Genomic DNA, 72089 nt, shown 5'->3' with positions numbered 1-72089 from the left:
TACAGTGCGCCAAATAAATTAAAAATGACTTTTCTGAATAAGTTTGATTTAATAATTAGATTTTCACTTTCTAGAACTCAATCTTAATGGTTTGAAGGGCTGACCGCAACTGCAATTAATATGTGCAGAATATATTTAAGTTACAAAACCAGACATAAAACCGTACTTTCTCTGAATAAACATACTGTTTTTTCGATGAATTCGGATGTCTGACCCTCAAAACATTTGAGGTACCCGCAATCTGGAAATATGGACCCAATAGTTTGGTCATGAGAGTGATCCAAGGATTGAACACCTTTATGTTAATTTTACTTTTGCGTATTTCGCTGTAACAAGGGATTTTTATAACCGAATTGAAAAATCCTTGCACACAGTTATAAAATTCATTTATCCATAGATAAATCCATGAAAAAAAATATTAAATATTTATTATTGTTGTTGCTGCTGACGTATGGCTGTTTAATCAGAGGGGGTGCGATTGTTCTTGTTTTCCAGTGGCTCCATCTATGGCCAAGAATTCGATTTCTGCCACACCATACGTCTCACCCGTTTATAGGGCGGACCCATTCATACATCCATTCATTCATCCACAGATCGTAATTTTGACCTGAATCAGAGAACGATCGATCTCCAATACAGTACCCCCAGAGGTATTGATTTGTTATGGAAACATGGTGGACTTTTGCGACTCGACAGATTTAATGTGCAAAAGTCACATTACTACACGGGGAGTCTTTGGTCGGCGGGTTTCGAACTCGCGAACTCTCGGACATGGGCCCAGCAATCCTGACACCAATATTTATTATTATTTTATTATTTTATTTAGCAATAGGCGAAAAGATTCCGAACTTTAAGACATAGAATTTTTTACATAGTATTAAAGTGTCTAATTTTACATGTAAAAGTACAAAATTTGAGCAAAATCGGTTGAATTGTTCCGGAATAAAATGAAATTTTAAAAAAGCCGTGTATTTAAAATGTGATTTCTCAGGAACTATTTAACTGATTTTGCTCAAATTTTGTATTTTGCCATGTAAAACCAGATACTTTAAAATTATGAAAAAGTTTATATACGTAATGGACAATTGGCGAGAAATAGTAGTATGACCCTTGAGTATGATCTGAAGATGTGCTATTACAATGTTGATCCTCTGCAAAAAGGATGGATCCCCCGCTTTGTTAACTCGAAGATTCACGCGTGAGGGTCGAGCACTTTATGGTAGAACAACTTAACGAGGACCGATACCGCTCTTCCTCGATTCCTACACAGGCTGATCAAAATGGTCAACTACATACTTAATGACCGCACCCAATAAGGCTTGACTTCGGTGTTCTCCAAGAAACTGTGTCTTTACAACCAGTCCACTGCGGCACCAAATTTACGGAAGCGACCAAACTACAGTGTAAACATGAAAATAACCTCTTGCCACTTGGCGAGTCAATTAAAGAAAGTGGCGACTTAAATTCAATAAAATATTGGTCATTTTTCCAATATTTGTAATTTTATTTTAAAAATATATAAGTATATCAATGCAGAAAACGGAATTTTCATTAAAATGTCCAAAAGTTTGATTCTTCAGAATCCATCATTTTGTAATGAAAAAATTTATGTGGAAAGAAAGTTCACTAACAATTCATATATTTCAAAGTTGTGATGTATATATTGAACGTATTTTGTCTCTCCAATTATTTTAAAATAAACTTTTTTAAAGTTAGTATGTTTAACAAAATTTTGTAGTCACAAATTTATATTACTTTTTTTTGTTGAATTGATTTTTATATTCATGAATTATTTCTAGCATGGATTTTTCATAAAGTATAATTTAATCCAAGCAAAAGAAAAAAATTAAAAATGTGGCTATTAACTGAAAAGGACAAAACAATATCGCTCACCGACTCATTGGGAAAAAAGTGACTATTAAGCTATTAAGAGTCTACCGGGCTCTGGTTACTACTGCGCTAAGGTGAACAATACCATCACGCAAATTAACTATTTTAAACTTTATTGTACGATAACTTAAGTTTAACTTGAACCAATACTTGGTTTAATTTAACACCTATATTAGGATGCAGAAAATTTTCTCGGTGTCATGTTTGAACTTTAAACTAATATTTCTCAGATTGACTAATGAAACATATTTATTGTTCAATCTGATCAGTTTTCGAAAAAAGAAATATTACTTCAATTTCTTATTTTGTCCAATATAAAATATTCTCATCATATATTAGAAGTAACGGAAGATAAAAGCAGTTTCCGTAAAAAATATCTTTCTTATATCTGAGTTTTTTATTGCTGACAATATCGGAAATTTCATTGAAAATTCAATGCTCCTTTATACTGCTTTAGGGAAAAAAAACGACTAAAAGGTTCACATCTTGTCTTGAATAGGTTGTTATCATGGATCGTCTTTTGAATAAAACATAGCATTTTATCAGCTCCGTATCTCTTTTGTCGCATATATTTGGATGAACAGATACCAGTGCCGATCGATCGCCCTTTAATATTACACTATTAGAAAATTGTATAGCTCTTTAATAGATGCAGTTCTTTCATTTTGAATATGAGTTTGAAAATTTGAATAGGAACTTTCATAGTTTGAAACATTTCATGCAAATAACTTTTATTTATGTTTAAGATATTAAGAAAATTAATTTATATGTATAAAAAATATATATTATCTATCTATATATGTATATATATATATATATATATATATATATATATATATATATATATATATATATATATATATATATATATATATATATATATATATATATATATATATATATATATATATTATCTATCTATCTATCTATCTATCTATATATATATATATATATATATATATACACCGATGAGCCATTACATAATGACCACCCTCCATCTATAACAATAGGCTTGCCCAGGTTTTCATGGTTTCTCGCCCAGGAACAATGTTTTCATGGGGCACATTAGGACCCATAATCCTCAGAACAATCCCTGACGTCTGTAAGCTTCTTGAACATAGTTGCAGAACAAGTTCACCCATTCATGGCAGCAGTTTTTCCTGCGGGGGATGGTGTTTACCAACAGGATAATGCACCATGTCATAAGTGTCGAGTCGTCGAGGAACATTTCAGTGACTTTTAAGTCATATCTTGGCAACCAAATTCACCTGACCTTAATCCAATAGAGCATTTGTGGTCCTACTTGGAAAGCCAAATTCGTGCTGCCGCGCTACCCCCTCGCAATGTGAGGGAATTGCAGGACCAGTTAGTGAGCGCTAGGTATCAGATACCTCAGACTACCTATCAGCACCTAGTGGAATCAATGTCACGATGGGTGCTATCAGTTTTGAGGGCTAAAGGTGGTCCTACATGTTATTAGCTGGGTGGTCATAATGTAATGACTCTTCGGTGTATATACTTACGTTCAGTAAATAATGAGCTGCTTTAATTGAGTTCCTTATGTAGGGTTACTCATGCATTGTAAATTATAACTTAGTTCACGTCAATTGATTATTTTGAGAAAATAAGAAAAGTATGCAATAAATTAAAAAAATATATATTTATATATAACCTGGGAGTAAATATGCAAAATACATTGGACCAAGGAAAGAAAAATATAATTTTAATTAAAATTCAAAATTATAATTTTTTCTTAAAATTCATTAAAAGTATTTTTAATTTTCAGAATACCTGCTCGTTCTGTATTGTGTTGAATACCGATTATTGTTGAGGTTGATTGTTTTTTATATGGAAATCGGTGACCATATTCAAAATTATTATTTTTCTTAAAATTTATTAAATTTATCTTTCAATTTTTAGAGCTTTCGTCTTAAATACTCTAGTATTTTGTATATTGTATTTTTTATTGTTGAGCATAAAGAAATTCATTTTTCTAATGGCTGCTATTTTGCTGTTGTCACTTGATGAAATAGTCCTAATACATCACAAAAGAAATTCTGTCATATCTGCTAGGCTAATTTAAAACTACCGAAATTTGTTACATTTATTTGTTATTCTTTCATAAATTGGAAATGTTATTTTAGTAAAGTATTAAAAGTGTTTTATGTTCATAAACAGTTCGTAACGGAATTATACCAGAAGTGTGTGAATGACTGAATTAGGTGACATCAACATGATATAACATAATTCTTGATTTTACACAAACTTTAAATGAATAACTTTAACTTCTGAAGAATCAAATTTTTTCCTATTAAGATCAAAACATTAATGTAAAACAATTATGAGGATAGGCTGCAAATAGGAAGCTCTGCTCCCTAATTAATTAGTACTTATTAGCAATTTCAATGAAAATATTCTACAGTATAAAATATAACCTTCAGTATTAAAATTTAACCTTAATATCTTTTGTTTTATAGACACACATCAAAGTGATGTAAAGAGTTAGTATTCGTCTTTATTAAAAATTAATTCTCTCTCCGATTTCATTCAAAATACTTATCATATGGCATTTTATGTCAAATATATTGAAATATATGAACGTATTTCCATTTCTCCGATATTGAGTTTTAATCATTCGCGAATTCAAAATGTTCCTCGTTTGGCAATAATAACCACGAAATTATAATTCTTGATTTCCCAAAACAATGACCAAACTTTAGATTGGGAGATCAAGAGCAACGTCCCATTTGGTATGTAAATGAATGATTAGAAATCAAGCGAGATTTCAAAGGGCTTGTGACCGGTGATTGATTAACTAGAAATGCAGACAAGTTTCTGAAATTCGGAATCTGTTTTAGCAAATACTTTGAGGAAATGTTACAATACGGAAGGGAATGTAATTTCGAGTCGGTTTATAATGAGGAAATTTATGATGTAGATTATTCAATTGGTTTTGGGAATGTTTCTCAATTTAGACATGATCTTACAGACATCGTGTCTGTTGGAATAATTTCCATTTTGTCTACTTTAACCTTGAACATTTTTGAGTCTAAGAGGGATGAGAAGTTTAATGTAAAGAATGAAATTTACATTCAGTGGGAAACAGGGATTGAGCAGAAACATGGTTTTGATAAATTTATATCAAGACCCTTATTTTTGATTTGGTATTTATAATATTTTCATTTAAATCTGGCTGCCATTACATGGAATGCCAGTTTTTTAAAGGAATTTTTTAGAATTATAGAGTTTAATAATATGCATATAAATCAAAGCAATAGATTTTATGCAAAAAAAAGTAGAAAAAAGTTTCATTTTTGAAGTATGTTCTCAAAATGGAAGCTTCAGTTGTGAAAAGGGAGCTTTAGACACTGTGTAATTATAGAAAGAACATTCTTCTCCCAAAACTTTTGATTCTTTAATTGAGAAGTAGTAATCATCTTATCTTTTGTTTCTTACTTACAAATTGCACATCATCGCCGTGTTTGGGTAAATGACCTGTTAGGCAGGTTTTGTGAAATATTTTGGACGTATTTTATTTTCTTCAGATCCAGCACCGGCCCAACACACTTCTAGAATATCAGAAAATATTTTACTTTTATTTTTTAAAACAAAAGATTATTATTGTCAACAATATATAATAAATTTCCGAAATATCTATAAAACCACCGATGTAGCTTTTCAGAATTTTAAAAAGATAAAAAGAGTTGGAGGATCCCATTTTATCTAATCTCAATTTATCAAATCTCAGAGTGAGTGAGTATTTGACTAAATTTCCCGCTAAAGTGGCATTCTATAGAAATGCTCCTATCAAAAATAATAGCTGGTGGTATTAACTTTGGATGGACTTTGAAAATGATATGCTTAGAAATATTTTTTGCACCGATCGATTATGTAGTGGCCAGGGAGCTGATCTAACATTTAAAAGGTCCTGGTTTCAAATCCCGGATAAGACATGAAATTTTATTCTCTGTACTATCTGTCCTTACTGTGAGAGCAATGTTGGTCCCCTTAATATGGTGTCTCTGAAAGAATAACCAACAAATCTGTTTTACTGATACCTTAATGACGAGTGTCAATTTTGTAGGCGTTGGAAAAAAAGATTTTATACGGTGACAGTGAAAAGTATTTTTATTATTATGTTTAAATATGAAGATTGAAATGAAGTAACGAATTTTTCTAATTATTCCTATTTCCTTCATCATATTTAGAAACTTCGTAAACAATTTTCATCATCAAAAAATTTGTGTAAGATTATATATAGTATATATTTTGTCACAGTCTATATTTTGTCACAAGTAATAAAATTTTTAAAAAAATCAAGAAAGTGGATACAAACAATAAATAAACAGTACTTTTTCCTATAACTGACGCTTTGTTTTCGAAGGGTTTAGGCGGGGGCATATGTTTTGAGAGTTTTCATTATTATACAACTGTATGAAGCGTAAATATAAGCAATATCGAATATGTGCTACTTGTGTAAATTAAGTTAGAGCGCTTTCGTTTGAAAACTCTTTTAAAACAGATTTTCATATTATTGCATGTTTTTGAAACATATTAATTGTCAAATTTTTTAAAGTAATCGGAGTGCGTTATCTTTCCTTATGACTATCATAGTTTTAAATATCTAGCAAGTTATAAAAACTCTACTTTTACCAACTTGTTACTTCCTCCTCCTCTTTTTTTATCCCTCTGAATAATTAGATACTTGCAAGTGACGTCATCGACAAATTATAACATTTGTCGAGTCAGAAGCTAGTCATTTTGACTCACACGCGTAATGTTGCTTACAAGCATACTATGAAATCTGGTTGAAATCACGTGATTAGGCATAATCACTTCACTTCTTCTACAAACTGCACTTACAAAATTATATATAAAGAGATAAGTCTAACTCTCAACTGTGATTTTGAATACGCAATCTGTGTTAAAAGCGCAAATAAGCATCTTAGTCGATTATAAATTTGAATAAATAAGGGTTGAACTAAGTTAAAAAATGAACAATTTACTTCATCTAGTTTATGACTCTAGAAGAACTTTAAAAGTTAAACATCAGTACGCTTCACATAAAGCAACAACAAATTTGCCGTTGAAAAACTTTCAGCGATACAACTAATCATTTTTATCTCTTCCAAGTCCAATAACAATTGCGAGTAATTCCGTGAATGTAAAAGCATCTCATTCAGCGAAATACCCATTGCACAGTTAAAGTTGGTACTGCATGGTTCTAACAAGATATTGCAATGGGAAGAAATATGTTTTTCTTGAGATTTCAATTATAAACTACCACGTGTTGATTTAGTTTAATAAAAATTCCTATAATTTTTTATTCATCTCCTCAAAAATTATATTTCTAAACTCAGTGGGGAGACAACCCCAAAAATTGTATTACTTGCATATTATTTTTCGACTTGAAATTAACCGTACATAGATAGAAATTTTGTTTAACCAATTTTGCTGCAATCTTAATATAGCGCTTAAATATTCTCGAATACCATACTGTGTTATTTGATACTATGGATTAATCTGGACAAAAATATGGTTCAATTTCGTACCTTATTATGGCTTCAGCTAATTTGCATGACATTGCAGTTCAAGAAAGAGATATCATAACTAACCTTTAAACCAATTTGAGTGGGTATTTTTAAACTTCAAATAAAATATTTATTTTTCTTTCAGTCAAAAAGTAGACCAGTTGAGATAATGCATGAAATTAAATATTGATTAAAGTAATACTTGGCCAGTGTTGATTTTGAGTTGCAGTCATCTTTTAACAATCTTTCAATGATTTATTTTTCGTGACTTATCCAGTTTGATCAACGAACAGGGTGGCCACCCACCTGGAAAACCTGGAATTATCAGGGAATTTTTTTACACTGGAAAAAAACCAGTAAAAATCAGGGAATTTTAAAAAAAAAGCTGGTAATTTTTTCTTTGTTAATTTTTTTTTAATTTCACTAATTTAAAATATTTACTAAGTTTCTTAATTTAAATTATTTCATCCATTATACCAACTTTTTTGAGACGAAAATGTATCGCCAAACAGTTGAATTGTCATCAACTTAGTGATACTTTGCTTCCATCGAAATTTGCTCCATTACAGCTCTGTTAAACTAAAATGCCACATAAAATTCTCCCACGGTTGCTAAACGAATGTAGAAACCTTTGACCGCTATGGGACTGTGCAATTTAGGAAAGATTCTGGTGGAGGTGGAAGAAGGGATTAGGATATTAGCTTCTGTTTTTAAATTCTGTCTTTGGGCTGAATCCATTTATGACTCAAGTTTGTTCCAATGCTTTGGTGGTAATTTTTTTCTATTTTGACAAAATGTTTTTGTATTTTTAACTTTATAAATTTCTCTAAAAATTAGTTGATTATAATTTAATAATAATAGATTTTATATTGCACTCTTTTTCTGAAAGCTTTTCTACTCCCATTCAAATAAATCTGTGAATTATTTTTTCTCAGCAAACCAACCAATCACACATTTTTTTATAATCGCAAATAGTAATGTTTGTCAACAAATTTTTACAATTGTTGCATTAATGCTAATTTTTTCTATTTCATTTTAACCTTTTATAACAAATTTTAATTTAAAAAAAAAGTTTTTTTTAAGAACTAACTATATATTAATAATTAATTTTACTCTTCTGTTGGTCAATATATGATTTTGATTCAAAATTTTGTACCAAAATATTAAAAAATAAATAAAAAATCTTGCCAAATTGTCAAAATAAATTATTTATTCAAGATGATATGTTAAAAAAATAACATTTTGAATGAAATATTTTATTATATAGACACTTTTCTTGTACACATTCATCCTACATTTTATAAGAAAAAAGAAAGAAAAACCTGGAGATTTTAAGATTTTTATCTGGCAAACCTGGAAAAATCAGGGAAATTTGAAATCTGATTCGAGTGGCCACCCTGACGAAGGTTTCTAAATCATACAATCAACAGTATTTCTTTTTGCAAGAAAATGCTTACTTTGATTATCTTAGGGTTAATTCGAGCCATGTAAGAGGTTTTAGATGATGCAGAACTAATAATATTATTTAAAATCGTCATTGGAAATCTTGCCTAAAGAAAATAATTGTACTTTTTTATTTCCTATGAGCTGCACAATCAGTCTTCCCGATGAGCAGACCTAGAGCGTTCTCCAGAAGTGGTATCTACTCTCTCAGGACCACCACAATGGGTGAGATACCGTTGGCCATGTTAATTTGGACGTCTAGTTTCTGCCACACTAGATGGCAGCACCGAGACTCTGTTTGGATGCTAAAGTGCATTTGGAATTTAATTTTGCCGGAAATGCCTAGAGCCAATAAGGCACTCCAGGGATCTTTTACATGCCGCACAATCATACGACATGACCGCTGAGGATTTTCTGCATCCCGAAAATCCGGTGTCTGCGCCGGGGATCGAACCCGCAGACTTGGGCTCAGAAGGCCGACGACAAACCAACTGCGCCACCCAGCCACTAAATAATTGAACTACCACAGCCGATAAAGTTATTGACCACATGTGTTGCTATTAACATCGTGCCCGAATTTTACCAGTGTTATTTCCAAATTAAAACATAGGTATTAAATAAGTAGAAGCTGTATTTTATGTAGATATTGACTTTTCTAATCTTGTTAAGATAGTATAATTTGACAATATATGTCTTTACATTGCGCCATTCATATTATGAGTCTATTAAACTTTTTAAACAGTTAACTATACATTTAAGTATTACTTATGGCATAGCATAAATGCACAAAATACTTTAAATTCCAATGTTTTTTTCAACAGAACATTACAATAGAGTTTTTAGAAAGAGTGTACTCTTTTTCTTGTAAGAACGACCTTAGAAATTTTAGACAAATTCACAATGCATGTATACCAAATAAAAGCTTTCATCTTTTCATAAAACTTTTCTTTATTACAGAAAAGCTTTTCTACAGTTTTTTAGAATTGCGTTCCTTTGTCAAACAAAGTAAGATCTTTTGAATACTTTTCTTACTTTTTTAGAAAAAACAGTGAATACCCAATAGGCCAAGTTTGAAGAAGCATTTTTTTTCTCTATGCAATAAAGCCATGAATGTAGCTATATACAAAAAATAAATATTATAAGGGGCTGTTTAAAATTTAAGTAGGGGTTCTTACTAATGTAAAATTCATTACATTCGAATCTAAGTAGACCAAAATTTAAAAGTAAAACTTTAATTTTTTGAGTATTTTTCCGAAAAGTTTTAAAGTTAGTTACAAGAGAGTCAACAGATGATGTTTTTAACTGTAAAATCTATTTAGCTATGCTTAATGTTGAATGTCAGAATATTTCACCTAAAATATTTTCATTGATATCTATTATATAAGTTCTAAGGCTACGCAATGCTTGTATTACAAATGATGGTTATTTCGGAAATAAAATTTTATAGTTTTTATTAATTTGCAGTGCTATATTTCAATTATCCGAGTAACTAATTTTGAGAATTTTAGGGAAACAGTTTATAATAAAAAATTCCTAGTGCACCTTAGCATCCAAATAGAGTCTTGGTGCTGCCATCTAGTGTGGCAGAAACTAGACGTCCAAATTAACATGGCCAACGGTATCTCACCCATTGTGGTGGTCCTGAAAGAGTGGATACCATTTTTAGAGAACGCACTAGGTCTGCTCATTGGGAAGACTGATTGTGCAGCTCATAGGAAATAAAATAAAAATTTCTAATATCCGTCAGATCGTAGGGAATGGTATTTTTTTTACCTCCTTCAGTTTTTCTTAGACTATCTTAAACTATCTTTCATAAACTGTATCCTAAAAAAATTATCAACGATAAAATAAAAATCGTTGGTAATTTTTGAGTTAGATATTTTAAGAAACATGCAATTTAAAGTTATTTAAAATCATCATTCCTCAGAAGATTCTGAACCAAATAAATTATAGTTCGTAGATTTTCTTCTTAATCTGTAAATAAAGTTCAAATATGAAATAAAGTTTGAAGAATACAATTACTACGCAAAATAATCACATTAGCAGACAGAGTACAATTAGGAAGCTTTCGTTTTCTTTCAATCAATATGATAATAAAACCGCTCCGAGCTAAAGTGCATTCATTGATGAACTTTTATTGATTCTTAACTATTTAAGTACTGGAACTTGATTGTTTCCCTGTTCCTTGAAGTTGCATTTCAACAGAAAAATGAAACCCTGAGGATTTTGCTTATTTAAAAAGATAATGTTTTATCACAGATAATTGCATTTTCCTCTGAGTTGTTGGAGCAGTGGGGAAGCTAAAAAATAAAACTAAAATTTTCCTTGCTTGAAAGAATTAGGTTATGTTTAGTAAATTTCTAGAGAGTGCTCCAAAATATGATTTCTGGACTGTTGAACATTGTATGAACTCTTCATTCGTTGAAAATTTTGAAAATAATCATTAAGATTAAAGTTCAAAACAAAACTATTTTTTTTATTCGTTAAGAAATTATGCTAGTATTAGGTTACTGAAGAGATGAAAAATATTATCCTCCGAAAAAAACTGTGATTATATTTTTCGATTAGTAATACAATTAATCATTTAGATTAAAACTTAAAGTAAAACTATTTCTTTTAATTTTTAAAGAAAATTATGTTAGTATGAGATTATTGATGAGGGAAAGAATATTATCCTCCAAAATATAAAACTGTGATTTTATTTTTCGATTAGTAATTGTAGTACAACTTATTGTTTAGTCTGAAACTTAAAACAAATATACTTTTTTTATTCTTTAAAAAATTATGTCAGCAGGAGATTACTTATAAGGTAAAGAATATTATCCTCAAAAAAATACTGTGATTTTATTTTTTGATTAGTACTAGTGGTACAATCAATAATTTAGTTAAAAATTTGAAACAAACTATTTTTGTTCTTCTTTAAAAAATTTTTGTCAGTATGAGTTTACTGTTGAGGTAAAGAATATTATTCTCAAAAAAAAGGAAAAAAACTGATTTTATTTTTCAATTAGAAATAAAATTAATCATTTAAATTAAAACTTAAAGCAAAACTTTTTTTTATTCTTAAAAAAATTATGTCAGTATGATGTGGTGAAGTGATTTTGATTGATTCCTCCAAAAAAGTGATTTTGTTTTAAGATTAGTAATAGTAGTACAACTAATCATTCAGATTAAAACTGAAAACAAGACTTTTTTTTATTCTTTCAAAAATTATGTCAGTATGAGATTATACTGATGAGGTGAAGAATATTTACCTTCGAAAAACATTCACTGGGTTTTTAATTTTTCGATTAGTAATATAACTAATTTACAATAGTTACAATAACTAATTACAATTACAATCTTATTAAAATGGGCTTATTGAGAGTTTTCAAAAAAATATTAATACGATTGTCTAATTTATAAATCTAATCGTATTTATCTAAGCAGATTGATACCACTACCCCTTTTGGTCTTATTATTTTTCAATTACAGTTTTTATAAGATTTGTTTCAATTTTTATAGTTATTATTCTTTTATAAGATTTAACATTAACGCAACCTATCTTTTCATAAATTTTGCGCATTTTATATTCATAATACTTCAATAAACGTTGACTTGATATATTTAATATCATATTTTCTGTATTTTGTTTTAGTTGTCAAATATTTATCTTACTTGCTTATAATTACTTTTTTTGTTAAAAGTATTTTGAAACTATACTTACAAAGTATATGTTAAAACTATTCTAAGACTACCCTGGTTCTAAAAAGAAAGAAAATGCAGTTTTAATATGTATCCAAACTCCCGAAATACTTGCCAATTCAGATTTTAACCTTTTTTCTCTGTAATTTGCAAAAAAATAACCTTATCAACATATTTAAATTTCAACCTCATTAAATGAACCTCAAAAAACACCTCATTTCATCAACCTCATATGCACCTCAAAATCACCTTATTTTTTTTGTAAGGGTTCTGCAAAATCTTAATTCAAAGTCTATAGTGGTAACCATCAAGTAACTCACGAACCATGAAGTAAGGAAAAAGCATGCAAGATCGAAATGCAAAAATAAAAACATCTCAAAAGTCAATGCAAGTCAACCAGTCCGGTGATCTTAAAAATTCCTTTCTTTACTGCCAGTATCTGTCATATGTATGCCCAAGTGTCTGTCTGTCTTTAAGATGAGATGCGTCCATAACAGAATCTCCCTAGCATAACACACAATTAATGTGTGAAAAGATGTTAAGCCTAAATAAATGTCCGACGAGATGTTAAATCTAAATAACTTTCTAATCTCTAACTGAAAAGCTGCAATATGTCCTCTAAGGACAGCTGAAACACCTAATATATATAATTCTCTTACGTGGCTCCCAAATTTTGGCTGTATTTCTTTTCCGCCGGTGGCAACGTTTGCATTGTTTTGCTTACGTTACTATTTCTCTTACACGGTGAATCGACCAATGATTGCCACTAAAAATGTCACATGCCAAATCTAGCTGAGGTGGCTCAACATATAGCGCTTTTAAAAACGGAAACTGAAATAACCAGAGAGCATCAGCTGCAGCAATCTCATACTATTAAGCTAGGCAGAAGTGAGTAGTCTTAGTCGATAGATCTCTATTTTAGTATTTTATCGAAAGCCCTTTTTTCACGAACTTATATATTACGAATTTATTTGACGATTTTTGATTTAGATCACGAATTATACTATAACATTTTTTTAATAGGTTTAACGAATTGCATGCCATTTATTTGAATTCAAATTTATTTTAATGACTTAGTTTTTACTAAAAATATGTAATTTTTTTAAAAAAAAAAGTTTTTATATGGATTTGAATGATTGTTTTGAATTCTTGGAATTTTGTGCATTTGCAATGCACCTAAGTTAGTAGAGAGCGAAGCGAGCTTGGTTTGCGAAGCAAAACGTATAAGAGTGCGTAGCAATTTTCGGGGGTTAGCGAGCAGGAGGCGCAGCCCAATATCTTTAAATATTTCCCTTCAGCATTAATCATTATTATTTTACTTACGATATGCATCCATTTACAGCGTTTTTTTTCATTTTATATTTGAAATTAAATCAAGTATATTTCTGTGAACATTTTTCAAACTCAAAGAAAAATGAACATTTATGGACAATTACAAATAAAAAAATAATAGAACAGCGATGGCTGTGTTAGAGATAGCGTATTGATTTTGGAAGACAAGACTACTGATCAATCAATTTTAACCAACATTTTATTAACGCTTAATTTTTACCATAATATTTATTTTTCCAATATTAATAAATATACTTTATGACTGAAGTATCATTTATTTATTAAAATGTTCCATGGATTTTATTTTTGATAACTTGGAAAGTAAAATAAGTAATCGAATGTTGAATAAGAACGAAAAAATAAGATTGAGTAGAAACAGATGGAAATTTCATCCAGTGCAAACTAAATTTATTCCAAATGCTTTTTTTCTTCTAATCTCTATGTTTTATTACGACAAGCAATTATGACAGCTGAATCTAAGAGTTTCCCTGTAGCTGAAATTAAAATATCAGCCTGTCTAAACTCTGATTTAATCAATAACTGTGTTAAATATAACATGATAGAATGTAGCGAGATTCTGAAAGACGAGGCTACTGATTGATTAATTTTATAAATGTCAGCATTTAATGCTGTCATCCGAAATTCCACATGGTACATGGTTATGCGAATATCGATTTGCCATTATTCTGTCATAAATTGTAAATTCATGGCAGTCACTTAAGATTGAATAATAATTTTGCTAAATTTTATTAATAATGCACGTGATTATTAGTCATAATTCATAAATAATGACTAAAATCGAGCAATAACTAATTATTTCAATTAATTCAATTATACATGGTTATGCGAATATCGATTTGCCATTATTCTGTCATGAATTGTAAATTCATGGCAGTCACTTAAGATCAAATAATAATTTAAATTTTATAAATAATGCATGTGATTATTAGTCATAATTCATAAATAATGACTAAAATCGAGCAATAACTAATTATTTCAATTAATTCAATTATACATGGTTATGCGAATATCGATTTGCCATTATTCTGTCATGAATTGTAAATTCATCGCACTCACTTAAGATTAAATAATAATTTTGTTGAATTTCATAAATAATGCATGTGATTATTAGTCATAATTTATAAATAATGACTAAAATCGAGCAATAACTAATTATTTCAATTGTAACTTTCATAAATTTTGCAATTTGTAAAATAATTTCTAATGTTGTGTCATGCGACAGCTTCTTGAATTTAATTTGACTGATTAGTAATCTAAGAATCTTCTTACTATTTCACACACATCAGACAGGATCCTAATCCTTAGAATCATCATGGTAATCTTCAGAAAGTAATCTAATAAGTAAATAAAAATGTCTTAACGGCTTATATATATTGAGGGAATGGTTCAGATCTAATTGAAATAGTACTTTAGTTTTTAAATTATTGAAAATATGACATGCTAAACTTTGCAAGACAACTGGAAAAAGCAATGATAATAATAATTACAATAATTTATTGAAACGAAATTTGTTAGAAAGCTTTATAGAAATATTAAATTTGTTTAAACTTTGACCAATCACTTTTAATTTTCTTATGCAAATGCCTTATAATAATGTTTAAAGAACTCTATTGTTCTTTAATTTAATTTTTTGTTTTAAAATGCAACATTAATAAAATTTTTATTTCTAAATATCAAACCAAAAATATTTAGCATTAATTAATCAGTTAACGAATCATATGGAAAAAAATTCCTAAACTTACTTCGTACTTAAACCTTAAAATTTTAAACTTTAATTCGGTGTGAAATTTCAACTCTATGCATCTACGAGTAAGTCAAGCAATCTTCCTGCGGATCTGCAACATAATCCGGAATTATTTTAGTAGGCCATGAAATATTTATTGCGTAAAAATGAAGTTTAAATTGGTTAAAAAATTTTATATAAAAAACCCATTTCTTCAAAATGTAGTGCTTTTCGATAATACATTAAACCTTTTTTTCCTTTCGTGTTTTAGTTCAGTGATATGATACTAAATAAATTCCTTAAACTTTCTTTCATTACTGAATTTTTAAAAAAAAATAATACCAATAATTTGAGATAAAATTATACTTAATTAGTAGCTAATAAATGTAGTTTCAAGTAACATATTTATCATCTTTTTTGTTATTCTAAATTTTAGGATTATTTTATCTAAAGAATGTAATTTTATAAACTAATATGTTAGTCGATAAAATTTAATTAATAAGCACAATTTTATGCGATAAAAATATATTAACGAAAGTTTCAAATTTATTGCTTAAAAGTGGTTAATTACTACTTTATCCATATAGATAATTTTACAAAATTCTGCATAAGTTTATTTTAAAATAATATTTTTTATAATAAAAGAAGTTTTAAAAAATAGTTTTCTGATACTTTATATCGCCTTTAATAACTTTAAATCCAATGAATTAGTATCGGCTTATTTTCAATACGTACTTTCAGGCTTCATTAAAAATGATCAAAAGAAAATACCGTAATTTCCCAACAAAACTGTAATTAAAAGATCATAAAACATAATCGAACATTAAATAAAAAAGCGAAGGAATAATTTACTGCCTAAAATTATGGAATACTTATTAAATTGTCATCAAAGAGTACTTTTTCACTTTTTTGTACGTAAATTAATAAGAAATTTACGTAGATATACAAATATTTGCTCTTAATTGAATTCGAAAGAAAGGCATCTTGTGCATGCTTTCATTAACCAGAACTTCCATCATTACATGATGTTATTTAGTTTATTTCTGTTTTTTTTTTAATGAATCTCTTTTTTCTCAGTTTTATTACTAATACCCCTTAAGTGTTTTCCATCAAATCAATTCATAGGTATAAATTAAGAAAATTCTTTTAATAAATGACTCTAGTTTAAATACTAAAAAGATAAACTTTGGAAAGCCATTAGAAGAGAAATAATCTGAAAAAAATCTATGATTTAGAAAATGGTTCTAATAACCTAATTACCAAAGTCTTATAAAAGTTTTTTATTTCCTTATAATGTAGAATTCAGATTTTCTTTGATAAATTTGTCTGAAGTAGCTCATTATTTTCGTAAATGTATTTTTTTTCTCATTACCGTTATGTTTTTTTAGTTACTTAGATTTTTTTTACATCTTTTAATCAACACTTGCCTATTTTAACATTTGTTGAAAAATTGAGATCTACTGAATATTTAATAGATTTTGATAAACATATTAATGAAAGAAACTCTTAATACTTTTTTTAACCAGAAATGTTTCATTTTTTTCAAAATATTTTTTCAATTTATATTTTATGGACGAACAACCACCAACAAGCTTTAACCCCTTAAGTACGGTGCGAATGTTTAAAATGTCATTATCTATATTCTATAACCTAAGTACCTTGATTTTATAAATATGCATATATACATGTACGTATATGTATGTATATATATATTATATATACATGTATATATGTATATGTAGGATGTATGTATATTTATAAATACATGTATATATGTATATGTAGGATGTATATATATTTATAAATACATGTATATATGTATATGTAGGATGTATATATATTTATAAATACATGTATATATGTATATGTAGGATGTATGTATATTTATAAATACATGTATATGTATTTATACCTGTACGTATATGTATATTAATATACAGGTTTTAAAATATAAATATTTGATAAATATTGGAATATTTGACAAACATTTCAAGACATATTTGAAAATCTTTTATGCTTAGAAAGATTAAATTAGCTACAAACCGATTGTTGTACATTTCTTGATTAATATTATCACATCTTATGTTTTGAAGTTTACTTTTTAGCAATTATATTTAAAGGACGTCAAAAAGAGATATGAACTAAAATTTTATATTTTATATAATATACAGATTCAAGGTAAATATTTAATTTAATTTCCCATTTATCTTATAGAAACTTTCTGTTTACTTTTGAATAAGCTGTTAGAAAGATGTTTACATTTAATCACGCGTAAACTTGCATTCAACAAATTCTTGAAGCTTAAGCAAAGACATTTTAAGATAAAACTATTATTACTAGTTTAGATAGTTAGCTGCATTCTCTACTGCTCTCCTTCTAAGTGATAGTAAAACTACTTCGATGAAAAGTGTTAATGGTTAAACATTACTGAATAATACCATGTAGTGCTATCAAACTAGTTTAAACTTAATTGCCTGTTCATTTTTTCGTTCAATTAATAGGATAATTTGTTTCATGCATACCTTACAATTTTAAAGAGTAACAGATTAAAATGATAAATTAATTTTAAGATGGAGTCTTTATTTGTTAATATTTCTAATAGGTTTCTTTACCAAGTTTTAAATGTAAAATGCAGTAAATATTTTATAACTCTTATAAAAGGATACAGCAAATCAAGTTATAATTACATTTAAATTGTTTTACGCAATAAATTATTAAAATAGAGTGTTTGCTTAGAATACAGTATTACAGTGTCTCATAAATAAGTCATAGTCATATATAATTACACTTTACTTAGAACAGAGTGTGCACACTTTAGTAAAACTAAGTTAAGTACAGGTAAGTAAAGTTTGTGATCATAATAAGTATGTGATTATATAGTATATAAGTAAGAGTACAGGCAAATAAATGTTAAATAAGACAATATTCAAAAGAACATTTGATATTTTTTATTGATATTTGATATTTTAAAGATTTGGTAGGAACTATGGATTAGAGATTTTCGTGGATTTTTCAATGGTACTTTAAGTATTTAAGATTTTGCGTCATACGTTTGCTTAAAACATATATATTTTCTAGTTTGAAACTTTCAATAATATTTCACAATATCTGCTTATATAATATATTGTGATGGGAAAACAATTAGGTTAGTTGTTGATTAATTATCTTCTTTATTTTCCTAACTCAATTTATATTTAAGTGGAAACTTAGTGGTTGAATATTTGAAAAATGGTTACTTATAGGCATACCAATTATACAAATCCATAAAAAAAGTAACACATCACTTCAGAAAACTCAAAAATAAAAGAAAATGGAAAATAATTGATTTTGTTAATTTCTAATGACATGAGATAAGGTTTAGACAATAGTGTAATTCGATATTTGAAACTTAAGTCAGATGGGGATTGCAAGCAATCATGTATTTCCAGATTGCTATTTAGGACACACAAAAATATTGTCTATGAGATAATAAATATTTTTTCTGTAATCAAAAATATTGTTTATAAGAAGATAAACATGGTTTACTCGGGTTAGAATGATTCATGCTAGTCTCTCCCAACGAGGTTTTTCTATTACAGTTACACGTATTATTAAGTTTTGTTTGCATGGAATAATATAATCGCATGGCGTAATTGTTTGATTCAATACTGGACCAAATAGTTACGAAAAAATTTTCAGGAAATAAACAGAACAAATTCATTCACTTGCATCAAATAATGATTAGCGCTAATATATATTTTCCAATTTATCTCACCACTGTATTTGGAGTTAGAAATTCCAATGTTATAAAATTTGTAATCTTAAATTGATGTGGAAGCACTGCGAAAACATAAGGAAAAATAAATTAAGTGAAGTAAAAATGATTTCAGAGAGTGAGTCATTGAAGATTTTTCGATTGATCAGGAATATAAAATTTGAAAGGAGAATAGATTTGTAAGTAGGAAATGGAAATTCACACGCGTGAAATACCAAAATCAACAATATCATACACGTGTCTGACAAATCTTTCTCGCATTCAAGGCTTTTGAAAATACCTTTTACTAAAACACTCAGTACAGCAAACTTATTTTTTTCATGTGACTATACCATAACTTTGAACTGAACTGAGGATTGTCTCCAAGCGCTATTCCAATTGTGCTACGCGTAACGTTCCTTCAACTTATACTTGTAACTTTCTTGAATCGTATATTGTTTTTTATATTTCCACTTTCTTTTCACAGTTTGCTCTTTATATTTGACGCCCGGTGGCTGTTGACCCCAGGTGGCTGAGTGGTAGCGCTTCGCGTTCCCGTGCCACAGGTCCTGGGTTCGTTCCTCGAACCGAGCAAGGTTGACTCAGCCTTCCACCCCTTCAGTGGGTTGATAAATGAGTACCAAGCATGCTTGGCAACTAAACACAGGGTGTTTCGCGTTCGGCTGACCACCTGACCGGAACATCTGCTCCTGCACTCCAGAGCCCAAGGTCAAGAAAACTGAGGTGAGCACAGTAGGCCTTGGCCCTCTATGGGCTGTCGCGCCACTGAATTTAGTTTCTTTATATTTATCTTTATATTCATTTATGTTATATCTTATCTTATATTTATCTTTATTATATCTTATATTTATTTATTTATATTATTATGTATATCTTTATATATATTTATTTATATTTATTTATGTTATTGAATTCAATTATTTTTCGTTATAGTTATTTCTGCAGGACTGGAACGCATTTTTCTTACAATAGATCTTATCTTAAAAATGTTTTAAAAATATTATAATTGTCAAATAATAAAATCAAAGATGGATAACATTTAATGATGAAAGATGGAGTTGTTTTCAAAATATTCAAATTACTCAAAATATTTTGACGAAAAAGGAGATAAAGGAGATAAACAATTTTAGTTATCGATAATTCCGTCTTCAGTTGAAAGTTTATAGGCATTTTATTGGCTTATAAAATGTTTATGAATCATACCCACTCACTAGTTCCTGTGTTCACACTGGTTCACTTCTCACTGATTCATATATGCAATGAATCCCTAGTTCACAAAATACTAATTTACGCACTTTCTGATTTACTAATATATTCATTAATTTATATCTGCTTTATCATTCTTCTCTTTTCTCCCCTATTCACTCTCTGCACCAGGAATAAAAATATAATAGTTACCATAGTGACACGAATGATTTTAAAAACTAATCAATGTTAAAAGTAAATCATTGAAATTAATTAAATAAACAATTGTAAAAATCTAACAATTGCAAATCTAAAAAACTGTCGTCATGACGAGAATTATTAAATAATTTAATCTTGTTTAAAATAAATTAAGCTTTCAAAATTCAAGTTTCTCTACACCTTAATAAAACTGTTTTGTAAAGGGCTATAATTACTAGGTAATCACTAAAGATTATAATTATAGGTTATAATTAAAGATTATAATTAAAGATTATAATTAAAGACTGTAATTAACTATTATAAAATTAAGTACTTTAAATTGTATTCATGTTTAAGACGTTTTACTTTGTACAAAATGCGATGTAACAACTTTAAATTCTATTTGTAACGATACATAATACTCAGAATAATGTATAGCAGTGCTTCAGTTCACGTAATTATTATATGCGTGCGAGCTAATTTAAAAAGTTAAAATTTTAATACCCGGCTAATACAGGGAAGCTGAATTCGGGCAAACAATTCATTATATGCGTAAATGAGTTTAACGGACTAGCATATTAAATCATGTTATTTAGCTTCCCGTTAGAGAAAGTTATTATATAATACACTTCATCTTAGATAATTTTATTGACTTTAAATAGTACTTCTAAAATGTATTACATTTGCTAAATATACTTAAGGTCATTTTCATTCATTGTTTAAGGAAAGGGAAATTTAATTTTCACAAGTTAACAAGTTGTATTAGTTTTCAAAGATAGCGCAAAATTACAACTATTTCTGTTAAGTAATTTTTAACTTAAACTAAATTTATTTGGCTTAGTTCCTTAAAAATAATTTTGATGTTTAAAAAAACCCAATCATTTGAAGAAAATAATTTAAAACATTTTTAGAACAGTTTTATAATGCTTGAATTAACATATTTATGCAGCGTAAGTTAATATGTATAACTATATTTTAATTAATGCCTATTTTAAAATAAAACTGACTAAGTAGTTAAAAAAATTCGAAGTTAGTTTTAATAAATTTTTAATAAAAAATATGGAAACAGTTACTTTCTGTTATTATTTTACTAGTGCATACTGAATTTAATTTTTCTAGCAAATTGATTTCAAGCAATTGCCATGATGTATTTTAATAACATTTCCAATAAAAAAAATAATTATGGCTAATAGAACTAAAATATACGGTGCTTAAACCATTTATTTGGAAATTTTCAAATTCATTATTTCCAGTTTTACGGCTTGCCACATATTCTTGCTATTGCCCAACATTTAGTAAAATATACAAAACTGAAAAGTAAATGTTTAAACCATGTTCAGCATTTATTTAGCATAAAAAAAGTTCATGCTATGCTCTAATTCATCGTGACAAAATTATCAAATTTAATCACATATTATAAAAATAATTGTTAATTTTTTCAAAGTTATTACCAATGCGCGGCGTCGGCAAAAATTTCCGAGCTTTTGGGTGTTCCCATACAGACGGCACCCACAAGCACTGTAAATATTACCATATTCTGAAAGTTTTGACCATGCTTTTTCACCATACTTTTTACCATAGTTTTGACCATACTTAGTTTCAGAGTTTTATGTTCAGTTAATAAAATTCAATATGTCCTTCCAGTTTTTAATAAGTATGTAACATTTTTGAAAAATTATCATTAATTACATTTATTTTGTTTTTGAATCAGTGTCTAATGGAAATTTTATTTCTTTATATTTTTTGCATCTCAAATGCCTAGGAAGTTAAATTAGATTTGAATTAGATTTTTTGATCAAAGTTTATAAAATTAGATTTTTAGATATTTGTAATAGATTTAGATTAGAATATTTTAATAAACAACATAACTATTTTTTTTCATTCATTGCTTTATATTCATTTAAAGACTCAAACATTTTCAACTATTAAGTAAAGACTTATGTTTTCATATGTAATTAAGTGTAGAGTATAATTTATAAACATTATTCTCTGCATGGATGCATAAATTTATTTTGCATCGGATTCTTTAATTTTACCTCTCTTAAATTTACGAGAAAAACCAAATGTGCAAATAAATATAGCATTGTGATATAAAATTTCATATATCATAACAATTCACAAAATCTTTGCTTAGTTTCTCTAAATAAAATATTATTTTTCTCAAAATAAAACACTGTTTAATATTATTATATTATACACTGTTTAAATATTATTCTAAAATATATTAGTGCACATTTGCTGAAGAAGAAAAGTTTCCATGAAATAAATTTCAAAAGTTTAGTCAGTAAATTTGAAATTTTAAATAACTTTGTGAGTGAAAATATTTCCATTTTGTTTCTTTACATAAGCAGATTATTTTTTTATAAATAAATGCTAAATTCAAAATGAAAATATTAATTGTTTCAAAAAATATATTTGAATAGAGTTTATCTTTGAACTCAAAATATAAAACTAAACAAAGGAAGATTTGAAATCCAATACAAAAGAGTGGAAATATTTTTCAATTTAAATGAAAAGAGAAAAGAGTAAATGTTTTCAGTTTAAATTGCACTGTCAAGACGAAATTTAATTTTCGAAGTAAAATAGTTCCTCATTCCTTTCCTATCTTTTTGTTCTTTTGGAAAATTCTAGAAAGGGTATTAAATCTAAAACAAATTTAAAGGATGTCATCAAGACTGAAATAATTCTTTTCAGAAATGAAAGAGTACCGGAGAATTTACATGACATCTTGTCATGAACAAACTTTTCAAAATGTTTTCTTTTCAAATTTATTTTAATGCAGAAAGTCTGTAATTTTGGATAAATATTTTGACTTCTCCTTAGGTTGTGTACTCTCTAAATAGTATATGTTTGATTTGAATTTTGAAATATTTTAAATAATGCATCAGATATATTGCGTCATTTCATGAATCAAACTTTAACATACAATGATTATTTTAAAGTCATAAAATTTATCAATATTTATTTACCTGATTAAAAACTTCATTCATTAAAAATATATTAATAGAAAATAAATGTCAACATGTTTCAAGCGCTCAAAAACAGGCACCAATTTTTAAAACTTGTCCAACGGGAATTATAAAGTCTGACAACTCTTTATAATGAGTGCATGTTTTTGAGCGCTTGAAACATGTCGACTCTTTATTTCTATTTATATATTTTTGAAGCGAGTGAAGCTTTTAATCATATAATATCTCACCTCTTAAGTGTCTTTGGATTATTTATTGTTGCTTATTTCTATTTATCTTGTTTTAAAAATCATCCCATTGAGAAAATGTTTTTTAATGATTATTTTACTCCACCCTTAAATATGAGTTTAAAACTAAATAAAATTCATTGGTTGTGGCATAACTGCCACTAAGATTATAAAACATCAATTTACTAGTATATAAGACATGCTAACTCGACTCGATCTTGGGGATAGTTGAAAGCTGGCATGGTCGATTTGTACTATTAACACAATTATAATACGCATAATAAATTTATCAGTTTAATATTTTTAAGATAAATAGCTGTTCTTAGGTTGAAAGTATATTTCCGGAAACGAATATTACATCTTAATCATATATGAATAAAAATACTTTTATGTATGAGATAAATAAATAATTTACTGGTAAATGCCGTCTTAACCTTTTCATAATTGTGAATATCATAATTGTTTTGATCATCGGAGAAAAATCTTTTTTGTTATTTAAGAATCCTAGTTTTTTTTTATGATAAAAAATGCTCCATTAACGAGAAGAAATAGTTTCAGACAATTATTTTCTTATTTGACATAGAGGTATGCATTTGCAAACTATCCATCATTTCTTAATTTACAATAAAACTATTTTGCTTTTTGAAATAATTCGTATGGGAATTCCCTAATTCAAAGAGATTCAGAAAAATGATCAGACTACACTTTCAATCAGAATCAAAGCTTGTTCACTGATTTTTAAGCGAAAGAAGGAAATGAGTAAAAATGTATCAGAATTATATACTTCCAACAGTTTAAAATTCGATTTGCATTTAAAAATGATTAATAATACGACAATGATCAAGGGAAAAACAGTTAATTTTAAACATAATCGAAATTTTTACATGATGGTACTGAAAATTTATGGAAGAAACTCATTTAAAACATTTTATTTAATTATTTTTCGACTTGATTCTTTCCGAAATCTATTCCTTCAAAGATTCTTTCATAAGTCTCATTATCAGAATTTAATATTTATTAAAATATTAATTAAAATCATTGCTAAATTAAAACAACTAATCATATAACGAGACGTGTTTCCAAAAAGAAAAGAATAATTTTTTGATTAATTATTATAAATTTATTTAAAACGAAGAAAAGTTATTTTCAAAGTCTCAAAAATAATACCAGGAAAAGCTTGAGCTATGAAGTTTGTTCTATATAGAGAGAATAAGTTAAAATGGATTCAAAGGTAACTTAAATTATTGAAATTCAAAAAAGTAATATGAATTTTAAAATCTGGTTGTAAACAACATAACCGAAGTAGATAAAAAAATGTTCTCTATCAGGTCACCGCTTTTAGTGTACTGAAGCAGCAAGTAGTACAAATTTTAAATTTATGGAAACATAAGTCTCTGAGCCTTTAAAAGCTTACATATGGTATGTTATTACGTATTTTCATAGATTTATGTTTCGAAATTTCTGCAGTCATGTATTTAAAACTAGAAAGCTTTGTTTTAACCGAGTCCCGCATATTTATTTCCATTTCAATGAATCACATAAAAAAAGCAGATTTAAAACTAAAATTAAATGTAAATTTTACGTATGGAATTATTTTCAGTACAATGCAGACATATTTTTCAATTTGGAAGAGAAAATGTGAAGAAGTATTCCAAAAAAAATTAAAATCAAATAAATAATTAAATGAAAAGCGACATATTTTTCATTTATTGGGATAATTATAATAAATCCTTTTTATATCAGTTAAATAACATGGATGTCTCCACTTATTGTAAGTTTTGGAAGGCAAGGAAGATATTTGGTATATTGATAGTATTAAAAAAAACGTCAAATAAGAATTTTCTTAATAACTTAATGTTCAAAACCTTTAGTTAACATGCTGTTATTAATAAATTTCTTCCCTAATCTACCTTGTCCACACAGAGCTCGTGTTTAATTTGTTTGCACAAATGTTAAGCGACAAACCGTAAATAAAGGTTACTTGCACCCTAAAGAATTAATCGAACTTAAAATGATTTAAGTCCCTTTAAGCATTGGTTGCGTGAAGAAATGAGAGTAATTCTTAGGTTTATTCCAAGGTAAAGGCATGTAGCAAGCTCTATAGTATTAAGTGATATCATTTCAAGATAACATCAGAGTTCAGTGAATATTGTGCTAATCTTCTAGAATAATATTGCGTCTTTGTTCTTGAATCACAAAGTTTTGAGAATTTCCGTTTTTAAATCATGGACTGCTGAGATTTCTGCTCTCGGATCAAATAGTGCATAGTTTTAATTCTTTAACTGTAATTTTTGTGGTTTTGATGTAAATTGTAAACAGTAAATGTCTACTGATGTCTGGCATAGAAGTGTTTACTTGGGTCATCCACTTTTCTACATCTTTGATGTTCTTAAACCCCTCATTTGAGTACGCTATTTACTTCAATTTTTTTTAATATTCCTGTTCAGCAGTTTAATTCGAACTTTGGTAAATATATTTTAATTATTAATTAAAGCAACGTACTTACCATTGAGTTATACTTTTGTTTACGAATTATAGACTTAACATGCAGTCAATATACAAGAGATTGGTAAAGAACGACAACTGCAAAGAATTGCTTGATTGATAATCGGACATTCCCTTTCAGTAATTTATTCAAAACAAATTTGTTCAATGTTTTCTAAATTATTTTTCGGTAGTAAAAAGAGATGGATTATGTTCAATTAATCCAATATCCAATCTAAGAACTACATTGAAAAAATAACTGCAATTTCTAATAGGAAAACAATAGGCAATATAGACTTAAAAACCAGGAGTCCGTTTTTAAATAATAGTAATTTTCAGTGAAATGAGCGGTTTCATACTGGCATACCAGCTGACAATTTTTTCTGGAGATTATTTTATAGTGTGCATCAATTCAAACAAATTTCTTATGTTTTTTAGAAGGTGAAATAAGTATTGGAATAAATGTCATTAACTGAAAGCAGTAAATGTAGATAAGGAAAAATTGGATACCAAAATTAGACATCATATTACAGGTATGCAGCCAAAAGTGACTAAGTAAATAATTGAAAAAAAAATGTTATAACAAACCTGAGCTATTTAATTGCTCTGATATCCTTTTAGGAAAGCAAACATTTCTCTTGGCTAAGTATACCAAAATTCGCTTTATGTAGATATTATCTCAGAATTTTTTTTTACCGGAAAGGTAATAGGTTAAGAAAATTTAGGTAGAGTATATCATTTTTCCAGCTTTTGACTTGAACGCTTTTTAAAGAATATCCAAGATGTTTTTTTGTGCTAATTTTTAAAACAAATATATCCTAAATCTAAAAAATAAACTAAAACGAGTTTGAAATTACGGTAATAAAAATGTGAATGTAAACATTCGAATATTATTCGTTTAGCTACACATATTTACCAAATTAACTATATATTTATGACTACTTATGAATTTTTTCATTCATAACTTAAGAATGCATCAAAATTATCTAAGAACATCATTTATCCAACATACAATTACGATAATTTACCTACTTTAATGGTAGAAATCAGAGAATTAACTAAGCATAAACTGCAACAATATTGTAACCATTATACCATTATTTGCAAAACTAACTGCAGAAGGTTTCTATTTACTTAGGCTTAACTCACTAATCAATTTTAGTAGAAGATTTAATGATATAATAAATGATACATGTTTCACATCACGTGGAAGAATTGAAGAAAAGAGAAGAATCATTATAATTGTATGTTATCCTATTCGTTCTGAGTTTCATTCTGAAATGATTACTTAAAATTAATGGTAAGATATTCTTAACTTGTCTCGCAAAGAAAACGTATTATCTTATTTTAAGCACGCGTTTCATCTGAGAATGTTCGGGAAAACACAGTTATTGCGAAATCCATAATCCTTTTAAATTAATAGAATTCTCCAGAAATCATTTTTATGTTTAAAAAAAAACATTTCATTGGAAAGAAAAATAATCAATTTTGTGAGACTTAGCGTTTGAGTTTGGGATGAAATTAAAGTTACTGCAATGAATTCGTAAAAAAATTTTTCTTGCTATATTTTTAAAAATTAAGAAAAAGTGTTATTAAAGAAAAGTTTACCGAATATATTGAAAGAACAATTTTGAGGTTATTAAGATGTGTTTAATTTCTATGTCAATGGGCATATTTATAACAATAATTTTATACTTAATTCATTAATGGATATTTAAAAATTTAAGGAATATTTTATTAACTTATCCATTCATTATTTCGAGTTATTTGTGGAAAAATAGTTTCTTTCTGCAAAGACAGTTTTAAATAAAATAGTTTAATTTGTTCCTTTCCAAAAAATAAAAAGTATTTCCCATTGCTCACTTGGCTTATCAATGGCGTTAAGCTTTTGCAGATGCCTAGTTTCTATTATATGCAGATTATATGAAAATAAATTACTCTTCCGTTTATGGGAATATAATTAACATACTATAAACCTAGTCTTCAAAATATATTTTTAGAATTCTAGATTAACATGGAGACAAAAAATGTTCATACTAGTAATCGTCGTTTAGTATCCAGGCAAGGATAGAACTCAGAAAAGAAAAACGAAACGAAACTCAACCATTTTTTCCGTTAAATAAGCAATTAGTTTTAGTTTTGAATGCCTGTTATTTAGGAACAACATTCCTCAACTGTGATTTTTTTCAAACAATATTGAAGTTATACTTCTTATGCGACTTGCAACAAGTTTGCGTTAAACGTTTAACGCTACATTTTCATTGGCCGGGAAATCACGTGGTATTATCCAGTTTTCCCTCATTCATTTCCATATTGTTTTGGTTCTCACTAGCATAAAAATAATAAAAGTCATAAAAGTATTGTTTTTCTATAAATATTTTTTTACTTTGTTTTGATACACATGTAATTTAATAGGGTAGTATTTTTTTTATATTTTCAAATTTAGTGGATAACAATTGTAAAAAATGAGTGAAAACAATCCCACGGACAATGCGACGTCAAGGTTAAGGTTATGTCAAGGTACGTCTCTTGTAAATATCAATTGATTGTTAATAGGTTTTCTCTTTTGAAATTACATTATGACGCATCCACATACATTATTAATACAAATACATTTTCCAGGGCGAGACGATAAGGCAACCACAAGCACTTTCACTGGTTCAAGAGGTCCACGTGGGAAAAATGCTCAATATTACAGTGGTTACAGAGCACGGAAGTGAGCGGAGCAGGAAAAAGAGTCGTTTAATAGAACTAGTGATCCTTCTACAATTAACGTCGCAGGTTACGAAGTTTAACTTCTTCCGCGTGGAGGAACTCCACACACTATTTTTTTTATTTATACAGACACAGAGAGAAAAGTATAGTCTACCACCAGTATATGGTAAAATTTATAATGTTTCTGGGTCTATGGCAACACCAAAAAGCTCTAAATTTACCAAAGTGCTTTGGTAATGATTTTAGTACATTTAACAATTAAATATGGGTTTAAAATAAGTAATATAATTATGCAGATGTAATAAAATTTGGTGATTATATCATGATACCGTAGAGCAGAGGAATAAAAAACATTTATTCTATTAAATTTACTTTTCTATTATTAAATGTGTCTTAATAAGAACTATAATTTTGAAAATCAGAATTTCTGGCAAGCTGTTGCTGTACGATTGAAAACTTTACTTAATGGATGGTTTAAATACCGTATATTTTGCAATAATTATGGTGTCATTTTATCAGAAACGTTATTACCATACAGTACGGTAATTATACCAGAATTTTTTTCTCCTTTTAATCTCAATGATTATTTTCTTCTAATTTTTCCAATGAGTTATTTATGACGTAACTAGTTTTAATTTTAAATGTACATTATTTCGAAACAACGTTGCTGTACCCATACTATTTACAGATGTTTGCCCGCTTTCGTTTAAATTTTACGCAAAAAAAAAGAAAAGTGGGATAAAATTTATCTAGGTTTAGTCTCGTCCAAATGAACCAAATTCATCAGACATACTAAATTACAAAATTTCGTCTCGACGAGGCATTTTTAGAAAGTATTGTTGACCAGCTTTCTTTATTTCAGTTTCGCTTCAAAATACACAGCAAAATCAAGCTTTTTGGTGAAAAGAAATATATTGTTGTGTCTTCTTCGAATTGCGTGTGAAATGAAATTCGCTTCAAAATACACAGCAAAATCCAGTTTTTGGTATAAAAATATATTGTTGTGTCTTCTTTGAATTGTGTGTGAAATGAAATTCGCTTCAAATTCGCTTCAAAATACACAGCGAAATCAAGTTTTTGGTATAAAAATATATTGTTGTGTCTTCTTTGAATTGTGTGTGAAATGAATTGCGTGAAAAGTACACAGCAACATCACGTTTTTGGTATAAAAATATATTGCTGTGTCTTCTTTGAGTTGTGTGTGAAAAGAATTGCCTGAAAAATTACAAAAAACTCCTTAAAGAAAAACTTTTTCTGTTTTCATCCATTATCCAGGTTGAGTAAAAAATTCCCGTCCTTTTACCGTCTTTGTGTTTATATTTGACGGTTTAAAGCTGTTTTGTTGATATAATGGTTTTTCATCTTAATCAACCGTCAGTTAAAAACCGTCAGTTTGTCTCCCAATGCGGTGACTGAGGCTGCCTAGCCTTGATTTGTCTGTACGAATGCTGCTCTCGGCCCGCACTGACCATAATCCAAACATAGTTATTTTATAGAATTTGTTGTTAAAAATACAAACGTTTGTTCAAATAACGGAGTTTATATGTTTGTTGCATTTTTAAATAACAGCTTTTTTCTGTGGAATAAGCAATTTTTTATTGGCACACCAGTGAAAAGTGTTTTTTTCTTTAAATTTATCAGATTTTTATTACTGTGTAGAAATTAAGTTAGGATCTTAAAATATAATTAATCGGAAATGAATCCTAAATAATTAACCAAAAATAACAATCCGAGAATTTTGACTAAAATAATAGCACAAAATCTGCGCTTAAATGCGTACAATTTATAGCATACGAGTCATATTTAATGTTTAAGAAAAGCAGCTAAAAATTCTTGTACTTCGAAATATGTTAAGAAAAATTCGTGGAGATAGCTAAAACTAGCTTACTGAATTCAACCATTAAAGAAAACTTTCAAAGAAGTTTGTTCTTGACAAAACATCACGACTCAGTTATTTTGAATGTAAAAAAGAATAATTTTATTTTCGAGGGGATTCTTTCATTTTATTTTCTTTGTTCTTTGGGCTTTTAGAACAACGATGATAGAATGCAGAATGTAGAACCATCTTTCTTCGAAAATTAAATTTTTCTCTGACAGTGCAATTTAGACCGAAAACGGAACAATCATTTCTCCATTTGTTCCCTTCTTAACTTTTTCTTTCTTGAAAATTAAATTTTAAATCCTTATGTCCTGTTTTTTAAACGTAAATTCCTTATGCTATTTTTTATCTTTAGAATTGATAGATTCAATAAATTTTTTTTAAATGTTCTACGTGAATGTAAGATTACCAGGCGCTTTATTTTGCTGATTTTTACTCACTGATAATTTACGAAATAAATATTAAAGACTTTATAATTTAAAATAAAATTGGAAGAGAAAAGTTTTATAATTATTAAATTTTTTTATAAATAATGAGTTTTATGTTATTAAAATTCAGATAATAATAAATAAGAAGCCTTGTATTTCCTACACTAATTTTTTATTTCTTTCTACCTTTAATGCTTAAGCAATGTATTTTAATAATCAGTTTTTTAATAATTTTCCAATACGCTTTTTTTCCTCTTATCTCTGTCTATTAAAAGCGCTCCCATTCCGCAGGTCCTGGGTTCGATCCTCGGGCCGGGCGAGGTTGACTCAGCCTTTCATCCCTTCAGTGGGTCGATAAATGAGTACCAAGCATGCTTGGGAGCTAAACACTGGGGGTTTCGCGTTCGGCTGACCACCTAACCGGAACATCTGCTCCTGCACCCCAGAGCCCAAGGTCAAGAAAACTGAGATGGGCACAGTAGGCCTTGGCCCTCTATGGGCTGTCGCGCCATTGAGTTTAGTTCAGTTTAGTAGTCTCTATATTAAGAAATCGCTATTGCCACCAACTTTGCTGTTTTGGTTGTTCACATTAACGTTACATTTTGTTTCATTTAGCAAAAACTATATGTCTTAGAAACTTGAAGTTACTAAGGTGCTTAGAGCAGTGTCAAAAATTTAAAAACAAATTAACAAAGTCAAAAACTTACAAATAATTTTTTTTAAAAATCGAAAATAAATAAAAAATAAATATGACTCACTGTAATAAAAATTGAACATTAAAAATCCTCTATCAAAATCGTTTCCCAAAACAAAAAAATCCCATTAATAAACACCCAAATATATTCAGAATATCAGCTAATTCCGAACATAGTATAAATATTCGAAATAAACTGAGAAAAATTAGTGTAATTCGTAACAAAAATTCGTAGAATATATTTTAAATTTATTCATTTTATTTATATATCTAAACCTATATATTCATGCTATAATTATTCACGAACTTTAATAGTGTTTATAAATAAAACTTGAAATATTTTCCTTTAGGAATATTTTACTCTCAATTAAGTTGTCAGATATTTCAATTTACAAGACCCTAAATAAAAGCTTGAAATGACTGAAAAGGACTTTTCAAACCGCAGCTGTGAAACATTTATTAATTACATGAAAAGCTGTTCAAGATTCGGTTGACTTAGTATAAGCGTTAGAAGTAGCGGTTAAGGACTGACAGCCATCTAACATACAGTTTCTAAATATTTTTGAATAGAATTTTTGAGAAGGTAACAATGTATCGCTGCATTATATTTAATTTATACATTGCCTTTATTTTTAGTTCCCGTGTTTCTTGAAAAAAAGATTTGTATTAATTCAGTAATTAAAGCAAAGAAAAGTGGATTTTTTTTTCTTAAAATTAAATACCCAAGATTTCTCTTCACAGAAGGCATTGTAATTTCAGTATAAAAAATGGTGAAAAACTCTCCTGTTTTCTCCTGTATGCTACAACTTTTTAAGAGAAAATTAGGATTATTGATACCGGGGAGAATTATGCTATATAATCAAGTAAAGTATGCGACCAATCATGAGCCAGATCGTTAGTGTAGAAGTTAAAAAGGTTTAATGTAAAAAAAGTACAATTTCGTTCTTGTACCTATTTATGCATTTGGTATTGCTATCTAAACAAGTGAGACAAGTTATATTGTTTAGCTCAATTCAATGAGGCTTTACGCATTAATAGATTTAATAGTTAGGAGGTTGCAAGAGTTTTTACATCTGAGAAGTTCGTCTAATAATGTCTACATTACTATCCAGAGACTATCGGAAAAGCAAAGACATTGTTTCTGATGTTATTTAAGCAAAATAGAGTGTGAAAAAAATCCCGAGGCAATCAGAATTATTGTTTAAACGTTATGAACGTGCTATATTATTTATTTATTTTGTATTCGCCCATCGTAAATTGCTGTACAGACAAATGAGGTATTGTTTCCTTCATTTATTTCTGGTTAAATTCTATGAAACCAAATACAAATCACAAGAGCTAAGGTTTCAAAAAATGAAATTATTATTTTTTGTATAATACGTACTATTTTTGAATTCCACTTATTTTAAAGAAGATTCTTATGACTTCAAAACCATTTATCCGATGAACTCGATTTTTATCTCATTCAATTCGGTATCAATATTTCCATCATCATTGTTTTCATCTGAAAATACACCTCACATATTCAGATAGGTCTTAGATAGCGAAGTAAAAAGCGTACATAAGTCATGTCAAAAATAGTGCTTTTTATGCTCGTGATATTTGAACTGTTCGTTCTATTGACTCGTGATTAGTTTTATTTTATTCGGCTTAAAAAATAAGAAATCTTTCACTTGTTTAATTAAATACACCTGAAGCGTAAAAAGGTACAAGTACGAAATTGTCCCTTTTTACAGAAAGCATTCTTAATTTTTTTTAAAATTATTCTTGATTTGTCTCCTTTGATTTAGCAAAAAAAAAGAAAAAAGAAATTGATTTATTTATTCATTTGTCTGTGCAAAGTACCCCCCCCCCTAAAATCCCCACCAGTCCTTCAAAAAAAGAAGCTTGCATAAGATATTATGGGAGTTTTCGGGTATCACTATACTGTCATACGGGTATCATTATACGTTTTCGGGTATACTGGACATTTCTATAAAAAAAAGGGACCATTTATCGAAAAAAATAGTCTAATTTTGTTGAACAATGTCAGTAAAATTGCATTTTATATTTAAGTTTTCCAAACTTAACGAAAATTAAAAGAATTATCGAATTACAAAAATTAGCAACTTAAAGCTTAAAAAAATAATAGCTTTTTTTAATCACGTTTCTAATCAACCAGTAAAAATAATGTTCTGGGAAGATTTAAATTTGTTTGTAATTAATATTTTAACTTTCTAGTTGTGTTTATAAAACTATTATTAGGTTTTATAAATAAAAAATAATGGAATTGAAGGAGAAAAGAAGGAAAACGTGGAAGAATTGAATCTACAAATATTATGGAATGGGTATTCGTAGTTCACTGACTGAATCAAAATGACTCTATATAAATGACTCTATTATCACAAAACCTGATTGGAAAAGTATGATACATTAACTCATATACAAGTAAATTACTTTTTTAGAGTTTTTTCAAGACTCCCAATTTCAATACTTATTAATTGTAAGAAATTACGCAACACATCACTGTATAATCTGCAGCAAAATCCATTTTTACAATAATTTTTACAGTAATATTTATTTAAATAAAGTCATTCAATGATTTTACAGTAATACGTACTGTAAAAACAACGATAAATTTTTTGTTCCGTAACATGTTCCAGTAAAAATATATTTTACGTTAAGAAGTACAGACACTCTAAGTGTATGTAATTTTTAACGTAATTTGATATGGAATGCAATGTAGAACACATAAAAATAATTTCTTTAGTTTTTCGGTGTGTAAAGTAAACATTTAAAATCGTTTATATTACTGGATTAGATTAATTATGAGATTTTAACAAATAAATTATTTATTAATATATTATTTATTAATATATACATTTCCTGAACTTCAAAAAAGTTCTTATCGAAATTTTTTTTTTTTTAAATTCCTTATGTAAACAGATTTCAGAAGCTCCCATTTTAAAGATTAGTTTATTATTGATACTGCCATTTACATAGCTTTGGAGTTTGCAAAAATAAATTATCTTTTTCAGATATTTTCTTTGAAATTTAAGAAGCACATTTGAATTTTTTTGATAAAAATTTCTTGATATCAGAAGAAAAAGAAGATTAAAAATTTAAAAAAAAAACTTGCGCATACCATTACCCGTGAAATGTTTACTATTTTTTAAAGCCCGTTTTTTAAACCTAATTTCTAAAGTATTTCTATTACTCTAATAAGGTAATACAAAACTAACTTAAAAAAATTCATAATAAGAAAGTTCAAGAAGTTCTCAAAGGAATTCAGTGAAATGAAGTACTAGCAACATAAATGATTGCAGCTTCTTTTGAAAAAGAAATCCATTTTGACTTTATTTTGCTAGCATTAAAGAAAATTTGTTTTTCTTTGCCTGGTTATTATGCATTTTCTTTTAAGTTTTTAAAGTCAAAGGGATAAATGAGTTCAAAGGAATAAAATTAACGATAAATAAGTACAATAATTTTAAGAGATGTTATAAAAATGTTAAAAGAAATAATTATTATTCTTTATTTTCTATTGAGGATTAAAAAAGAGTAATATGCAATTTTAAACACTTTCATTGCAAAAATAAAATTAAAATAAAAGATGGATAGACGAGAAAAAACATATTGCTCCAAAGTGCGTTATTCTATTCAATATTAAATAGTAATAAAAAAAAGAAATAAATAAATTAATCACGAAATGAAATGTCTGGAGAAAAAAAAATATTTGAAAAAGTAAATTTTTTTATTTCTGCTTTTTATAAAAACATAAAATACTAAACAAATTGAACCAAGATGAAATTTTACACATGAAATATGCTCTTTGTAATGTTTTTCTTTTTTTTACTACATGCTATTTTTTTACAAAAAAAAAACGAGTTATAAAAGTAGTTTCGAAGACATTTAATCATTACATGATAAATTTTTTGAGCAGATAAAAATGTTCTTAAACGATAACTTTATTTGATACGTGTAATAAGCCATATGTTATTATGGTAATAAGTCATTTGTTGGTAAAAAGTCGATTAAAAAAATCAATCAAGTGATGCATGTGCAAACTACTAAAAATCAACAATTGCTGATAGCAAAATTAACAAAATATTTGAAAAATAACAATTTATAGTTTAAATAAGGAATAAATAATTTAATATTACCCTAGATTTGAATAAGTAAAAGCATTTCCCTATTTTTATCTTTTACATAATAAATATTGTTTACTCATGTCATAGATTTATTTTATGAGTTAACTACTGTAAAAGAAGAATTAGTAGATTATTTATCTCGTAGGTATTGATCGATTATCTCTTATTGAAGAAAAATTAATAGTTCGTGGGTAACTAAATTGTTATCCAGCTGTTCATTTTTTATCTCACAATTGTGAAGATAAATGTATTAAATGATTATTTAAATTATTGGAAATTTTTCTAAAATTATTAATAAGATTAGTTGGTAAGTAAAGAAAATATTTTTTATTTCGTTAATAAGTCGCTTCAATGATTTTTTACAAAAATGAATATTTAAATAACAAAATTATTAATTTTGAAACTGGGGCAAGGCAAGCCCCAGAGGACAATTCCATCCATGAAATAATCAAATATGCGAGTGACTTCCGGATGTTATATATTCTCGTAAAAAGATTTTAAGCAATCCATGTATTGGCTGTCAATTACTTTAATTTACTGCCGAAGGCTTCTTTTTTTAGTCTTGCGCATTCAAATGTGTTGGCAGAAAATATAGTGTGAGAAATAATAATGCATTTTAATGAAATCAAAACATTGATATGCTAGTGTTAATGATATACTGGTTAGTGTTTTAAGCGCTCAAAAACAGGTGCCAATTTCAAAACTTGCCAAACGTGAATGAGAAGAAACTGAAATGATTGTATGTCGACAGTTATTTTCTATTTGTATATTTTTGAAGCGAATCACGTTTTTAATCAAATAATATCTTACCGCCTCAGTTTCTCATTGTTTATTTAATAGTATGCTAGCGTGTATTACGCTAGCGTATTAACATTATGCTAGATAGAGAGAGAATCTTTAAAGCCAAATTTCATTCGGTAAACAATTCAAGATTATTATATAAGATGAATATTACAGATTATATTTAAGATTTTTACTTATTTAAGATAAGGATTAAATGTATGTTAGAGTTTTTAATATCTTTAGTTTTAATAAATTTACTTTTCAAATGCTGGAAAATATATACCTATTTTTGCATGGCAACTACATGACTAATTAAATGAAACATTCTTCTTAGTAGTAATGAAATAATGACTAGTAACAAAGTAACGACTTAATTATAACTATACTCAGCAGACGTTAACATTACAGGGAATAATTAATCAGGAATTGCCAAGAGTAATGCTTCAGATACGTGATTTGAATGGCAAAGCACGTGACTTAATTCTCTTTGATTTATTTACCAGATGTAATTAAAGTGGCAAACATTTCAAGCTCTTTTCAGGTTACAGTAAAATTTTTATTTCGTATCATTAGGGCATAAAGTTTTCCACTCTTTCATTAATAAATCTCTTTCCGTTTTAATAAATGAAGTTATTAAAACTGAGAAAACTTAAACAATTTTCTGTTTACTTCACGTAAAATATTTCTTAATAAAATTTGTCCTGTGATACGCGTAAATTGATGAATTTAATCTATTAAACGTTTTTCGATTTTATTTATATTTATCTATCCTGTTATGAAACTGACAGTTTCGTGCACTGTTAGAAACTTATCGGAAAAACACTTTCAAATAGCAATTCATTTAATTGCTCTTTTTACCTTACTCGACCAAAACAGCGAAATAACCATAAAAAATATGGTATTCAAACTGCTAAACTGTGCAGAAAATCATTGATTCACTGTTTCCACATTATACAGTAAAACAAATTCTATTCTATCTGCGACATTTAAGCAAACCTTATGAGCCGAATAACTCCTTGCAATTGAGCATACTTTAGTCGAGAAGGTACTAAAGTATGGTTAGTACTAAACCATACTTTAGTCGAGAGGACTAATCTATCATTCTCATAACCGGCTGTATGACGGTTCGAATTCCGGCGTTAATACAAGATTTCTTCAATTTCTGCAATATATGATGAGTTCTTAGTGCCCGTGTCTTGCACAGCTCAGTTGGTGACCCTGGACTATCGGGATAAGAAACTCTCCTTCACATATAGATGCACCGCATAACTTCTTAACTCAAAAAAGTCTAGTATTTCCCATCTCACATGACAGATGACACCACAGATAAATTAATTAAGCCACGGTTCATTTACAAACTACAACTATACCATTGCCCAACTCCAATGTTCATTACCTATCGAAAAACGTAACATAACATTGCTCCAATGTCCAGTTAAATTTCATTTTTTTATGGTTTTGAAACCTTGCTATCTGTGAATAGTTATAAAGTCGTAAACTGTACGGTTAATTTGATGGGCATATTTCTAACGATTGTCTTACTGTAGTTTTAGAAAGAAATTCTAACAATATGTAGTTGTTTTACATTAAAAAAGAATAAATATAATTTTCAACTAAAAATAATATACAGTATTTCAATTCTATGAAATTTATCGCCACTCAAAATATTATGAGAAAAATTAAAGGTTGTCTATTTTATTTTTTAGCCGTCGTCGAGCAACTGACCCAATTTTGGTTTTACAACTACTAATGTTCAACTCCGTAGCCTTGCAATTTTGAATCAATCCAGAAGACAAGAAAACTCCTGGATCAGTACACCCAGAGGTATGATTTGTTATGGGAAGATTGAGGACTTGCGCATTAACGTGCATTAGTCATTTACTACACGAGGAGTCATTGGTTTGCGGGGATCGAACCCACGACCTTTTGGATATAGGCCCAGTGCCCTACCAACCAGGCTGTCCCGGCCTTAAGGTTATCTATTCTAGAAATCTCGAAGAGTTGATACAAGCATAGGATAATTTCAGCTGTAAGTATTAACTAAAATACGGATGAAGAAACATAAATAAGCACTTATGATTAAACATTTCTAAATTATTTCTAGTATAGAGTTAAATCAAAACAGCAATATTTCTTAGATTTTAAATTGATTTTTCGTTTGAATATCAAAATTTTTTTTAATCATAAAACGAATAATAAAAAAAACAAGCTAAAGAAAGCTTTTACTGGAAATCTTTTATCAGAAAAGTCTCTTAATCTCACTAAGGCATTTATTTCTCTTAACGAAAAATGCTTTTGTTACATGTTAAACACACAAAACATGTTAAACACACAAAAATTATTTTAGCAGTTTTTTTAAACTTAAATTGTTATTGCTATAAATTTAAAAATACTTGATTCATATGATTCAATAAGGATTTGCTGACTATTGTTTTTTAAAATACCAATTAATGCAAAAATCGTTTCTATCTCCACGTTTTTTTTAATAAAATATAGTTTTATTTAAAGAAAAAAATACAAAAATTTTTTATTCGTTTTAACGCATTTATTGTTAGCAATATAAACGAAACGCCGTCGATTTTGTGAATGAGAATTTTTACCATAATTTTAAATAATGAAAAAGTGTAAGATTGGCGTAGTTTTCCTTTTTACGCTGTTATATACTAATATGGAACGTGTATGTAAAAATATACGGATAATATGATTAAAAGCTTCAATATCTCTAAGCAGTTACGACTTTTAAAGTTAATTGTACAAATCACCTAAGTTGCAAATTTACTTATTAAAAATTGTGGTCAATTTTCTCATAAGTTCTTTTAAATAATTTCTTAAATACGTGAAGTTTTGCTTACGTCAAATATTCTTATATTGAATATTTGCGACGAAAAAAAAACAATATATAATATCATAGATAAATGAAGGATTATGGGTAAAATTCAAAACCCTTGATAAAATTAATTTAGCTATCAGTACAAATCACCTTATAAATGTCACTAAACTAAACATTAATTAAAATCTGGCATTAGTAGAAAGCCGATTTCACTCTATTCATCAAAGGTAGTTAGATTTAGAGACCAAATCCAACATTTGCATATTGTATGAGACATTATTCTTGACCTAGACGTGCCCAAAACTTGTAGCTGTTATTGGAAGTTTTCGAACTGATTTTGGAAACAGTGATTTGAATATTTGGTTGCATTGAGTATCGAAACCTTTCACATTGCAATACGATTTTAATGGGATACATTTTTATTAGTGAAGCAGTTTAATTTAAATAATTTTATCATTTATAAATACTACATGTAAAGTAATAGCAATAGTATGTATGGAAATAGTATGTAAAGTAATAGCAATAGTAATATAAAGTAAAGCAATATCATGCATATTCTTAACCAAGCAGTTTCCGTTTTCTGTTAATTTTTTCCATTCTCTAATTAAATTGATTTTTAATTAGTTTTAATTTAGTTAATTTCAATTTTAGTAAGATCAGTATTAATTTTAGTAAGATCAGTATCTGTGTGGTTAAGAATAAGCAATATCATGCATATTCTTTACCACACAGTTTCAGTTTTCTGTTAATTTTTTCCATACCCTAATTAAATTGATTTTTAATTAGTTTTAGTTTAGTTAATTTTAATTTTAGCAAGATCAGTATTAATTTTAGTAAGATCAGTATCTGTGTGGTTAAGAATAAGCAATATCATGCATATTCTTTACCACACAGTTTCTGTTTTCTGTTAATTTTTCCATACTCTAATTAAATGGATTTTTAATTAGTTTTAATTTAGTAAATTTTAATTAAGTTAATTTTAATTTTGGTAAGATCAGTATTTGTTCTTAAACTACGACAAAATGTTAGGCGATTTATGATACAAAGTGGTTCTAAATTAAAATTTTTGAGGAGAAAATCTATTTTATGAAGTAGAATAAATTTGTATCATGTAATTAGTAATCTAGAATGAATATCCTATAATATTGGAATGCGTAAGACTAAGAATAAAAGAAAAATTAGTATAGCTTAAAATGTTTTCGAAAAATTAGAGCAATTATCGTTTTTGTGAGGATGTATCGAGGAGAATTGAGAAAAAATACCGTAAGAAAATCTAATTTTAAATTTTGATTATACTTAAAAAACCGGTAAAATTAGCGTAGGGGAGAGTGGGGTCAATTGTAACAGGGTACGATTGTAACAGAGCAAAAATTTCGAGTGTCGGGTTCTAGATTTGGTTCCTAGGTGGCGCACAAGGTGTATTTAATAAATCTACATGTACACCCCTGATGGCAACCACTTTTATGTACTTTTGAAAGAGTTACATCACAAAAGATGTTTTCACGCCACGCAAGTACTTTTTTTGGTATTAGAATATTATATTGTAACAAAGTAATTTTGTTTAAACAAATAAAAATTAGTAACCGAATATGTAAGTGGACACTTTAATTAACATTTCTATAAAGAAAAAGATTAGTTTTGCTAATTAACTAGCATTGTTTTTAACAAATGAAGCTGAAATGGCTTCTTGGGGACAATTGTAACAATAAGTAAAGGGACGATTGTAACAGCTGAAAATAAATAATCTTAAGTTTACAAACCATTACTTAACTCTTTAAGAACCACCAATAGTTTCCTGTATCATTTATATTATGTTGCATGTGCATTATTTTATTTGTCACCTTTCACAGCATAAATTAAAATTTTTAACACCTTAAAGTTAAAAGTTTAGCCCTTTAGGTTTCTGCTCATTATTATTTTTACTCCTAAAATATCACTACTATTTTGATCAATAAAAAAATATATCGCAACTATGATAATATGTATAATTAACTATGTTTTAGTTGAATTTATGAACTGTTACAATTGACCCCGTAAGTGGGGACAATTGTAACAACTGCACGACTGTCAAAAATTGTTAATAACTAATATAATAATATTTAAAATCGGGTATTTATTTTTTTTCTAGTAGAGGATAGTCTACTTTACTCGTCTGTCAATTAATACTAATAATATATTGGATTTTTTGTTAGTTAAAAATAGTTAAGTAAAAAATGTTACAATTGACCCCACTCTCCCCTACTGTATGATAATGATTTTTCTAGTAAAAAAACATATATCTAGTTAATAAAATCGAAATGTACGATATTTAAACCACTCATTTGGAAATTTTTCTGTTCATATGGTAATGGTTTACCAGAGATTCTCGTTATCAGAATTGCATTCTTATTACCACACATTTAAAAAAAAATACAAAACTAAAAAATAAATTTGACCGAATAAATTATTTTTATGCCATGTTCTAAGGCGGCTGCTTCCAAAAGATGTTCTGAGGTGTCTTAGTGTTCCGCGGAAGGGACGCGGGGGTTCCGTAATTGAATACTTTTTTTTTTTAAACCAGTTAAGATTTTTGAAACATGTAATAAGATTGTAATCAATCAACAATCAAATTATTTCTTTAATAATTAGTTTATTATTATGAAATGAAATAAAATTCCAATAAGAAAACATCAAATTTTTTATATACCGTATTTGAAAATAGAAGTCTCTTTTATTACTACAAAATTGTTTTCAAATTTTAAAACAATCTCAGAGTGTGTTTCGTTCATCCAATGTCAACAACTTTCCGAGGACGTCGGATGTCGAAAAGTGTGCGTGGAAACTTTAGCTGTGAAATGCAAAGACGTTGATAAAAAAATTGTCGTAAGTGCAATTTTTTTTTTATATATTAATAAACAATTATATCATGTTAGCGTTAAAAAAATTTGAAAATTAATAACAAATAAACGGAAAATGAAAAAAAATGCACTTTGGGGCTACTTTGTGCAAAGTTTCATTCGTTTTTTTTTCGACAGAAAAATGATCAGACGTTATAAAAAAAATACCTGGAACGAGAAACTACCGTGATTACACTTTAGAAAGCTGCAACAATGTTTGCAAGCAGTTGCTGGTGGTATGTCGATTGCAGAAACTTCTCGTAAGTACAAAATCCACAGAAATACTATCTCTAATAAAATTCACAAGATACACGTGAAACTTCCTGGTAAACTATTATTTTTCTTCTACAAAGATTTTTCTAATGAATTAATCAAACGATTTAACACATAAAAATATATTTTATAGGACATCAGGTGATTTTGACAGAAACTGAAGAGCAAGTTCTGTCATGTTCATTCAAGGATGTTATATTCAAATTTAACAATATTATAAATGTTAATGAATATGTAATAATTATTATTTTTAAAATTTCATCCATTTCAATTTTTAAAAATGAAAATGGTTTCCTTTTGTTTTAACTCAAATGTTTTGAAATAAACATTCTTTTTAAGAAAAAATTCTTCAAAAAAAATTGTTTTTTAACGCTGAAAATTATTTTCAAACTAATATCTTTACATATCTTGATGTTTTTGTCTTTAAAAATGTCAACAATTAACTTTTTTAACAATTTTATATCAATATTTTACTAAAAACATGATTATTAAACTGAATTCCTATCGCTGCACAAAGTAGCCCCCAAATGGGGTTACTTTGTGCAAGGTATGTTTTGACTTATTATTCGTAAATATTACATACAAATAATGCCAATATTGATCAAATTCACTCGTCTGAGTCCAGTTATGAATATAATATCGATAAATTTTACTAAAGTTTGAATTAACATAGTTTTTTTACATGTCAAAGTTCAAAAACTGCGAACTCCTGCAGAAAGTAGCCCCGAATGACGGTATATAATTATATTATTTCCAAGTAACTATGTGTAGAATTAATTTCTAAAATAATATACATTTACACATAATTATATCAGTATTACTCATCCCACTTTAATATTCGAAATAAAATAACCAAATTCAATAATTACGAATTATTTCTCTTCGATAACCAATCTTTTATTTCATAAAAGTTCTTTTTAAAAAACATAATTTAGCTTATTTTATTAAATTTAATTTATGCGCATGCCAAGAACTAATGGAATAAAATCTAAATAATAGTTTAATAAAACCTATTTTTAAGACTGTTAGGGATGAAACAATGAAACATTTTCTTTCTCCACATTAAAGGCTTTTAAATTGATTTAAAATTTGTATGTTTTTTTTTGTTAGCATATTTACACGCCTGCAAATTAACTCTCTTACCAGTCAGGGTTCCACCAAAAGAAGTTCGATCATTTAGGGTTCCGCAACTGAAAAATATAGAGAACCGCTGTTCTAGTCTGCCATAAAATTACCAAATTTTACTACATTTACCAAAACTTATCAGATATTATAAATTAATATTTTATTGTTAATTTCACCAAAATCATTACAAAAGCACTTTGGTAAAATTACCAAGTTTTTTGGTGTTTCCAGAGAGCCATAAACATGGTAGGATTTACCATATTATTCTTGGTTAAATCATTCTTTTGTATAGTGCAGGATGCACAGTCCTAACCTTTATTCAATGTGAAAAAAGATTCTCGCCTTTGCTCTGATTGGTTATTTCAATAAAAAAAATCTCTGAAGCTCTTTTTTCGAGCCGCCAAATACCAATTTAAGCCTATATGAATGTTTGTTCAAAAATTGCAAAATATAAATCAGATCTTACAATTAAGCAATTTCTATTTCCTGTATTGATTTTCGATCATAAGTTACATTTCAGTGACAGAAATATTTTTTTTTTTTAAGTAATGGCATATTTTTTGAAAATCCATAAGCTTTACGTTCCATATGTATATTTTGAGAACTTTCTTTGAATTTTATTATTTTTTGCATAATGTTAAAAAAAGAACTTACCTTTAAATAAAACTTCTAATTTGGTTAAAATATCTACATTTTCTGTTCATAAGTGTTAAAGTACAATTAATTATATGCAATAAACTTAAGTTTTGAGTAAATAATTATTCATATTTTGAACTTATGAATATTTATATAGCATTGATTAAATTAGTATAGAAATTATTAAACATCGAGTTTTAGCAAACCTGTAGAAATTTTTAATAGAATTTAACAGAAATCTTTGCCAGTAATTTGAGTCTAAGCAAACTTAAATGGAATTTAACAGCGTTAAATGCGATTTAATCGTTTTGGAACACCTAGTAGTCAACTAAACATTAAGATTTCCTGATTTGCATTTACTTAGCCGAACAAAATTAGTAAAAATTATGCAGTTTTGATCTAACACACGGGGTTTTGAAATATATACTGATAATTATAAAAGTTTATTCGACTATTTTGCAAAAAGGCTATTAAATATCGTAGAGAAAAATATTTTAATATAAATTAGTTCAGGTTTTATAGAAAATATTAATATACAATTTGATGTAAATTTATAAGTTCAAAGATTTATTCTATAATGTGTAGAATAAAAGAAGTTAAAATGTATCAAAATTACATAGATTAAAATATTTTTAAAATTTTTAAACATCGTTTAGGACTCCATGAGCGTTTAAAATAGTTTTAATTGTATTGTAAAAAATTACCAAATGCTCATCACACTCTGAGAAAAAAAGTAGTAAAAGCTACTAAAATATGGCAAAATTACTATGTTTCTGGCTCTAAGGAAACACAAAAAGGCACAGTAATTTGCAACAAAGAACTTTGGTAATGATTATTATTAAAATATTGCTTTCTCTGCGTTAACATTTCGTAATTTTATCATAATATTTTAGAGCATGTCATAGAAGCTATTTTTTTATAAACTTTGCTTTTTAGTTCAGTTTTGTCAATTTAGCCAAAGCACAATATATCTATACAATAGCATGAGGATCACTCAAAAATTTTTTTAAAAACAAATAGAATAGAACACATTAAGTAAAAAAAAATCACGTAAAAAGAAACAATAAAATGTAAAGAAAAAACAGAACAAAACAAAAAACGAAATCTATAAAACCAGTAGCGAATTCAAATGAACTTACATGAACGGGAATTTTTTTGAGAATGATTTAAAATATTTCGTAACAAGATTGTTAGATTACAAAATATGAAAACAGAAGCGCGAATTGAGGTAAAAGCGTAAATAAAGGAGTTTTGTTTGTAGTGCGTTCTTACTGCAGTACTGAAGTGCGTTTGATTTGTTAGTTACCGAGAATGGACCCGAAAATGGATATGTGCAAGGTAATATTATATTGAATAATTTAACGAAGTTGACAGTTAATAATTTTAGAAAATAAACTTTTATATAAGAGAAAAAAAATAGAAAAGAGAGAAGAAATTGACTGTTTTGGCAGTTATATATATATATATATATATATATATATATATATATATATATATATATATATATATATATATATGTATATATATATATATATATATATATATATATATATATGTATCCACTCCTCATAAATAGAAAGTAAGTAAGTTTTCTTCTGTCATCAAACCGTAGGTGCTAGCCTAAAAAAAATAATAAAAAAAACCACTAAAAATTGCAGCAAAGTTGTAAGCGTTGAAATTATTTTTTTATATGTACTTCCAAAGCTCAATATCGTATACAGAATGAAAAATTTACTTTAATAGTTTGAAATTTGAAATCTATTTCTTTACAGTGCATATTTTGAAAATAAGTTGCAAAATATTTATCGTTTGTGCTCCCAGAAAATTATAATATTAAAAACTTCATAGTATGTCTAGAATTCGGCTTATAAAATCACTCGATTATTTAAAATCAAAATAAAAGCGCATAAATTTAATGTAAAACACGGAGGGAACGCTAAAAGTTACTTAGATAGTAAAAAATGTACTTTTTAAATTGAGTCAATACTTTTACAAAAGTCAGTTTGAAATTATGCTATAAAAATATATTTTTTATTCCCATAAAATAAATAAAACTAAAATCGCATCAACATGCCTGGTATTAGGTTCGTAAAATTATTTGATTATTTAAGATTAAATAAAAACAAATGTAATTAATACAAACCACTAAGGAATCTCAAATCGCTAAAAATTAACGAAAAATTCGTTTCTTTGTGAAAGGTAATAACTCTGCGTGGGCCTTGGGATCGCTAAATCAAACAAGAACTTCTAGAGCAATCAAAAGTAAGCACACAATTTCGAAAATATTTGTAGAGAAGATGGAAATTGGGAATTTCATTTCTCTTTCTTTCAATTTCAGTTTAACCTCAAGGATTTCTTATGAGTTTTTTTTCTCTGCCTGGAAGCAATTGTATTTTAAAGAAGAATTGTTTAAAGGATCGAATAAAAAAACACAATTTCTAATGAATGATATTGACTTTCTGGCAATAAAAGAAAAAAATGATCATTCGGGAGTTCATATCATACTTAATTATTTTTGAAGCTTGCTCATAAGGAATGAGGTAATTTTTTTACGGAATTAAATTTAGTTATCGTAAATTAAGTGTATTAAAGCAAATTTCAAAGCGATATTCTTTAAGAAAAAGTTGTAAAGATTTTAAATTTAATGCACGTACAATATTTCCGTTCTTTTTTTTCTACAAAATGATTAAATTGCAGCATGTAACACTTTCAGCAAAGATAAAATTTTTACACTAAAATATGCATACAAAAATTGTTTCAGCCAAAGCCCTAGCTCTTTCGACAAAAATATGTATATAACGTTGCAGACGAAGTTAAAATTCTCAATACTGAAATATGCATTCATATAGTGGACGCTAAATGCAAAATAACAATTCATTATACAAAAATATGAATAAATATTACGCATCAGATAAAATAAAAAAAATCTTTGTACTAAAATATGCAGGCATATATTGTTACGAAAAACTAATTTATACAACAATATTCATATAAGGTTTGATGCAAAGTATAAATTTTTGATATTGAAATACACATTTTTATAATGGATGCTAAAGACAAAATAACAATTCATTATATTTAATTATACAACTCTTCAGGTAAAATGAAAATTCTTTATACAACAATATGCATATAAAGTTTCAAGCAAAATAAAAATTCTTATTACTAAAATTTGCATTCATATATAATGGACACTAAAGGCAAAATTACAATTAATTATACCAAAATATACAACTTCAGTTAGAATAAAAAAATTACACTAAAATATACAGGCATATGTTTTTAAGGCCAAAGCAAAAATTCTATTGACTAAAATATGCGTACAACCTTTCAGGCAAAGTAAAAATTCTTAATACTTAAATATGCATTCATACACGGAGAAAAAATTCATGTAAATTACCATAATGACATTTCTGTCAAAAAAAGCAAAGTTTTGATTAAAAAACAAAATTTACGGTATTTAAACCAATCATTTGTTTATATTTTTGTTCATATGATAAAGATTTACAAGAAATTCTGGTTTTCAAAATGTTACTTCTTATAACCACACGTTTACTACTATACAATACACACATGAAAAGTAAATTTAACCGATTAAATGATTTTTATGAAATGCTCTAAATTACCAAATATTACAGCATTTGTCAAATATTACCATTGATAATAGAAATCTATTTTATTGTTAATTATTTTATTGTTAATTTTATCGAAGTACTTCGGTAAAAATTACCTAGCTCTTTTGTGCTCCCTTAAAGCGATTATCACTATACATTTTACCATACTCTAATAGTTTGGACCATATTTTGCTTCGCAGTGTAAATTGGACAATACAGACGCAGTAATAATTTATTGTACTGAAATATGCGTGTATACAACGCTTCCGGAAAAATTAAAAACCTTTATACTAAACTATGCGCTTAAAAATTGGCTCTGACAAAATTTGTTTTAAAAATTCAAAACTAATATTTTGAAATCCATAATGTGTTCTGAAGCAAAAAGTTTATGTCAAGAGACCTCATATTTGGGGAAAATAACACACAATATAATTATGATGCTAATATGGGCAGTATAAAGATGAGTCATTTTTTTTTCAATGTGCATTTGTAATTCTTAAATTGTTGATGAGAATATTTTAAAGAGAATTTTTGGTAACGAGAAACAATTTAAGTAAAATTACTTTAATGTGTAATAAAAAAATTTAAAAAGAAAACATTTTTAAAACATGACATTTCTGGTAAAACACACATGACATGCCTGGTAAAATAAAATAAATAAACAAAAACTAATTTGTTAGTTAATGATGCCCGATTATACGGTATTTAAACCCGTTCATATGGCAACAGTTAACCGGAAATTCTAGTTTTCAAAATTATAGTTTTTGCAACCAGGTATTTAGTAAAAAACAAATTCAAAACTGAAAACTATCTTTAATCGAATAAATGGTTTTTACGCCATGCTTTAAGGCAGTAGTCTAAGACCTCCGGTCCGCACACCGTTACCGGTCCGTCGATCAAATGGTATTTGGTCTCCCAAGAAAAAATTAGTTATTTCCTATTTATAAACGGTGGTATATTTTTCTTTAGTTTGTACGACTCTCCAAGGACAAGAGATTAACTGATAACTGAGAGGTATCACTTAAAGCTACAGCAATACCACGCATGCAATTGTATTTTATTTTGAAGACATATTTAAGTACAATTAAATTATAATTATTAACTTGAAACAATTTAAAATTTAAACAATCAACAACCCTCATTCCTCTACCGGCAGCGGTACATTTATCAAGCGTTGACTGGTCTGCAGCGATTAAAAGGTTGATAAGCGCTGCTCAAAGGTATCATGATAAAATTACCAAGTTTTACTAACTTTTATCGCATTTAGGAAGCCATATTCTATTGGTAATTTAACAAAAATTTTCTAAAGCGCTTCGTTAAAAATTACCGAGATTTTGATATCCTCATAGAACCAGAAGCACGGTAAATTTACCCTATTCTGGCAGTTTTGACCATATTTTTCTCAGTGTATATAGGCAAAAACATGTTTCTGAATATTGTGGTCCACTTGCTATTTATATGGTAGTAATTGCGCAAGACTAAAAACAGTACTAAGAAGCAGTTTGATCAATAAATTTATTTTCTATAAAATTTGTAGTGAATTGTTATATCGCTCCATCCTTTTTAAACGCGTTAGTATGAATCACCGAGCTATCATTTTGGAGCATTAGGTTTTGGTTCTCGGCAGTTACTTGTATCCAAACCAGCCTCAGAACAATGGGTAACAATTTATCTTTGAAATAAAGTCAGTCAGTGCGTATTTTTGCCAAGATTACCGCCATTATGTTGATAGTTATGGAATTAAGAATCTTTAACCTCTATGATATCTCAAGCCCAAAACGCGTTCTGCAGAATTGCCTTACTTATTGTATTCCCCAGGTTCTTTATCCCATTCCCTCTCACTCTCGTCAAAATTATGGGGTGAGTTTTCGTCTACGACTTCTTGTGCCCATGATATTTTTAGACAGTTTAAAAGTAATGCAACTGAAATGTCTTAATATATCTATCTCTTATCACAGAATTGTTTTTATTTCTTATTTCACATATTAGATAATTGCATCAGTCTATCTTTATTGTAACTGAGGATTTAATTACGTGTCAGCACTATTAAAATATACGTATTTGTGATACGTATTTCGTACTCTTAGCTCTGCTGCTTATTCTCTTTGTAAATAAAATAATTTGTTTGTGAAAAAATAGTTTTTTTTTAAATATTGGTTACATTATGGAATCAGAGTTACATGGACAATTGGAATATATATGGATTTTTAAATTTCAAGCTAAAAAAAATTAAAACTGAGTACAATTATTGTACCAACACCTTTTTTTATATAATTTTCTTCAATAAAAAATAGGCACTTACATGACTGTTTTCTGGTTATATGATTAAAGGAATAAAAATTGTGTTCTTAAATTTCCAATTGACCTCTCAAAATTCATTTGCATGCACGTAATTTATTATATTAAGAATAACTTAAATTATTAACGTAACTTGTGAAGAAAAAAAATACAATTTTGAAAAGAGTTTTTTTTGTAGTACATTATTTATTGAAATATATTTTTACTGAAATATAAGAATCCTTATTTTTCTATACTTAAAAAAATCGAAGTTAAAATTGAGAAATCGAATAGCTTCATTGCAATAAAAGAAACTACAAAAGATTGTCATATTCCATTTCAGAATATTGAAATTCTGCGAAATAATCCGGATAAATGATTCTTATAATAATAGAAAATTTGAAACTAGATGAAAATTGTAATTTCAAACAATTTGTGATGGTGTACGTGGAAAAAGGCATCATCTTTTCGATTAGGAAAAATTAATGATTTCTAGGTCTTTTACATAATTGTAACTTGAATGTGTTTCTTTGTAATTTCCCAACATTCCCGGAATTTTTCCCTCTTGTCTTGAATAAATTCCCTAAGCTATTTACATTTATTTCTAATTTTATGGATGTTTACAATTTCATTTTCAAGAAGAAATGTGTATACATGAAAAAAATGTTTAACATTCCATTAACTTCTTTTACATTAGAGAACAATAGGACATTTTTTATTCATTATCTGCTTTTTGTTGTAATTTTTGTTTTAAATGAATTTGAATTTGCTGTTTACTTCCTATTACCGTTTTGTTAAAAAAAATTTATTTGCTTTTAACTAGTCACAAAGTTTTTCGAAACATCATTTTGAATCATAAATATAAAAAAACTTGAAAATAAAACAAATAATTTTGTTTTGTTTCAATTAATAAACTTAACTTTTAATCTTGTGGACATTTTATTTTTATAATTTTTTTATATTTTAAATTAACCGTTTAAACACCAAAGTAAGCTATCCTTATCCAAATAATTTAAAATTTGATAAGTTTACTACCACAGAGTATTTAAAGTCAATAACAAAACAATATTGATTGAAAAATTAATGATGTTCAATTTTGGTTCCATTGAGCATTTTTTTAAATAAAAGATAGTTACGATTGTTTCAGCTGCATTTCAGTTCAGCTGTATTCTTTCGGCAAAGCAGAATAATATCCACTTAAAAGATCAAAAAATTGTAAAATATCAATTTTGGAAACGAATTAACAGTTAACACTTTTTGCTAAGTTTAAAATGATCATACACGGCGAAACAATTCTGGTAAAATTACCATACTTGTATGGAAATGAGATTTCCGGTATATATATATATATATATATATATATATATATATATATATATATATATATATATATATATATATATATATATATATATATATATATATATATATATATATATATATATATATATATATATATATATATATATATATATATATATAAAATTCTGATTAATGATAAAATTACCATGTTTACTAAGTTTTATTACAAATTATCAAGCCGTATTTTGTAGTTAATTTTACCAAAAGTCATTACCAATGCACTTAGAAAAAATTATAGAGTTTTCTTTGTGTTCGCCTAGAGCAGACAGTTATTTTTAGCATATTCTGGTCATATTAACATTGAACAGTTTTCGTTAAGCTTATAATGAACATAACCGGTGAAAAAATTCTCTAAAATTACTATTCAAGTATGGTAAAATATAGTTTACCGTACAAGTACGTAAGCGCTTACTAGAAATTCTTGCTTTTAAAATTATTGTTCTTATAACTATACAAATTTAGAAAAAAAAATACAAAACTGAAAGGTAAATTTACCCGAATAAATGGTTTTTATGTATCGTAATAAAGTTATCATATTTTACCAGTGTTACCTAGTTGTATTGCGTATTATAAAGCCATGTCATATTTTGTGGTTAATTTTACCAAAAGTCATTACTAAAGCACTTAGGTAAAAATGATAAATTTTTTTGTGTTTGCCTAGAGCAGAACCGTAGTTAATATTACTATATTCTGGTAATTTTAACCACACTTTTATATGATAATCTATATCAACTTATAGTAGTATCACTAGAAGGACAATTCATAAGTTCAAAAATTATTTTCAAAATTTTTTTAAGCTTTTAAAAACAGTTCAGATCATCAAATTGCACTTTCTTGCTCGACTTTATTTTTCAAATTTATAATAGGAATTTTATTTCGTTGATATTTATTTTCACTTTTCCTTGGAATTTTATTTTTCACTTCAAAAATTCTAATATTAATTTTAAAAATAATATCTACTACTCTAGTAGCATAGAATAGAATAAATTGTTCTAAAATACCCTCATCTATTTTTTCCTTATTTAATTAAATTTCCTGGTTAGTCGCGCTATTACTTATAAATCTTTCTAAAAAGGCTTCCTGTATTTATTTAAATCTCTCAAAAAAGATGAAAAGTGCCAGCACACTTTGTAAATGAGGAGAATTAAAAAATAGATCCCCAATTCATAAACAAAAAATGTATCTCGGAAATTATATAAATCGCAAGAGTCAAGAAGAAAAATAAATCAATCGCAATAACTTATTAATACCCTTAAGAAAACCTTTTGATGTCAAATTTCAACTCTATCATTTTCAAACAACGCAAGAATCGGTAAACAAGAATAAGTATACAAGAATATTTCAATCGTTAGGAAAAAAAATATTGATAATGACGCTATAAAAGAATAATAAATTATATAAAAAATAATGGTAACGACCTCTTGAAACATAGCAGGTTTTTACTTAATTATAGAGCAACATTCTAAAAATTTTTAATGATATGTAACACTTAACAACAAGTTTTTATTTTGTTTTCTGTTGCATAAGATTTTTTTATTACTGATTTTCGATGTTTTCGCATCTATGATTTCAAACCTTTAATTATTTTCTCTCCCCGAGCTGCAGTTTTTTTTAAATAACATTTTCAGATTATTTTTCACCGAAATGTACTAGTTTAAAAGTGTTATAATAGTGGGTCGTAATAGCAAGGGGTTGCCTAAATGTAATGACAAACTTTTAGGGGAGTTAGGATAAAAATTGCCAAAATGACCCATGTTCGGAATTTACATGATACACTGCTCGAGGCATGTATTTTCCCTATTATGAGCTGTTTCTTCATGATTTCCTGAACATGTCATTATAGGGAAGTGCCTCTTGCCGCGTATGATGTCACCTCCAGATATGGGTCCAGGAAAATTTGAGAGACAAAAAATTCGTTCCCCAGTATAATAGGTTAGTACATGGAGTTAAATGTTAAAATAAATATTACCAATTCTGTTCTCTGTTTGATTTTGTCCTCCTTACTCAAAACGCTATGTTTTCTTTCTGCTATGAACTGTACTGTTACCCTTCCAACTTTGGTTAGGCTGTGATCACTAAATTTAACTTTGCTGACAGCTACCCAGGTTCAACAATAGACAAATAACCAAGGAATTACGGGAAACACTTAACATTTAAAACTAATTTTATTACGACTCTAAATTTTCAACAAACATAACTCCAATCATTTCCAAATGCTAACATGGGCATAAACATCTTCAAATTATACACTAATTCAAATTCTCAATTTTTCTACATAAGATTAACCTTTTCAATATAATGCAATTTTGAAATTCTAAGGCATAACATTCCATTAATCCAAATCAAAAAAAGACAAAGAAGAAATTAAATACATTCTCATTCTAAATCTACTAAAATCACTTAAAATTTAGATTATTATATCTCTATCACCTGTAATTAAGCTTAAATATTAATGGCTCTCCTTAAAATATGTATCTAAAAACACAGTAGAAACAGTTTAAAATTTAAGGTAAATTCTTCTTCTAAAATTTTATCCAAATCGAAATTCCTGGAACACCCACCGGAATTGCTGCTAGACTCGTGGACAAAGCAAACTCCCAGTTTCAGATAGCCAGCACTCCCACTACTCCAATTTCTTTAGGGTTTCTACTATTAAGGCAGCTGGCACAAGGGGAACACCGGACTGTCAGTATGGGTACACTCGGGTTTGGCAAACTGCCTCGAACATGCGGGCCTTCAGCTCATCACTTTCGGTCATCAACCCAGAGACTCCAGCTTAGCTTTCCTCAAGATCACGATCCATCCTCTCGGTGGTGCTGTCTCGGACCTACCTTCCAGCGGGCACGCTTCGTCCTCTCCGTAGTACTCTCTGAACCACTCTTCACGTCCCTTTTATTCTCCTCTCAGCAAGGCGAAAGAACCTAGACTGGCCTTTTTTTCTCCCTCACGAGCCGTCATGCAACCAGTGGACGTCAGAACAAAAAAAAAAAATTCATGAGAAAAAACAGTCACAAACCCACTAATACACTATAAAAGTGATAATACAATACTGATTAAATATTAATAAACTTAAATACACACAATTTACCCCAAAAATCCCCTCTTAAAAGGATAACTGAAATTTCTACTAAATATCATTATTGTGATTGAATTTAAACTTTACCACAGTGGGGCCATCTGGAGGCTAATCCTGTTATATTCCCCAAACACTCACCAGAATTCGGAAATAAGCAGAGATAACAAGTGTAGCCATCTATTCTTGAAATAAGCGAACTATTTTCACTGAAAAAGTAACTCATCTTTAAAAGTATTGATAAAAAAAAACTACAATAAATTTCTATTTATTACAGAATTGTTGTTATACCTAAATAACATTTCTAAGTAAAATTCAATTATGAAGATTGTTGCATATCTCCCTCTTACAGTCAAAGGGTGGGGTATATGTAGAGTTTTGTATACATGACTACAAGATTAATGGAAACAAGTTATTGGAGCAAGAAATCATTGATAAGCAACACATCACTCAAGGTGATAAACGTGACACAGATTCAGCTCTAAAAGAATTCTAGTCCCAGCAGCATTGGGAATATAGAATTCTTACATAACGTGACAAAAGGTTAGTGAGTTAGAGATAAAGTAAACAAGGTCCCTATAGAATGGTTCATTCCCGTATGTAGGCTGGGACGGAAATTGAGAAATCTTCTCCCTGCAAGCTTTTAACTTTTGCGTTTAGGAGTTTCCGAGACTATATTGCAATTTCTGTTAATAAGACTACTTCTAAGGAACTGAAGAAATGATTTAAATTATACGGACGTGATGGTTTTTTGTTCATGTACAGAGTATATTTATCTAACATTTAACTAAAATGTTGGGTTAAGTTAAAATTGCGCGCAAACTTAGTTAAATTATAATGTTGATATTTTATATAAATAAAATCTTATATTAGCTCTGGTTTAAAATAAATTCTTTTAATTTTATTTTTATTTTGAATACTATTCGTTTCTTTTAATTTTTAATGAAGTTAATTCAAGTGCTTAATGTGTGGTACACATACGTTGTTTCTTAACACTAGAAAGACTGAAATACCTATATTGCCCAAAAGTAGTCAAAATGACTGCATTGTGAAAGAATAACCAACGTATAAAGAAATTTGTTTAAAGATAATTTTTAATATTTTTGATATTATTTTCAGTAAATATTAACAATAAAAAAATTATATGTTGTACAAAAAGTCACCAAATTCTAAGAAATTGTGTCATCATTGTTTTTCTAATTGAAATTAAAAAGCAGTCAAAATGACTTCCTTAGGCAATCTAGTGTTAAAGATAACATTTAGAATATATTTGTAGAATCTTTATCAAAAATGAAAACAAAAAATGCAGACGATTCAGGGTAGGCGAGGAAAAGTAAAAGCGTTATCGAAATCTGAGAAATCACAGTACATGAGAACAGATGCCCTGAACAGCAAGACTTGTTTAATTGCGGGGAAAAATTATTATAAAAAACACCACCATCTTTCAACTCCCCGTTTTGATCTACTTTAATTTGACAGATTTCAATAGCATTTTTTCCTAGCTTAACTATCAATTTGAGACCTAACGTAAGCACTTTTTTTATTTTCATTTATGATAAAGAATCCAACTATCTATATTAAGGGTGGTCTTAACGGAACACTCTGGATAAAATGGATTTAGAGATTTACGTCTGTTTTGTGCGAAATAAAAAATAGTAGCTTATCAAATTAGTAAAATGGAATCATAAATTCGGTTTTAAACTTGAACAATAAAAATCAGTCATCATAATATCCGTACCCTTAACTATAATACCATGTAATATTACCACAGCATGAATAAGGTCTTGAGTTGAATTGTGTTTTCTGTTTAGGTTTTACTACAGTGTCATTGTATAAAGTTTAATAAAGAATAATTTACACTATATCAATGTTCAAATTGGCACCGTATTAATATATCAGTAATTTGGAATGATATCATTAGCCAAAAAATTTGAAAATATCTAACACTCAACTTTTTAATAAAATAAGCTTGAGCAAATTCATTAGAGATTCAGCATAAAGGGAAAAAAAATTGATATTGGTCTACAACTATGTACTAGAACATTGAGAATTAGAGATATTGTATTTTTTACTAAGATAAAGAACACCATAATTGGAATTCTCAAACAAACCTTTATTTCATAATATTTAAAGAAAAACATCATTGCCGACCGGCCTGTGTAGGGGGCAGGGAACTGTCCTTGCATCGGAAAAGTCCTGGGTTCAAATCCCGGGCAAGGCATGGATGCTTCTCTCTCTCTCTATCTGTGTTCTTTGTCCTTTCTCCTTTGTGTGTGAATGTGACCCGCCCTATAAATGGGTTGTGGTTGTGTGAATGGAGTGGCAGAAGTCGAATTCCTGGCCATAGATGACGCTACTGAAAAACAGGAACAATCGCACCCCTACTGCCTAAACAGGCATACGAAAAAAAGAAACATCCTTCCTTCCTTTTTGTTTTTAAAACATTTGTTTTCAATGCTTTTATATAGCTTATATTAAAGATATGTACACATACTTTTTCTTTTAATAGTACAAGGCAGTTAACAGCTTTAATGCCATATTACTTATGATTATTAAATTCTTTTGTTTGAATATTGTAAAACAAAACAATTAAATAAATTATTACTTTCCCATTTTCTCAGAGAAATTTCCAACAGTGGATAGAATAAGCAAATGATGTTATTTTCAAATTCCGAATATTTCAATCATTGGATTATAGGAAGTAGGCTTATTGTAATTGGAAGTAGATTCTATTGAAATTGTTTTAATTCTTACTATAATCACCAGTGTTAGTGACTTTTGTCATATTTTAATTTCTTGTAAGAATATTAAATATTAATAGGCTTTAACAAGTTTTGAAAAATTTAATTGTTTGAATAGTTTTATAAAATGTGTAATCAAGTAAATGTCATAAAGAGTGTGAAGTTAAATACTTTGTTTTTTACATATCTAAAATTATAATCAATTTAGTTTCTATTTTATACTATGAGTGTATCTAAGTTTGTTTATATAGTGAATGTTTAATCTGAATATTATAGCAATATCATAGAGAATCAACAAATATGCACGGTTTGCAGAAACTCAAAAACATTAGTAGCCTAAAAATATGCTGTAAAAAACTCACTAAAAACATCTTAGTTTAACGGAAACGGAATGTGATGAAAATGACTAACAAGCCTTTGAAGCGAAAGTGTCAAAAATAAGCCCATCTTTACTGGATCGCCCTTCACATTCACTCGTGTCAAAAGCAATAACAACTAATGAGCTGGAAAAAAAGTGAAAATAATGTGAAAGCCTTTTTTGAGTAACAGCTGCTTCGGAAAATATTTTCTTTTCGAATATGTTGTATGAAATGAAGGGTTGAGAACTTATTTTTTCTTAATACTCTAACCGATCATTAATGTGTAACTTTTTACACTTAAATTAGCCGAAACAAATTTTTGGACAAGGTTGGTTTTGCTAAGTGTAATCAAAGCAAAAATAATGGTCGAATATAACTTTTAAGATGATCATTGAACTTAAATATATGCAATTTTATTGTGATAATTATTAGTTGTTTAACCAAGTTATGAGATGATTACTAAGTATTAAAATTGTCTATATGTTACTGTTAATTTGATAATTAGTGCTTTCTAAAGTTCATAAATATTAGGAAAAAATAAATATTTTTATCAGTTTCATTTAAAAAATTAAAGTTCTATTAAAATGAGATAGGATAAAAATGACTTTCAGAAGTTCATAAATACTAGGAAAAAATAAATATTTTTATCAGTTTCATTAAATATTTTTATCAGTTTCACTTAAAAAATTAAAGTTTTATTAAAATGAGATAGGATAAAAATGACTTTCAGAAGTTCATAAATACTAGGGAAAAATAAATATTTTTATCAGTTTCATTTAAAAAATTAAAGTTTTATTAAAATGAGATAGGATAAAAGTGACTAACGAGATTCTGAAGAAAAAATGTCAAAAAGAGTTCCAGGTTCTTCTGAGACAAAGATAATTTTTTAAGCAATAGCTGACTTTAAGAAGGTCTTTGTTTTAAACAGTTTTATTTATTAAATATTCTTTGTAAAAATATTATATATAACATAAAACAGAAATGATTAGTATTGATGGTGTCACTAATTTTTCTTCTAAATTTGAATTTAGATAAATTATTCTATATTGCTTCATGTGTTTAAAACTCTGGCGTATCACTATTGTAAAATCACAATGTAGAATAGTAAATTAGAAATATTAATATTCATAAGTATATAAAGTGAGTCTAGCTAAGCATACTATGAAAATCATGCTTTCTTCATTTGTTTTCCTATCCTGTACTTAAATAGTTAAAAATTAGTGTTTTTTTAAATTCTCTGTTTAAGTAATATTGTTTGATGTAATATCAATTTAATAAATAGATAATGGCTGAGCAGCATTCAGTAACTAAATATTTCGTGTACACAACAAGCTTTTGTAATTTTATTTTACGTTCCGTTTTTTATCAATTGAATCGTAGCGATGAACTTGTTGTACCACTATAATTCACCTTATCTTGATGTATCTTGATCTAATTCACCTTAGCTTGATGTTCATACACCAATTTCCGTAATGTTTGGTTACGGACCAAAAGGTTCCTGATACGATACCAGTCAGTAACCAACGAAGATGATTACCCACAGTGGAAGTATGCCTATCTCGCTTCTCGACCGATAACACTGCATTACATAACTTCGTACAACGATTCGTTTTGTCACGTGGAGTACAATCAACGTCATATATTTTGACGTCAGTTGTACTGACTTTTTTATTAGCCTTTTTTGCTGAAAAAATCTGTTACGCAAATATTTTCTGTATGATCTTTATCTCAGAAAATGTCTGTCAATGATTTTTTTCCTGTAGAAAACGGACATTTTATGAGAAATTTGCTGCCAAAAATTTTCTGAGATATTACAGGATACCTTTGCAATGTATTTTAACAATAAATAATAGATAGTTTACTATAAGATTACTTACTAACTTGCTTACTGACATTGAGTACACTGAAAAAATTCCAAATCAAATTATCATATAAAGTACTGGCCTTTAGGTGCATCATTCATAAAATCCGTTTTTACAATAAAATATTATATTGTAAATATTATGGTAATACTTATTTAATCAGAGTGATTCAGTGATTTTCCAGAAATGAATTCTGAAAAAATTATGATATATCAGATTTTTTGTTCCGATACATGTTCCGGTAAAAAAAGTGTTTTACGTTAAAATGTGTCAGCACTTATAGTCATCTGGTTACTATAAAAGTACCGGCACTTACCGGATATTTTTACAATATGGTCATCTATAAGAAAATTTAGTAACACGCTATTGATCTACAAAGTGATACGCATTCAGATAATTCGGAAACATGCTAATTGGGTTTTTATTTCATTGCTATGACATACATTAGTCAATATTGCTATGACATACATCATCCTACGAACAATGCAATCTACTGTTAAATTATGTAACTGCACTTTAGTTAAGACTTTATTAGTCCTCTTGTCTATTAGTCTATGGGGAATTACTCATATATTTCATTAGTAGAAAAATTCAGTTAAAAATAACTAACTTAAATACAAAAGCTGATTAAGGAAATTGCCCATTAATTTATTTTAAAAAATTTGTCTGGAATTAGATTACATATAAAAAAATTTTAAAATATATTCTCCAAAGCAAGTCAGCTGTTTTCTGTAAAGTCAGCTATTTTTAATAGTTTCAGTTTATTCAAAGCAATTATAATAAAAAAGAATTAAAAAAATATATTACAATTTATTATCTATATTATCTATACAATTCATGATGATAAATTTTCATTGCTCCTATTGTTTCTAATTGACAATTGTATTTATACAAAATAATTCATGTTATTTATCAACAAATGCATATTATATGTATAAATATATATATATATATATATATATATATATATATATATATATATATATATATATATATATATATATATATATATATATATATATATATATATATATATATATATATATATATATATATATATATATATATATATATATATATATATATATATATATTTATACATATAATATGCATTTGTTGATAAATAACATGAATTATTTTGTATAAATACAATTGTCAATTAGAAACAATAGGAGCAATGAAAATTTATCATCATGAATTGTATAGATAATTCAAATTGTAATATATTTTTTTAATTCTTTTTTTTATATATATATATATATATTTTTTTATATTTATATTTTATATTTTATATTTTTTTATATTTATATATATATATATATATATATATATATATATATATAAAGAGAGAGAGAGAGAATTGTATGGTTTTAATACGAGAAACATATTTTAATACGAAAAAAAGTCCACGTAAAATTTTTAAAGATTCATTACGTACCTCGATGATGGATAGAGAAAAGCTATAAATTATCGACGTCACGTTAACTTATGATCTTCAATTACATCGTTTCACAGTTTTATTGGAAAAATGTTTTGTTTCTGCTTCTATAAGTTTTTTTTTATAAAGAACACATTCCTATAATTTAACACTGTTCCTTTACCATTTAGCTTTTGCCAAATAAATCTTTCAGAAAATATTGTAAAAGAAAGTGCCTAATGTCCCATGAATAAGAGATATAAAACAGAAGATAGGGACAGTTCATTCCCGAATTTCGTGACCGGCCAATTTAATGTAAAATATGGTTTGAAAACTGTTTTTCCCTTTTAAAATTGCAACTGATATAAAAAAAAATATTTACTGCATCAATTTCATTTTTCAATGCAGAAATAAACAAACGATAAATGGGAAACATGTAAACATTTCTATCCAGATGTTTGATCTTTACTAAATCGCATATAAAAGGAAAAAAAACGTGAGTTCAAATTAAGATGTTTAAGAATGAAATATTGCCAAAAGATGGTTCAAAATTACAGAATATGATAAAAATTGCAGCGTTTCTGTCTATGTATATATATATATATATATATATATATATATATATATATATATATATATATATAGACAGCGTTTCTGTCTTCTATATATATATATATATTTGTCAATGAGGATTAAATATGATTTATAGATCTTTTTCAAATATAACTTTGATAGCTCATTCGCAAAACCTTTAATTGAACACAGCTTGTTGCATGTGTATTGAAGTCTGTTTTTTTAATATGTTAAATACAAATGTTGGATATTTAATGGATTTTTCTCATTTTATACATATATTGACTTCAGAGTCCTTAAATAAGGGATTTTAATAAATAATTCTACAACACACTAATAGTGATTTTGTTAGAAAATCTTTTAAAATTTGAAAGAAGAATTATTCAGTAGAGTTTAAGCAATCATTATATTTCTCATAACATTACGCAAATCATTAACATTATGTAAATCATTAATGTTATGAGAAATATCATAAACGTTATATAAATCACAAATCCTTACTGCAGTAAACAAATGCTAGCATCATTTATAGCTGATAATATGTTCTTTTCTTCTTATTATTTATTTATTTTAACTTTAGAAAACATTTGTATTAAAGCTATGGATTATTTTGAATAAATAATGACATGGTTATGACAATTCATAATTCTACAAGTTTATTTAAATGAAAAACATTCAATTATATCACTCAAAAAATAACCTTATGTCACATTTAGATAGGTAACATTATTCACAAACACAATGTTTCAAATTCAGAATAATATTAAAGCAAGAAGTACTGACACCCTGAGTGCAGCGTTTGCGAAGTCAAAAGTGAAGTTAATATTTACGGTAAAATTTATATTTACAACAAAATTTATTTTTATCATAAAATCTTATTTTGTAACTTTTGCATTAATATTTATTTGTCATTTATTTTACATTCCTTTTTTTTTTTCATTATTTGTCTATCATTTTTTTCCATCAATCATTTTACAGTAAATATTACTGCTAAAATTACGGTATACCAGTTTTTTTGTTTCTCAAAATTTTGCCGTAAAATGTAGAAGCACCCTGAGTGCGTGTGCTTCTAACCGTAATTTGATAATGAATTTTTAAAGTGTAGTTTCAATTATTTTAGGTTGTTAACATATTTAAAAATAGAATAAAAAACAGCATTTAGTGGAAGTTAAAATTTTCTTTAGTTTTGAATCTAACATATATTGGTTAACTATTACCAATTATATTCTTTAGAATTCTTGACTAATAGTATTTACCATTAAAAAATTAAGAAAAATATTTAACACAATAATAATTTTTTTTACTTAATTTCAGACTAACCGAAATCGCATAAAATGTTATACTTTATTTCTTTTTTCTAGAACAATTTCCATTCAAAGTTATTATTTAACACATTAGAATGCAAATGGAAAATGTAAATAAGATAATATTAAAATCCCATTACTTTTATTTATTTATTTTATTGCAGGAATTTTATGTAATTCAAAGTTAAGATATAATATTTCGTCCCATTGGAAAAATTGCTAAACTGACTCTAAATTATGCACCCGAGAACTAAACTATTTCAAATCAAAATATTTAAAAATTAATAAATCTATAAAAATTTGAATATTTAAAAATCCGTATTATGTTCATGCTCTTGGAAATTAATATACTTGCAGAAATACTTGTTAATTTCATTTAGATATTATAGATGTTTTAAAATGCTTAGCCGCATATAAAAACAAATAAAACAGAGATAAAGTTTATCTCTGATTTATTTGTTTCTAAACAGTTATAAAATTACAGAGCTCAAAAGTTTATTTTTCATTAACAGAAACTTCACTTGAACGTTACAATCACGAAACTTTTCAACAACGTAATTACGCGATTTTTAGATAATTTTCTTGCATTTATTAAAATTCCGTATTATGTGGATGCTCTTTTAAATCAATATATTTACGGAAGTACTTGTAAATTTTAGTCAGACATAGATGTTTCAAAATGCTTATTCATACAAAAAAAATCAGAGATATTAAAATCAACGTTTTGCTCACTAAGTTTCACAAAATCTATTCTTAAAAGAATAGATGGAACAGAACTTGCAAAACAAATTTTTAAAACCTGAATTTAACTACCAGCGATATAAAAATTACTTTCATTTTTAAATCGTCGCCTCTAAGAAAATAATTTCAAAATTTCAGAAATTGTCTTCGTATTACGTTAATGCTCTAAGAAATTAATATATTTACAGAAATACTTATGAATTTCATTTCGATATATTAGATGTTTGAAAATGATTATTTACATAAAATAAAATAAATAAATAAAAAAAAAAACAGAAATAAGAAGTTCAAAACTTAATCTTTCACCCATAAAACCTTTACTCGTACATTTGAATCCTTAAATTTAACAAAATTCATGCTCAAAGAAAATGTAAAGTTGCAAAATAAACTTTTAAAAATCAGTCCAACTACAACTAATATAAAAATTTAAATCGTCTACACCAACAAAATAGTTTTAAAATTCAAAAATAAATGTTTACGTATCATTTGGCATTATATCTGAGTATCACTTAAAAAATGGGCCTTTTAATTTGATTGATATCATTAGCTAACAGGTTCTGTGCCGAAGAATTGCAACTTAAGTCCGTCATTGTATACTCAGTTTTGTCTTGAAGTAATTTCGATAATAGCGTCAACTTTCTTAGTTAAGCTCCGCACTTCCTGCTCGATTCTTTCAGGAGGAAGTTTCATTTACGAATAAGTAATTACTTTTACAAAACCTGTCAGAAAGGTAACACATTAGTAAATTGAACTGTTCTGAAATCGATACTTTGTGTCAGTTTTGTAATAAATATTCATAAATGCCAGTTTAAAATGCATTTTCATCCGATTTTTTTAAAATTTTATTTCACTTAGTAAAGTACGCAAATACTATTAGAAAGTCTTCCTATAGTGATATTTATCAATTCGTAAGAAATAAATTTTGTTGCCCCCCATAATATTGATTTATGCTGGAAATGTACTAGATGAATCTAGAATGATTCATTAAGGGAACAATATTTGTGATTTGTTGATTTCTTTCAAGAAAACCAGAATATTTTTCTCATCAGATTTCCCAATTAGTTACAACATGCAGCAGCAGATGGCACTAATTGCTGGAGTGACTATAAACAACGTTATTTGCTTGTATTTCAGCTGAAAGTTATTATCAATTGCTCTACGTAGTTGAAGAGAACACTGTTTCTAATGTTTGATGTTAACAGAACTGCCTTGAAACAAAATGGATGATATTTGAAGCTTAGTGAGAAAATATTCGATTTTCCTTCAATGAACACAGCAAAAAACAGGTTTTTTTGAAATTTCTATTTTTTAATCGGTTTATTAATCGTTGGTTTATAATCGTTGATCATATTTTAGGCGCACTATATAACCTTGCGATGCTTAATAAAAATGATTATGAATGTTAAGTTTGTTTGAATATCACAGAATAATACATAGTTTGAGCAGTAGTTGCCAATACAATTAGTATTTACACAAAAATAATGCTCCAAATAATGAAAAAAATAGTAAAAAGCATGTATTTTTATCTAAATATCTTATCTATAATATCTACATGAAAAGCTGACGAATTTTCTTTAATTTCACAGAATAATATATTTAATTCTAGTTCTAGAAAACTTTTCGATTATTGAAAACAGGTGTTATTATAGAACTTGATTTAGAATGAAGCAATTATATCTTCTTCTTCTTCAGCACGACAGCCCCTTACAGGCCTTGGCTGCCTCAACCAAGCGTAGCCTCCAACGCCTCCTATCCATGGCGACTTTTTTCCAGTTGTTTATCCTTATTACTTTGTTACTTTATTACTTTTAATTAATTTATTATTACTTTTAATTACTTTAATTACTTTATAACTATAACAATTATATATCTCTATATAATAAGCCAATTTGTTTTAAATGCACAGAAAATCTCCAGACATTATTAGTTTGAACATTAGGAAAATACATTTATTCAAAATAACGCAAGTAAAGGCTAGCAGTATATAATTCATTTATTCTTAATCCCTTTTAAAAGTACTTTATTTAGTACTTTTAACATTCATTTTTTATTGTTAGCAATGCTCTTAACGAAATTTTCCGTTACTTAATAACAAAGTCATGGCAGTTAAGCTATGTATGACACATAGTTTCAAGCAACACTTTTAGTGTAAAGATTCTTGAACGTGCTGCTGCATTTTAACTATAGCAGTTTCAGTACATTAATCATTAACACAATATCATAAAGATTTATACTTCTAGAAAATATATGATAGTAATACGAAGAATAACATGATATCTGAAATTTACAAACATTATTTTTAATTTTCTGACAACTAATTATTGAATAATTTAAAAAAAATCCATAATTGAATTTTTATAAAATGTTAATAATTATGAAGAAAATTATAACTAGCAAGTAAATACCTCTTGTGAATTGCACCGTCACTCAGTTTGCGGATTCTTTTCTCTGTAAAATTCTTTTTTACCGGATTAAGCCACAAAATCTGATTACTGTAATTTTTACCGTAATAAATATCCTAAAATTACTGAATTGCTCTAATTAGATACATATTACTTTAAAAATTACGATAAATTATTTTACGGTAAAATGGATTTTGTAGATGATGCCGTACTTTACTTTTATATCGTAATTTGATACGGAATATTTTACAGTATAGTTTAGGCTGATGTAGACACTATAAAAGCATTAATTGATGCAAACTGGGGAACAACAGCTCTTGAGATCACTGAGAGCTTAAATTTATCGAATTCGACCGCTAATGATCATTTGGAATGCCCAGGTTTGTGCTCAAAACTGGACGTATGGGTTCATCTGTTTCATACGGAAAGAAACTTATTCCATCGCATTAGACATCTGTGATTAGCTCTCAAACATAAAGAAAATTATCTATTTATGAAGCACATCATCAATGGGAGTGCAAAATGGCTTGCCTACAATGTATGTGCTGGTCTCTACAAAAATTCTTAGGTTTTGCATTACGTTTACTTCAAATGCGGAGGTCAAAAATCACTCATCAGTTTTTTTTTACATGTAAAGAACAATAAGAATTAACTACAAACCAAACTACTGCCAGCAAGAGGGCAGAAAGTATTGGACCGGAATGAACATTATAAAATTCAATAAAATATATATTCACTATAAAAAAAATCCTCTTTCATTTTCATGAGGAAAATACGAAACTACTTTCCGAATAATCCAATAGAAATGGTATACTCTCAAAAGAAGAACACAAAAACTTCTGGTAATTGTTTATTTTGATTGACATGGCAGTATTTTAATTTTTGCAACAAATAACACAATTCTATGAAATAATTCATACTTTTACCTGTGCTGAATTTTAGTGATAAATAAAAGAAATTTTTGTTTTTAACTTGTTTTGATGTTTTGAAGCGTAAATCCTACTGTCTAAAAAAAATTATGTCATAAAAATAAAGCTTTAAAAAAAGCTTTCGTAAAGGAACTTTTGAAAAAATTGGGTTAACCAATTCAGCGTAAAAAAAATAAGACGTTTTTGTGCACATTTCATGATTTTATTTTTAATCTGTCATATTTCATTCAAACAAATAAGGCAGAAAAAAGATAAAACTTTCTTAAAAGAAATTTTTCAACCATGCTGGCTCAAAATTTTTTAAACTTCTTATACACTCATGCGTCTTTCAAGCATGTGACACTTTAAAAAAGTAACTGAAAGAAGAAAAAAAAATGTATCACATTCTTTCGGCGTGACGCGAGTTTTATTTCTTGAATCCAAAAACAGAATATTAAGCTTTATATTTCTTAAAAGATGTTACAAAACTTTCTCTATTTATATTTAAAAACAGCTCCAAAGAGTGAAATATAAAAGCTTAGTAACAGGAAATTCTTAAACGCTAATGACGCGTGTTTTAAATAAAATTTCGTGTGCTATTTTCTTCAATTTTAATTGTCAAAGATATGTCAAAGAAAAGTTTAATATTCAAAGTTATTAAGAGAGTCTTTTAAAATATCAGTTATTGAACTTTCCATGAAATGCTGCATCTTTGTATGGTATAAATTCCACATTTAGTTGAAGAGAAAGATTTATCAAGTACTAGTAACCAAAAAGTATACCAAATAATGCAATCTGAAATATAATATCTACTGCATGTGCATGTTTTTGTTATGTGCAATTCAAAAGTTTATTTCATCAAACAAACAAAACAAATTTATTTATATATATTGACAAATTAAATTTTATTTGAGTAAAAATCACGCAATTGTAGATTCTCTTTAAAACACAGAAATGTCACTAAATTATATCAAGGATATGATGAGTTGGGTATACTCTTCCCAGAGCTCTTACGGTAAAAATAATGTTGCATGGTCGATTTATTGACTCTTTGACCGACATTCTTATTCAGCTGGTTGCAAATTTAAGTTCATGTCTGTCTTCACTGGCTAAGTAAAACATAGCTCGCTACATACTATCACACGTGCGGTGACACGTACACCACGCATTTTCAATCTTAATTGTCTAAAGCAGTTTGTGAGAATCATTAGGTTTTTCCTTATTCGTAAATTATCGCTACACTCTAAACACTGCTGTCTTGGAAAATCCTAGTTTTCAGACAAATGTTGGAATTGAGTAGCCCAAATGTTGAGCGCCTGCGATTTGTCCGCTATCAAAGGCATCTAATTCAACAACTGATTAGCAACCATCGAACTAACTATAAATGCAATTATTGCAGTACTTGAAAGAGTAATAATTGACTCGTGGTGCTTCAGAATTTGAAATAATTTTCTAAACATGTAGCGATTTGAAGCTTAGGTCATTCAATTTACAAAATCGTCGAAGGATTGCGATTCTGTTCCAGATCAACAGTGTCTAGAAATTGCATTCAATAATGTTTAGAGTACTCTACAAACTGTGTACACAGAAAAGTAGTTGCTATTAACAATAATATAGTAACAATGAATAGTTGTAACAATAATATTTCAGAGACTAAGACATGCAATAAATAAGTGCGAATTAAATAGATAATATATACTAGTTAAATTGATAATAGATAATAGATTCAATAGATAATCGATAAAAAAAACGGAAAAATTCTACGTTGACACTTTTTGGTATTGATTCCTCTATTAGTTTAAAATGTTAATGGTGCATCGCATCCACAAAAATATGCATTTTATTCAACATAAAAGTAAACATAAGAACAAGAAAAATTGTGAGAAATTAAACTAAACGTAATTTACTTAAAACATACTTTTATGTTTAGTAAAACTCGACATTCTTAAGAAACTAACATCAAATAACTAAAATAAAACAAGTCACTAAGAGATTACAAATTGTTTCATTAATTCAGTCAAAAAAAGAAGAAGAAAGATAAACTCCTCTGTCTATTATTCTAACTATTAATTAAACGTTTTACCCCAGCGTGGCAATGAAACAGTTTGCGCCAGATTGTTGCCATTTTTTCCCGCAAAGATATAAAAAAAGGAAGAAAAAAATGCGTCGTCTTTTTATATGCTCTAGCATTATATTGGGAACTCTTTATTTATTCCTATGTGGAATAATCTATGGTTTAATTTAAAGCTAAATTAAATGGCTATTTGGCATGGGAACCATGGCAATGAAAACCTTCTATTTTACAAATGTGTCGTCCATAATTGAAATTTCTAAATCATTTTTAGGATCGAAAGCTAAAATTGCCCCTTTCGTATTTTGTCCAAATTTCAGGGCGCCAGAGCAAATGGTTTTGGAGTTATAAGAAGAAAGATGATATTAAAAAAAATAATAGAATAATAAAGAAATAATAATAAAAGAAAAACTAATAAAAGAAAGACAAACTTTTCATTTTATTATTGTAGATATAAATCAAAACATACAGATCTTAGAAATGAAGTAATAAAATGTTTTTAGAAATTTATTGACATATAGATTTTATTTTTATACACTCGAAACCAATGTGTCTAAAATAATCATAATACTGACATTTAAACTAAAGAAAACAACTATATACTTAAATAAAATTCGATATTTTTGTCATCTATTACTCCTTTCTTACTTTCTACTTTTATTTCTTTTTAGTATTCTTAAATACCGTCTTAAGCGACATTGAAGTATATCATTACTGCTTACTTTGAACTTAAACCTTAAGAGATGCCACTAATCATTTTATTTTATGACATTTTCTTTGACATCGTCATTATCTTATCTTATCTTATGAAAATAATAAATAAGGTAAAAGAATAAAACTAGAATAAAAAAGTTTATTTTATGTAGACTTTATTTTATACCTTTACTGTTTACTCTTTATTGCTTATTTATATACTGTTTAATGTTTATTTATATAGTGTTTATTGTTTTATTCTATTGTTTATTTATATGCGATTTTATTTCTCAATTATATGCTTAGAAACTGATTAGAAGGAAAAAAATGGAAATTAAAACTCTATGTACTGCATTAATTTCATTTTTTCAATTAGTATTAACCAGAAATCACGTATAAAATATTGATTTGAGTAAAGTTATTTAATAACTATTTTTTTAAAACTAATATGATAGACTGATCTTAAGACATGATTCCTAGTAGATCACCGATGTTACCATCACTGTCAGCTGTCAGTGAGTGGGCACGTGACCTCTTTAATCAGCTTGCGACATCATATTAGCGCAGATGCATGTATAATAGCAATTTCTGAAGAAAAAAAATGGCTTTTGTGTAGAATATTATTTCCATGAGTTGGCGAGTGAAAGTGAGATTGGCGCGAAGCGTTTAATATTTTGTATAAAATAGTGCAGCAAAATTAGATTGCAAGAGATTAAAATAATTAGTGGCATAATAAATGCAGATTTGTTTTCAATGTTTTTTTAAATATTATGAAATTCTCTCTGAATTATTATCATCTAGGATGAAATTTGATTTTTGCTTTTTCTGCTGTAACTCTTCATTTGAGTCACTGAGCCAGTCTCTGTAAAGGACAGGGATTTCAGCCTCAGAGACGATCTGATGCTCACCCAGCTTCAGATTGATGGGGACAAGCTTGCATGAGATGTAAAGTTGGCTCGTGCACACTTTTGACCACATTGCCACAATCACACGATTCGGTTTCAAAATACCCTTTACAAAAAGGCTTTAACTGCCATAAACCCCTGGCCCTCCTACTGAGAGAATATTCATCTTTTAATTTTTTTAACTTATTTATATCTTAATAAATTCAATTTTATTTGTGTGAAAATCACGTCGCTGAGAATTGCATTAAATTCACTGACATGCCATTTAATTAGGAATATCGTGTTAATATTGCATCGGGTGTATGCCTCTCTGAGCTCATACGGTTAAATGAGTCACGTTGCCACAGTCGTGCTATTGGCCACGAAATTGTAGAGCCTTAGCCTTCATGACGTGAGAGGACTAAACTTTTACTGCTTATTGAAGTAAAAACTGTCGACCGGCATGTGTAGGGGGCAGGGAACTGTCCTTGCATCAGAAAGGTCCTGGGCTCGAATCTCGGGCAAGGCATGGATGTCTCTTTCTCTCTGTGTGTGTTCTATGTCCTTTCTCCTTTGTGTGTGAATGTGACCCGCCCTATAAACGGGTTGTGGTTTTGTGAATGGCGTGGCAGAAGTCGAATTCCTGGCCATAGATGGCGCCACTGAAAATCAGGAACAATCGCACCCCCACTGCCTAAACAGGCATAAGACGAAGAAAAAAGTAAATAACTAACTTTAATGATGTTAAATTATTTAGTTTTTGAAAAATAATATTTAAACTGAAGTCTTTGTTTTGATACATGACTTTATCATTTTTATGATGTATTAAATCTTCTCTTTTTCACGCATTAAAAAATGCGGTAAATATGCTGAAAAATTAAAAAAATATATTTTCAGAAGCAATTTTTTTACTGAAATTTTAAACTTTAATTAATGTACCGGGGTTAATCGTTAAAGTACAATACCAAATTTTTTAATACCAAAAATAAATTATTGTTTTA

The sequence above is a fragment of the Parasteatoda tepidariorum genome, chromosome 10 (assembly GCF_982258835.1).
Source record: "Parasteatoda tepidariorum strain Cologne lab strain chromosome 10, Ptep-v5.0, whole genome shotgun sequence".
Taxonomy (NCBI): Eukaryota; Metazoa; Arthropoda; class Arachnida; order Araneae; family Theridiidae; genus Parasteatoda; species Parasteatoda tepidariorum.
Note: the sequence above shows the minus strand (reverse complement) of the source record.